The sequence below is a fragment of the Bidens hawaiensis genome, unplaced genomic scaffold (genome assembly GCF_021521415.1).
Source record: "Bidens hawaiensis isolate Kalapana, Puna unplaced genomic scaffold, B.hawaiensis_p1.1 tig00023651_1, whole genome shotgun sequence".
NCBI classification, from domain to species: domain Eukaryota; kingdom Viridiplantae; phylum Streptophyta; class Magnoliopsida; order Asterales; family Asteraceae; genus Bidens; species Bidens hawaiensis.
In genome coordinates this window covers 267,723-339,811 of record NW_027493715.1, presented here as the reverse complement: position 1 = coordinate 339,811, position 72,089 = coordinate 267,723, and the positions used below count along the sequence as shown (strand labels likewise).

The 72,089-nt window shown below is 39.3% G+C and overlaps 1 protein-coding gene and 1 pseudogene across 1 annotated transcript; one reads left to right on the top strand and one right to left on the bottom strand.

Annotated features, from left to right (window-relative positions):
- Window positions 1–19,313: 19,313 nt before the first annotated feature.
- Window positions 19,314–44,283, bottom strand: LOC143567854 (putative late blight resistance protein homolog R1A-3; annotated as a pseudogene).
- Window positions 44,284–70,118: 25,835 nt separating this feature from the next.
- Window positions 70,119–70,565, top strand: LOC143567853 (uncharacterized). Its single transcript, XM_077054153.1, has one exon. The coding sequence runs from the start codon at window positions 70,119–70,121 to the stop codon at window positions 70,563–70,565; it is 447 nt and encodes a 148-aa protein (XP_076910268.1).
- The last annotated feature ends 1,524 nt before the right edge of the window (window positions 70,566–72,089 follow it).

The window sequence follows — 72,089 nt, the reverse complement described above, 5'->3', positions numbered from 1 at the left end:
TTCTGGTAAGTTGTCCGGATTAGCTTTGAAATCCACGGATTTGGGTTGGGTTATCGAGGAGCTAAGTTACTAAAGAAACTTCTCAACAATGTTCCAAGGGTAAAGTATATTCAGATGGTAGCATCCCTCGAGCAGATCTTGGATCTCAAAATCACAACGTATGACAACGTTATCGGCCGGTTAAAAGATTATGAGGAGAGAATCCATGATGAGTAAATCCGTTCCGGTTCAGGTAATCAAACAAAATTATTATATTCTAGTTTTGATTCTAATAGTCATAAGGTATGCGAAGGAAGTTGGTCCCGAGGTCACGGGAACCGAGGGCGTGGTCGAAGCCGAGGTAATGGCCAAGATCAAACGAAATTGACCGGTGAGCAATCGAACCAAACTCAGGGCAATGAGAAGGTCAAGAAGGATCAATCCAAAGTTGTTTGCTACCAGTGTGACCAGTTGGGTCACTTTGCATCGGCGTGTCCCGATAGACGTGGTAAGATACATGAAGCCCACGTAACCAAAATCGAAGTAGCCAATAAGGCTTTTTATATGCATGAAGTAATTTTTTTAATGAAAATAATCTAATGCTAAAAAGGTTCGAAGCCAAACCGGTGGAGACAAAAATGTGGTACTTAGTTAACGGTGCTAGTAATCACATGACGGGTAGTAGGTCGTTTTCTCATAGGTTGTTGACCAAAGTTTATTCACACCCGAGCTCAAGAGTAACATCATTAGCCTTTGGCAAGAAACCGAATCCGGGTGTGATGTTAGGATGAAAGGCGAGTATTTGACTATGTTTTATTGTAATGGGGTTTTATTGATGCGGGTTACTCGATCATCCAACCGACTTCATGAGATCCGATTGAAAGTTAGGCAACCAGCTTGTCTTCAAGCCAAATTGGGTGATGATGCATGGCGTTGGCACGCCTGGTTAGGGCACATCAACTTCGAGTCGACGAAGATGATGGACAAGAAGCAAATGGCGTATAGGTTTTCGGATAACATACACGAAAACGAGTTGTGTGAATCGTATTTCGTCGAAAAGCAAACCCAAAACTCGTTTCCATCGAGTGCATCTTATTGAGCCTCATGAGTTTTGGAATTAATTCACGGAGCTTGTGTGGGCCGATCACACCATCAACTATTGGAGGTAATCGGTATGTATTTGTACTAATCGATGATTTTTCTAAGTACATGTGGTCCTTATTGTTGAAAGAGAAAAGTGGAAGGGTTTAAAGGATTTAAATGGTTCAAGGTGTTTGTCGAGAACGAAACCTGATCGATTATCACAACTCTCCGAGCAGATAGGGGAGGAGAGTTCACTTCACTAGCATTCAATATTTTTGTGAAGAAAGCGGGATTGCTCAACAATTGACAACTCCCTATTTACCTCAACAAAACAGCGTCGTTGAAATCCGAAATCGAACCCTAATGGAGATTAAGATAAGTATACTCAAACCAATGGGTGTGCTATAACAAACCATAAAGAATCAAAAAGAAATAAAATGAAAAGTGAAGAAATAAAATCAAGCAAAAAGGAAGAATGGAGTAAAATAAAAGAACTAAAATTCCATCCCATATTGGTGGAGGAAAGAAAATGGAAGGCTTCCATCATAGTATAAATAAGATTGCGATTTCTTGTCCCACATCGCTAGATTATAAAACTTGTAAGATCTTTATAAGGAAAAGAGCTAACATGATAATATTCTTATGTACCAAATCACACCTAGTGGTCATAGCGGAGGGGCGAAGCACCCGACGCGCATGGGCTCGGGCATGAGGAGGGGCTCGGGCGAAGTGCGATGGGCACAATGTGGCGCTTTGATGTCGCACTTCGCACGCTCACATCGCCGCGAGCCTCTTAAGGGCTGCCTTAGTATTTTTGTTCCTTCGTGCTACTCAAAGGAGTGGACTTAAGTTTGTTCGCGCTATGCGAAGCAGTAGAAATTATCCAGAAAGTCTTTTGTCCCTCGTGAGAAGCAAAGAAGGCCTTCGCGCTACGCAACGTGATAGTCAGCAACAGTAACACATTTCCTGCCACGTGTCACGCCACGTGGCATAGCTAGGGCTGACTCTATAACCCTGTATCTACTTCGCGCGACGCGAAGTATTTTGTTGGTGTTGGTTTGCACTACGCGAACTGACCCGGTTTCAAGTATAAATAGGGTTAAAATCTGGAGTTCATTTCTCGTTCAAAATTTTTTTTTCTCTCAATTTCCTCACATATCAAGAAGTTGGTATAATATCCGAGGTCTTAACGCCCCTCTCCGATTGAAAGAAACTTTAATACGCGAATCCGAATGCTCTACCTGAACAAGGTAAGACATTGTGGCATCGTGTAAAGTTTATAGTCTCGTGATTATCGTTATAATTATGCGGTTTATACTAACTGAGATATACTACATTGTGCTTAACCAAGGTGCTCAATATTAGGAGGCTTGTTAATTGTAAACTTTCAAGGTGAGACATTCGACTTTTTTTATGCAACTCACACTCGCGTGAGACAACTGATTTTCCAATACTGTCATGATGCTTTTCTAAAACCTATTAAACTCATGACAGACAGTCCAAATGATTTTAACTATATTATAGTGATTAAGTCTCTGTAGACTTACGAGATGTTTACTACTGGTATTGTGGGGTTTTGTATACAAGGCTTGCCTACTGGTGTCACACCCCGACTAGCACAATGCGGAAGCGTAAAACGGGAATGTAACAGACACCTCTGGTATCCACACATTGTTTATAAAGAAACATCACAAACTAATTTACAATATATTACATTTCATTGTTCTATCATTGCTTTACAGTCTAGGCGGTACAAACAAAACAAGTTCGTTAACTATACGATCTTACTACTAATTTCCTTGCTTCTATTCACATAGCATCAACCACACACATTGGGCAAGTAACAGATCACCAAATCATTCCGATTTAGATACACCTGAAAAGCAGTACAAAACGGGTCAACTACTAGAGTTGGTGAGTTTCACGAGTTTCAAGAAAACAGTAATGAGTATTCACAAGTTAACACTTGTAATTATGAAATAAGTATGTATATATGTAAATGAGGTAATTATGCTAAGCTACAGTGAAGCCTTGACTGTATGTGATGCATGCATCCATTTCCCACGCTCAATCAACCACTGTGGCCTCTTTCCGCCCACAACATGCCCCGGTAGCTATGTCTAACACTACATAGCATGTTTGTATAAATATGATCATGTGCAAACGACGCCTATGTGACACGGCAACCAGGCCGATTCCGTTTGGGTTTGTCAAACCAATAGTACTATTCACAGGCCACCGTGCTCAAAGTTAATCACTGTGCTTGTGGGGACTTTCGTGTGTTAGCACTTAGATAATTCACATCAATACATGTTTCAAGTATGTATATGTAATCAAACATGCTTTTCACCCCAAAATTTCGTAAAACTATTTAAAGAGTGGGGTCATGAAACTCACGGTTTAGTAGATAATCAGTACTGTATCAGCTCATGGTTTGTTCGGTCTGCTATCAGTATTTCCTATAATCAGTATTATAATAATATTAATATTTTAATATTATTATAATCTCAATACTAAACTGGGCTGTATAACTAATCTGGGTATAGCTGGAATGCCCAGAAAGTGGCAATAGGCTTAGGTTGTGATGTTGTTCAATGTCTAATACTTAGAACTGAACTTGGCTCAGATTCCCGTTTTCCTAGCTGGGCCAATTTGTTCGTTTACGCGTTCAGAAAACAGTTATGGGAAAATAAGCTTGGGTAATGTATTGGTTAACAAAATGATTAAGTTATAAAGAAGGATCACATTCTGGGGTCCCAGATTAGCCACGGGGCCCATTTCCGTTTATTCAGTTTGATTTAAAAAGAAACACGCACAATCCACCCGGATTGTCCAGGTTTCTCATAGAAAAGTTTTTTTTTACATAATTAGTCCAAAAATATGATTTTTGATCACTCTTGGTGTTTTGATATTCCCGCAGATTCGTTAATCGCGAACTTGCCAGTTTTTATGAAAACTAATTTGTTTAATCTTTAAATTAGCATAATTAATTAACCGTTAATCATTAAATTATGAAAATTTAGCCACTTGTCAATTAAAAGATGTAGATTTTTATAAAAATATTTCTGGAATTTTTTTACTGATTTATTAATTTATAAAAATTCATTTTATCAGCTATATTTCGCCTGAAAATCGTCCGTTTATCCCAAAAAATTTCCAAAAATTTCACCAAAATTCCTGAATGCTCAAATCATGTCCCAAAACAATCTGTATCAATTCCAGAATGTAAAAAGCTCGTGCGATATTCTTTTCGACCCAAATTCAGCTATAAAAATTCACACGAATGCATATACACAAAACACCTTTAGACTTCTCCAAATGATCCCAAAATTCATATGTGATCAAAATACATCAAATCTTAGTTCCCAGAAAAATTTCATAATTTTTGAAGTATTTTGCTATTTTTCCCAAATAAACGTCCCAATTCGGTAATAAATTCGCCAAATATTCTCGGATGGTCGAAAAATTACCAAACTTTAACAGGGACTCATTGACATGGTCCCTGATGTCCCTGCAAAATTTCAAGGCCTAATAATATTGACATCACAACCTTAACCTAAACAGCCCGTAAGCGAGTGTTTCGGCATTACCTTAGCGGTTTTGGTTCGTTTCCGCCTTTCTAATAAACTTTTCAAGCTCTTGTGCTCCTATGTAGGCTAGTTACAGGTCCTATATCACAAACCAAGCAGGTTTCATCAATAGAACAGCCCTTTAACTTAGGGTTTCGGCTAGTGCATAAAATCGAACTTTTGAACCGTAAAAACGCCGTTTCATTTTAATCCGTGTTTATGGCCAAAAAAACTATCAAAATAGGTTCCTTACCATGTGTATGATCAAAAAATGTTTATGGACCTTTATTAGGATTTTTACATGGTTAGGAATGATTTTTAGCAATTAAGACATGTTTTTATGGTATTAATCAAGGTTAAACAAGTTTAAAAGCTACTTATTTAAGTTGTTACCTTAGGGTTTTGGAAGATTTCGGGAAAAATGACTTGCAGCTGCTTGGACTCTAGTTTTTTATCAATTGAAATGAATAAAAAGCTTAGGTAACAAGTTTTATAAAAAAAATGGGGGGGTAGGGTGGCTGGCCGATCGGGATTGATTATGGGCTCCCTTTGGGCTGTTTTGGCCCAATATTCTGATTTCTCAAGCCCAAATACGAAAAGCCCAGTCCAAATTTAGTTCGGGTTTGGTTTTTGGTGCGAAAAACTTATCGGGTGCGTTAAACAGTGCGAAAACGTGTGTTTTTCGGCTAGTTTTGTGTAAAATTATAAAAACATACTATATGTTTGTAAAAATCAAAAATATTTTCACGGATCGCTTAAAACATTTCAAATAAGTTTTTGGTAAGTTTTTTTTGGCTTAACGGATGATACAATGATTGGTTTGTAACTATCTTTCGCGTTTAAATCTATAGCGGGTAGTTAAACGAGCATGTTTTCGTTTAACTTGTTTGTTATCGAACTAAGGCCATATTACTAATATTTTAGCTTGTATTAAATGTATATCACTTATAGATGGACCCCGAGATATCTGGGTCATAACCTGACCCGTTCGGTGAATCGTTCGTTTGTTACGCAAAAGGCGTTTATTTGCTTAATCGGTAAATACGTACTGAGGTGTACCTTGTTTTGGCTCAAATGTCACAACTGGGCTATACACATTACTTATTGGACAAGTGTTAGCCGATAAGTAATATGACGACAGTCACAGATACGGTCGAGTGACAAGTACCTTTCGGTAATTTGTAAGCAGAAAGTTGTAAAAACATCTTAATGATGTAACTGTAAAATGTATCATTTATAAATGAATATACTCACTAGTATTTCTTGCTGGTCAAATACTTTTAAACACGTTTCAGGTTACTTGTTAGAGACAAAGGAATGATGCATGCGGGCTTCCAGCTTAAATAAGTGGCTTGTCACCAGAATAAGGAAACGTGTTTTGTAAATTAGGGTTATCCCTATAAAACCTATGTTTGTATAAAAATGGGTTTTAATCCCAGTTTATGAACTAAGAATCATGGTGTTTTTTTAACTCTAATCATTTTTCCTAACTACGGTTATGATGAAACATTATGCTGCAAATTATTTTAATAAACACCGATACCACCTATCGATGTTCACGGCTCCCCTCCCGGGGTATAGGGACCGAGGGCTGTGACATGTACCGAATTACATGTCGGGTGAAGCAGTACGTCATTTAACACATATTATTAACTGGGTACCAATGAAGGCTTAAAGAAGCAAACACCGTACGAGAAGTTTAAGAAAAACAAACCAAGTCTTGAGCATATTCGGGTGTTTGGATATAAAGCATACGCGAAGGTCGAAGGGGTAAACATGAAGAAGTTGGATGATCGTTCGAGATGACTTATTCATCTTGGAACCGAGCCGGGTTCTAAGCCCTACTGGTCATTTGTCCCGACAACCTGTAAGATTGTTGTGAGTCGGGATGTCGTTTTTGATGAATGTGTTGGATGGAATTGGGAGAAGTCAAATGAGACTAAAGAAGGGGAACCGAGGATGTTCAAAATTGTTAGGGGAAACTTTATTGATATCAGAACAGGTCCGATTAACCCAACCGAGCATGATCTACCTGATGATGGGCCTCACTCGACGACCGAGACCAACCCAGAAGCAAGCTCTACTAGCGGTCCGGAAAGCCAGCCATAGCAGCCCATTTGCGGATTCTGATAATGTGCATGCTGGCTTATCAGAAGCACAGTCTTAGCCCAATCTCCATAAACTAGCAATGAATCAGTATCCCAACCGATTTTAAGGAGATCGAATCGTGTATTGGTACCACCAAGTCACCATATTGATTATGCTTTGCTTTATTATGATGATTGTGAGGTTTTGCTAGCAATCAATGACAAGCCAAGGAGTTATCTCGAAGAAAAAGAATCGAAGGAATAGATCAAAGCAACGAGGGAAGAAATTGAATCAATCAACAAAAACAGAACATGGACTTTGGTTGATAAACCAAATGGGGGTAAAACCCACAGGTTTTAAGTGGGTCTTCAAAGCCAAGAAAAACGCAGATGGAACTATTAACAAGCACAAAGCTCGTTTAGTGTTAAAGGTACGTGCAACAACCCAAAGTCGATTTCGAGGAAGTATTCGCGCCCATGGCTAGAATCGAGACCATTCGATTTTTAATGGAATTAGTAGCTTCATATGGTTGGGAAATTCATCATCTTGATGTCAAAACCACGTTCCTACATGGTGAGTTAAAGGAAGTTGTTCATGTAACTTAACTGGAGGGTTTTGAAAGAAAAGGTAAAGAGAATAAGGTTTACCGGGTTTCGAAGGCCTTATACGGGTTAAGGCAAGCACCGAGAGCATGGAACACAAAACTCGATCAGATCCTGAAAGAGATGAAGTTCGTAAATTGTAAGAAGGAACAATTTGTATACCGAAAGACAGTAGGTAAACACCTTCTCATTGTTGCGGTGTATGTTGATGATTTGTTCATGACTGGAACAAGTACGAGTATTATACACAAGTTCAAACGAGGCATGTCGGCTAAGTTTGAAATGTCCGATCTTGGAAAGTTAACATATTATCTTGGAATCGAAGTTACTCAAAGTGATTTCGGGAAAATGATTACTCAAGAAAGATATGCTCGGAAGATTTTATCAGAGTCCGTTTTACCATTATTAACCAGACTCAAGTACCAATGGAGTTTGGTTTGAAGTTTTGAAAAGCCTAGAACAAAGAAGAGATTTATGCCACGACTTATCGCAAGATTCTGGGATGTTTGCGGTATTTACTCCACAGACTACCTGATTAGTCGTATTCAGTTGGAATTGTGAGGCGTTGCATGCAAAATCCAAGAAAACCGCATGGGTTAGCAATGAAACACACTGAGGTATGTTCAACGAACCACGAGTTATGGATTAAGATACGAACATAACGGGTCGAGAAAGTTGGTTGGTTTTTATGATAGTAGTCACAACGTGGACGAAGTACCACATGTTATGTTTTCTATTATGGGTCTTCAGCGGTTGCATGTTGTATGCAAAAATAGCCCACAGTAGCCTTATCTTCATGCAATGGCCGCCTCCGCAGCGGCTGGTCAAGCCGTATGGCTTCGAGAATTGTTAGGAGAGATTACTGGAGAGTCGTTACAGAAGATTGTGTTGAAAATTGCTAACCCATATGCTATAGTGCTCGTGAAGAATCCCGTTTTTCATAGTCAAACGAAACACATTAAATCCTGGTTACACTTAATTCAGGATTATGTTGAAGATTCTAAGATCGAAGTTGAACACGTTAGAGGTAAAGTTCAAAAGGCTGACATACCCACGAAAGCTCTCACACGGATTAAGTTCAAGGAGATGTTCGAACTGCTTGGAGTTAAAGACCTTCGTAATCATGACTTAGAAATTAGGGGGGTGAATGAAAGCCTAAAGTAATTCCTGTGTGAGCCTGGTGAGGGACGGCTCGATTATCTAAGAAGGGGTGGAGGCCCATTATGTGATAATTAGTAGGGTATAATCTATGAGAGTTATTGTATTAGGGTTTTTGAGGTATATTTCCCGTATAATAAAAGCGACTTTACTTTATATTGTGTGTTCGTTATTTTGTTCACATTCTTGATATCGATTCAATCCTTGATTACCTGTAACTTATGAGATAGATGAAGTATATTAACAAAAGGTGGCACGCGTAGACATGGATGCAGGTATTTCGGCCTATCAACGGGTTGAGTTAGATTAATTAGGTTAGGGTGTGATCTAGATCCAATCCGATCTGACCCATTTATATATATGATCCAACGGTTAATGCACTTATCAAGTAGATCATCCCATTTAAAGAGGTATAAGTAGTTGAAATGATCAATGAATCTGTTGTCCACATTGGCCGATCCATAGAATTCAAATTAATTTTCATGTTTTTACGTTCTTCTCTTTATTTTTGTGACTTCCAAACACCTTCCCTTGCATCATTTGCTAATTTTGTCTTTTCAGTACCTGCTTGGTTTTCTTTTGTTTTACTTTTATAAAATATTGTTAATTTAAAATTACCACACTTTTATGATAACCATTATATTTTATAAAAGTTTGACTGTCTTATTGTTGTGATTGAAGATAAGCCCAACTTAGCCAATCAAGTAGCCCGTTTAAATGGCCCAACAAGTAGACGTAACCTAGATATTATCCTGAGAGTGGAGGGAAAATGTTATGACGAATATGATGTTAGTGTGTGGTCTTCTTCTCCCATCCCCTACTCTATAACTCTATAATTTCTCATCTCCTTAATTGAATTTCCTTCTTGTAATCAATTTCTAAATCAATACAACATATAGATTCAATATCAATTCGAATGGCTTGATTTGTTGTGAAATTATCCATTCACTTCATTGGTGCTTTCATTGTGAAATGGTATATAACCAATAATACGAAAGAAAACTGAAAAGACGGAAAGAGAGAATTTTATTGCTCTGAAATCAAGATTACATACAAATGAAAGCAAACAAAGTATATATATATATATATATATATATATATATACAAACATATGTGGCGCATATGTTGGACGCATAGCATATGTTGAATAAAACATATACGCTAACACCCCCCCCCCCAAGTTGGAGGTTGAGAAAAACCCAACTTCCACAAAAGCTCATTAAAATGTGGTCATGCTAAGCTCTTGGTAAATAAATCAACAAGCTGGTCAGCAGTCTTTGTGTGAACTAAATTGATGAGACCTTCTTGTAATTTCTTGCTAACAAAATGACAATCAATCTCTACATGCTTTGTTTGTTCATGAAAGACCGGTATCTTAGCAATGTAAATTGTAGCTTGGCTGTCACATTTGAGTGTAACTAGAGAAATATCAGGAACATTAAACTCAGTAAGAAGTCTAGTCAACCATGCAATCTCAGCTGTAACATGACGAAGCGATCAATACTCAGCTTCAGCAGAACATAAGGAAACAGTGGGTTGTTTCTTAGACTTCCAGGAAATTGGAGAACCGCCAAGAGAAACATAAAACACACTAACCGATCGTCGTGTATTAGGAAATGCCGCCCAATCGTAATCATAGAAAGCCCGTAATTCAAAAGAAGTATTGTTGTTAAAAAATAATCCTTGAGATAACGTTCCCTTTACATAAGAAAGGGTATGAAGAGCTGCATTCCAATGAGGAATCCTCGGATCTTGCATGAATTGACTTAAGAACTAAAAAGCAAAAGCAATATCAGGTCTTGTGTGTGTTAGATAATTGAGTTTCCCAACAAGTTTCCTGTATTGTAAAGGTTCATCAATAGCAAGACCCTCAAGAACCTTAAGCTAGAGATGATGAGGTAAAGGGGAATTGCTAACAGAAAGATTGGAGGTATCAAATTCTAAAAGCATGTCTCTAGCAAATTTGTGTTGGAAAATGATTACACCATTTGTAATATAAAGAACCTCCATGCCCAAAAAGTAATTAAGACGCCCCAAATCTTTAATCTTGAAAGAGGAATCCAGAAAAGCTTTAAGATTATTGATCTCCTCTAAATCGTTCCCAGTAAGCAATATGTCATCAACATATATAGCGACATAAACCACCGAAGATCCCACAGATTTAGAAAACAAAGAATGATCATTTTGAGAACTCATATAACCTCGTGTCTTCAGAGCTGACGACAATTTCCCATACCATTGTCGAGAAGCCTCTTTTAAGCCGCATAATGATTTCTGAAGTTTAAGCACTTGAATGATTAGGGAGCTCCATACCAGGCGGTGGTAACATATAAATTTCTTCATCTAGATCCCCATGAAGGAAAGTGTTATTAACATCAAGTTGAAACATAGGCCAACTTCATTGGTAGCAACAGCAACAAGACTGCGAATGATAGTCATTTTGACAACAGGAGAAAAAGTCTCATTATAATCAATCCCTTCTTTTTGAGTATCTTCTCTTACCACCAATCGTTCTTTACAACGTTCAACCATACCATCTGCTCGATGTTTAACTTTAAACACCCATTTTCTCTTAATAGCCTTCTTCCCATGAGGAAGATCAACAACAGCCCAAATATTAGTATTTTCAAGAGCCCGAAACTCTATTTTCATGGCATATTGCCACTCAGGAATAGTTGCAGCATCTTTATATGAAGTAGGCTCATGTAATTCATATATAGTTGTAGTGAGCTGTTGGCTGGAAGGAAGAAGTTGAGAAGAAAAACAAGATATAGAAGAGGAACATGAATTGGTGATAGTGTGAAATTAATGGTGATAAGAATCAAAATGATTACAACATAATCATTCAAATAAAAAGGAGGAACAGAAGCTCTAGATGACCTTCTAACAGGTGGATCATTAGAAGGAGGAACAGGAGTATCAGAAGCAGCGGAAGAATTAGGAATGGAATCAGGAGTTGTATGAGAAGCGGAAGCAGAGGATCATCAAAGAATTGATTGATAATTTCAATGGATGTAAAAATAAATCTTGCTTTAGAGTATGGGATTGAAAGGAATAAAGCTTCAAAGAAAACAACACCTCTTGATATGATGGCCTTATTTGTGTCAAGATCATATAATCGATAAGCCTTTTTACCAAGAGGATATCCCAGAAAAATAAAAGGAACAGCCCGTGGTTTGAATTTGTCTCTTCCATGACTCAGATTGGAAGCGTAAGCAAGACAACCAAAAGACTTCATGTGAGCATAGGAAGGAAGTTTTCCTATTAAACCTCATGGGGTTTTATTGTTAAGGATTTCAGTGGGAATTGATTTATTAAATGTGTTACTGTTAAAACACAATCACCCCAAAACCGAATGGCAAGTTTAGATTGAAACATTAAAGCTCTCGATGTTTCAAGCAAATGTTTATGCTTTCGTTCAACAATACCATTTTGTTGAGGGACAACAACACAAGTTGTCTGATGAATAATGCCTTTACTTAATAAGTAAGCACGTTGAACTAGCCCAGTTCCTAGTTCAAAAGCATTATCAGAATGAATGCATTTAACAATGGTGCCAAATTGATTGCTAACCATTTCAATGAAAGATTGACGAATAGGAAAAGCATTGCTTTTAGTTGAAAGAAAATGTGTCCAAGTGGTTCTTCTATAATCATCCACAATGGTTAAAAAATATCAGAAGCCATTATAAGTAGCTGTATGATAAGGCCCCTAAACATCAATATGAATTAGCTCAAAAATTCTGCTAGTATATGTGGAGCTAATTGGAAATGGCAATTTATGCTGTCTTGCCTTAAGACAAATATCACAATGTTCGATAGATTTGAAAGACGAATTAGAAATGAAAGATAATTGTTTCAACTTGTAAACTGGCAAATGTCCTAGACGATTATGCCAAGTTTCAACGGTTACAACAGAGTTACAAGTTTTATTAAAAAGAAAAGAACTATTAGCAACATTCTTGGTTGCTTCAAGAAGATAAAGACCATTGAGCATTTCACCAAGAACCAGATGGCTCTTCATAAAAGGGCCCTATAAAACACAATTGTTTTTAAAGAAAAGAACAGTACCATTAATATCATAACATAATGTTGAAACAAAAAGAAGATTATTTCTAAAATGTGGTATCAAAAGAACTTTGGACAAAGAAATTTTATCAGTTAAAGGAACAATCCCATACAGATGAACAGTAACACTGGTGCCATTAGTAAGAGTGGTAAAAATTGGATTTTGTAGAAAGGAAACGCTTGAAAACAAATTTTGATCATGACACATATGATCATTTGCAACAGTGTCAATGATCCATTTCGAAGAAAATTTGGAAGAATTGCAAGACATTATACCTTTGAAAGAGTCATGATCGAAGGTAATAGCGTTGTTAGCAGCAAAAGTATTAGAAGTCCTAGGTTGGAGTTTGTTTTGCTGCAACAAAACTATCAAGTCATGATACTGTTGCTGTGATTCCTTGCTGATCAGAATGTTTTTGATCACTTTGTCCTTGTTCTTCAACAAGATTAGCAAACTTCTCTCCTTTAGCAAATTTATAGTATTTTGGAAAACCAAGCAACTTATAACACTTTCTCACCGAATACCCATTCCGTTTACAATGAGTACACACCAAGGTTCTTATATTTTCTCCTATTCCACACTACCTGATCCTCCGGTATTAGCTTGCATAAAAGCAGAGGATGCGATTAAATCAGTGGTGGTGGTGTGAATTTATCTCTGTTTTTCATCTTGTATCAAGATCCCATAAGCATGATCGATAGAAGGAAGGGGCTGCATCATTAGAATATTACTTCTAATCATGTCATAGCTTGGATTCAGTCCAACAAGAAAATGAATTAGCCTTTGATATTCCTCTCTTTTAGAAAAGGCATGAGCAACCCCACACATGCAAGAAGGAATGGAGTTTACAACATTCAATTCGTCCCAATTGGATTTCATTTTAGCAAAATAAGTAGCAATATCGCTACTTCCTTGGGAGATTTGACAGAGATTCTTTTAAGTTGATAAACTCTAGCACCAGTTGCTTGTCCATATCTAGAGTTAAGCTCATTCCAAAGATTTTGAGAAGTTTCGGCATACAAAATACTATCATGAATATCGTGATTAAGAGTGTTGAGAATCCAAGATATCATCATATCGTTGCACCTTTTCCAGAGGGCAAGATGTGTTTGATTAGCTGGCATGGGGACGGTGTTATTAGTGAACCCAAGTTCGTTCTTAGCAGAAAAAAAGATAGACATTGCTCGTTTCCAGGCTCCATAACTATTCCCGTCAAAGAATTTTGAGACCAGAATCATGCCAGGTTGATCGGATGGATGAAGGTAAAGGGGATTAGAAGAATCAATCATGAAATTTTGAACAAAGGAAGTGGTAGGGACTTCCATTAAGGACAAACCAAAAAAAACAAACCAAGAACTAGAAGAAAAGAACTTATGCGCTAAGAGATATGCGCCAGAAGACACCTATGCGCCGCATAACATATGCGGCGCATATGTTGAATATGAAGACATGTGCGCAAGACTTATGCGGAGCATATGTCTAAAACATATGCACTGTAGTGAGTAGAAAAAAACTTTCTGGATCCTCAAAATAGAATAGAGAAGGGCGGGCAGGGCTTCCGCAAGAGCCTCCCCCCTCTTCCCAGTCAAGATAGATGGGAAGGAGCCCTTCAAGGCCATAACCAGTCTCTTTATTTATGTACGTACACCTTTGTTTCAGGGTGGGGCCACCCTTCCTCTTGCTAATCCGGCCATTTCCGAACCTGTCTTTCTCATCCCATTCAAAGGAGGACTTTTCAATTCTTGCGATTTCCAGCCCCCTTAGCTTATTATTTTATATATAGATAGATATCTTATTTATAAAGGTTCCAAACCTTAGCTCGGCTAAATAATAGGCTCAATGATCTCTTTCTTCGCTTCGATAGGCCGGTACGGCGCTCCGCGTGGTTATATTCATACATGTTCCGGCGAGACATTTTGGATTGGATTTTGTGGATGAAACTTGGTAGGGATTGACATGAATGTATAAGGAACGATTGATGAAAGTTTGAAGGAAATTTAACGGTGAAAACCATGAGAAAAAGACAAAAGAGATGAAAAAGAAGGTATTTATGAAAGAAACAAGATGAAAACCAGTTGAAAAGGAGTAATAAAACGAAGATAACGATCAAAAGATCAAGAATCAAGAGAAAACAGCTGATGAAGAAAGAAAAACCGGAGAAAAAATTGAAAATATGGTTTAAAACAAAGAACAGGACTTAATAACCATGCTCTGATACCATGAAATGGTATAAAACCAATAATACGAAAGAAAACTGAAAAGAAAGAAAGAGAGAATTTTATTGCTCTGAAGTCAAGATTATATACAAATGAAAGCAAACAAAGAATATATATACAATCATATGTGGCGTATATGTTGGACGCATAACATATGCGCTCACACATTGATCCTTATCACACATGGCTTTGGATGATGGTCTACAAACTAAACAATAGATCACTTTGATGGAACGTCAGGCTATGCTCGAGGATATCTACCGTCAACTGTCTCAGTTCTTGATTCCACCCCCAATTGAGTTAAGCAAATTACTTGACGAGGTGCAGCTCTCTTATGGATTAGGTGTGTACGATCCGGCATCTCTTTTGCCTCGCTTTACTGGTGTACAACCGGATAAATGGCAGCATATGCCGAAAGGTATTTCATGTACTATAGGATTCATGAAAAGGATCAGTTTCCTTATGTGCTTAATTCTTTCCATAATGAGGCAGCAACGTGGTTAAGTTTTTATTAATTCATAAAATGGCTAGATTTCATAGAGTCTCTTATGCATCGATTTGGTTACTCGCGGCATGCTCTCCAGGTATTCGATGAAATTCCTGATGGTATTGAAACTATAACTATCGGTGCAGTTAATGAAACCATCGATGATAAGGTAGTAGAAATCCAAACTGACTCCCTAGTTGATGTTCATGAGCCACTAGGAGTAACGGATGTTCAAATGAACTTATCTGATTATATTTTTGGGCCTGCATAAGTTAAACCTTATCTAGATATAGTCATGGCTGATGATTCAAGGGAGAATCATAGGGTCGAAACCAACGTTTATGATATTAATTCTTTTGTTGACACAATAGTTATTCACTCATTTGCTTGGAAACCAGGTTTGATTGCGAATCATGTTCAAGTATCTACTAATCCGACCACACATGATATACCACCTACATTGATTCCTAAATTGACTAAGGAATGAAAACACCATACGATATTCGATTTTGATTCTGGTCTGAAATTTGGTAACACGCCCTATTATGATATCATTATTAGCTCGCGTGACATTATTGGTGTGGCCTTGTTTGAGTTTATTGCTTCACTTTTGGAATAAGCCCCTGTTGTTATTGCTCCTATCATGCAGCATTTTGCGCCACCTCCTCGTGTTAATACTTTTATGCATATGAAGGATGATCTAGGTGGTATAGCTCATGTTACTCTTAATTTTGGCTCTCTTCTTGTCCAAGCATCGGTTATTAGTTACCAGTTTACTCTGACCAATTCCATTATTGTTACATCAATTCGTACACTTGACGAGTCCACTTTTGTCCTTAATCCAACCTTCTATGATAAATTGGGTGTTGTTTATGATTCGATTGCACTTTGGGAAGGTTCGATTTCAACAAAATAGAGCTAGAAAAGAATCATAGTTATTAAAAGCGCCGCCTTTTTGCGCCTAGGTGTTTTTTTAGTAGAAGCGCACCTTCAGCGACTTCCATAAAAGCAGGCGCAATTTTAGGGAATTGGTTGGCACTTGCCTATTTTTTTTGATTTTGTTTAGCTTGATTTTATTTGATAATTTGTTTTTGACTTATAACTCAACCTAATTAAACAACTTGCCTAAAATTAATGGGCTTAACAAAATTAACTAAAAAAGGTTTATTGGATTTTAATAATCCCTATTGACTGGTATTGGCCGATAATAATCCCTATTCATTTTATTACCACTAACAGTCCCAAATTTAAAAAAGTTGGCCCCCCAATGGTCCCCCGTTAAAAATGATTTAACGGTGTTATACTTTTTTCCGAATTTCAACCTAACTTTTTAGGGCTTTTGATCGGAAGGAGGATACGAGTCGATTGATGTAAAACTTAGCTCGAAACGGTGATTCAGACGACTTGATTTTTGTTAATTGTAAGTTCAAACACCCGAATTGAAGCATTGTTTCGTCGTTTTAGAGCACCGTTTCGAACTAAGTTTCACATCAATCGACTCGTATCGTCCTTCCGATCAAAAGCCCTAAGACGTTAGTTTGAAATTCGGAAAAAAGTATAACGCCGTTAAGTCATTTTTAACGGGGGACCATTAGGGGCCAACTTTTTTAAATTTAGGACCGCCAGTGGTGATAAAATGAATAGGGATTATTATCGGCCAATGCCAGTCAATATGGATTATTAAAATCCAATAAACCACTAAAAAATGATCGACAACTGGCTATTCAATATCATCAGAGGCTACATACCAGAAGAGTCAAGAGGTTAGTAACATCTTTACGACTAATATACACATGCAACTTGTAACAGTGATTGATTCTCATGTTTTTCAATTTTAATTACTTGAAGATGACTGCTTTTATTTTAAAGATTATGAAGGTGATTTGTTTTATATAATATACTACAAATTTGTTTATTGTTTGTGTTATTTGTAATCAATTGCATGCGTATGATCAACTGATTCATGAAAAAACTATCTATAATCTTTCATAATAATAAGAGACTGGAAGTTATTGATGTGATCAACTATTTATTGTAAGTATTTATTTAGTAGAAGAATTTTGAAAGTTTTATGTAGCCATATTTGAAATATATATATATATATATATATATATTACATTACAAATTTTGTTTTCGATTTTTTTATTTAAGTGCGCTTTTTTTTTGTTGAGGCCCACGTTTTTTTTTGCGCCTAGAGCCTAGGCCCTCGGAGAGGCCTTTGCGCCTTAAGTGCGCCTAACACATTTGATAAATATGAAAAGAATTGATTCTTGCTGTTGTTAGATTTTCACATGCTATGTTAAGTTTGACAGTCCATTCTAGTACTCTAACTTACTTTGGTATTTCTTTGAAGGCATATCATTTCTATATGCTTATTACGATCACGCCTCCTATTACTATGTTTGTTTTTTGTAACCAGAACTGGTATTAGTATTACCATTCTATGGCCTGACAGTCCGGTTTTTCCTACTGTGACGTCTATTTTGAATGTTGAGCTTACTTTGATCAACGGTGAGAAACAATGGTTATTAGATACGTCATTAATAATTACAAAATTTGTGTGGAAACCGGGTTGGGAATGTTGCTCAGTTAGGCTGTTTGTGGTTGAGTGCATGCTTGCCTCTTAAGTCATTGTTGGAGATTGGCTTCTTGTCCTCGGGAAACTGTTTCCTATAGTTGGACAACTTCTTAGAGTACCGTTCAATGATGAGTCTCTCTATGTTGCCATTGCTATCACGCCCCTTGGTTGGCAGCTGCAGAATTACTCTTGGGCTGATTTGCTAACTTTGCATGGCATTGTCATTCAATTATATTCTTTACATTCCGTGGTTAATTCCTTTTATCCATGGTTATGGCCGGTTCCTGTCGTTTCCTATATTGCTATTGCAAAATGTACAATTGGTGGTGCAGACAGGTTCTATGGCTGTAATGTACCTCAGAGTCAAGGAAATAATGTGCTCAAACTTATCGTAGGACCGATGGATGCCACCCTACCTAACAACATCAAGCAACAAATTTTCAACGGGCCGAATCCCGGTGAAACACCAGTTCCTTTGAATAGGGAGAACTTCTTAGATATTATTGCGGTTTTTGGTTGGATTTTTAACGGGGATTCAATTAGTTCTAAATTGCCAGTTGAGGTTCCATGGAAGCCACCCTGGTGTTTCTTCTATTATGTATTTGGTCATGCTCTGTTAACTGGTGTGGTAAGATCTTTAATGGCTGCCAAACAAGTAGCATGGAGTCGTGTTCGGTTTGGATCTGCGTGCTCACAGGTTCCAGTTTTGTTGGGTTGGGGCATTACCCAATGCTTTGTACCAACGAAGTGTGCGTATTTTTTACTTCTCAAAGTCAAACGTATGGTTCCATTTTGAGTTTTACTAGGTCACGGTGCATATCTTTAGAATACCAAAAACACTCAACAGTCGGAATAACATTTTAACATGAAAAGCTGGTATATGACAACTTTGGATACAATAGGTAATTTGACCTTTTGGGAAATCTGGAAAGATGGAAAAAATATGGATCGTTTGTTTTAACTCGACCCGTTAGGAAGTTTCTTTCACCTTGAGGACAAGGTGAATTTGAAAGGGGGAGTAATGTTGTGATCCAAGATAACCCCAACTTAGCAAATCAAGTAGCCCGTTTAAATGGCCCAACAAGTAGGCGTAACCTAGATATAAGCCAGAGAGTGGAAGGAAAATGTTATGACGAATGTTAGTGTGTGATCTTCTTCTCCTATCCCCTACTCTATAACTCTGTAATTTCTCATCTCCTTAATTGTATTTCCTTCTGGTAATCAATTTCTCAATCAATACAATACATAGATTCAATATCAATTCGAATGGTTTGATTTTTTGTGAGATTCACTTCACTTATAACGAAAAAGATATAAAAGTTATTAAATATTAATGACGGTTGAAGAAATGTGTTGGTATGAAAGCACCAAACATCAAAAGTTTAACAACCCTTAAATAAACTGAACTTAACCAAGAAAAATAGCAACAAAAATTTAATAAACTATAAATAAAAATATGAATCTTGAAACACACATCCACCATTACTATTGGAACAATCGGATTCGTCCACCTCCTTTTAAAGTTTTCCATTTGTTGGGACGATACATGGATCTGCCGTCATTCCATATCCTACTCCTGCGTATATGGTAGTGCGCTGGTGGATCGTTAATTGGTAGTCTCAATATCTGTAGCTCATGAGGTGTCAGACGATTTATTGATATGCCTGTTCTGATTTTTATATCACTTGCACCTATGTTGTCGAATATTTTAAATAGGTTCTCCAAGGAAATTAATCCAGGTCTACGCCAATAATGCATCGGAGATGTAAATGGGGATCCCTCGACTATGATCTTTAGGTAATAGTTTCCAACATCACGTTGCTCTTCTTGTATTTCATAAACGGATTGGATAACAGAGTTACAACCTTTAATTTGGATATCCTCTAGTGTTGGGATGTACCCCATGTCAAGTGGAATCCCTTCAAGGGAATAGCAGCCATCCAAAACTAATTGTTTGAGACATGGGAAGTTGATGCTAGAGGCTTCCCACTGTTGGATATCCAAACATGATAATTTCAAGAATTTTAGTTGTTGAAACGGTTCCTTACCTGCATCCCACTGGGGTCCCACGAAGGCATGTGTTAGTAGCTTTAGAACCTCAAGATTTGGTAAAGTTTGAATATTGGACATGTTACTCCATGGAAGATGACATCCTTTTACTGTAAGCTTTTTCAACAAAGCAGGAAACCTTATCATGTTTTCCTTTTTGAATCTCGATATACTTTTGGACTTCGCACACCTTACCTTTAGTATTTCAAGGAAGTTGAGTGATTTTAAATCATATTTCCTATCTCCGTGAAGGGAACATGAAAGCTTCTTAACATTTGGAAAATAGTTCACCCAATTTGTAGGCTCATGTCCCATGTCCACATTGGAAATGGTTTGCAAATTCATAAAGGGTGTCTGAAGTGGTGGAAAGATAATCACCCGGCGACACTGCAAGTGCCTTAGATTCACCAAGTTTGATATGGTATTTGGGAGCATCAAAGGATCATCTGAAATCCCTTCAATTATGAGGGTTTGAAGGCTTCTAAGATCGCATATCATGGATTGGAAATCTCTACCTTCATTTCGAATCGCAAGGTACCGTAAGTTTACTAACAAAGATATCTCCTTTGGTAAAGGATGATATTGTTTAAGATCCAGCGCAGTTAAGAGCCTCCATGAACGGGAACACTTCAGAACGATGTAACTTTCATATGAGTACATATAATGCTTGAAAAATGTCCACACTGAAAGATACTCTGAAAAAGGGCGTGGTAATTTGGAAGAGCGTATGAATAAGCGGCTTGTCTTATATGGCGCAATGATACAATTTTCCCATCCTATTACTTTGATGCTGAACCTTTCTTTTGTTGCAATTCCGGAGCTAAGCTCCCTCAAAACATCATGAACAGTGATGGTTTTGATGGCACCACCGAACTTTCTATCCTGAACAACTACAAGATTTCTATCGACTAGTTCCATCATGTGATCCTTTGCGGTTTCCTCCAAGCTTTGATTTTCGGATTCTTATATAAATCCCTCAGCAATCCATAACCAGATCAACTGTGTTTGTTGGTACATGATGTCAGTAGTTCAGTATCTAGTGTCTGTACTCGGGATTGATCATCCCATTTAGCTCAACAAGGTTTGACAAAACTCGTTTTCAAAACCTTGTTGAGCTAAATGGGATGATCAATCCCGAGTAACCATGTTTTTCGTTTTTACTTTCAAAAAAAAAAAAAAAAGTCACTATCTCTTAGAATTATGTCGGTTGCTTCAGTTTGAAGGACATATCTTCGGATATGTTTGGTCCTCATTTCTACCTGTAGAGTATGAGGATAGCCATTAACCAGATGACTGAAAGTGACCGGGGCGGTTTATGATGTGTTTTTATTCTTTCGCTGAAAATTAGTCGTTCATACTTAGTTAGAAGGACACATACTCGTATGTGGTCGGTCCAGCTGATCCATTGGATCTTCATGATACGTTTACCTGAAGACTTCGACTTGATCGGGGCGATAGAAGTTAAAATTTTTTAAGGGAGATGAAATAATTTTTCAAGTCTACTGCTTCGTAAGAAGTAGCTATACAATGTTTAAAAGAAAATTGATCCAACCTTGGAAAGTGATGGACAAACTGATTCTGTGTGCTTAACTAGTGAAGTTATTAGGCCTAAAAGACTTTAGAACAGTCATTGTATGTCATGGTAGCTTTTTATGGTGCGTAAAAGTAGAAGTGATACTAACTAAATCTCCTCGATTTTACGTGGAAACTCCTTAAGAGTTGTGCATGTCTCCATATATATCTTTCCGAATGATAGGTAGAAAAGCGATTACCCAGTCATACACGAGCCCGTGAGTGTTCTGATTCCCGAGAAGATGGTGTGTCAAGAAACTGCAGTGATCCAGATTCGGGACTTGCAGTAGTTTACTTGAAGCTGTGTAAATCTTATTATTTAAAAAAAAAAATATTATTATGTGTTACTGAGACATTCTAGAGCTTATAATGTTAATACTTCTCAATCAAGATGCAAGAATGAGAACGGGATGAAGACTCTACAGATCGACGTGTACTTACAATTTAATCAGACACTACGGGTCGAGGTCAACTCGGGGTGACTTAGGGAAAGCCAAATACGCTTTGACAATAGATAGGAGACATCATAATCTCTGAGGTGTTGCCCATTTATATTTTGAGCTTAATTGAACCTAACCCGTATCACAGAAGTGATGAAAACCATTTTAAGTTTTTTACCTGCTTACAACCTGTTTCTTTATGTCATAATACAGCTGAACATGGATCTATGTGACAGTCACTTAATTAGTATGATTCCTGTTCGGATCTTTTCTAAAACATGTTGGTCCCCGACTAGACTGAAATTTGATCCCGTGTACTTTATTTCTAAAAATTTATTCTACTTATGTCGTTTTATGATTTTATACCTGGTTACTTGCTTCTTGATCGGATCAGTTAACTCTTTGAAGGAAGTTTTAAAAGTTAATGGCATAATGTTCAATTTATAAGGGTCTGTTTGGTAAAGTTTCATATTGAGCAAAGTTGAGGAAAGAGGCGAAGTTGTTTAAACAGGCGAAGTTATGGGACAGGCGAAGTTAACCCTAACTTCGCCTGTATAACCTTGACCCTATATAAAGAAATTTTTGGTCAAAGCTCAGTATTATTTTTCAAAACCCGACGAACTTATTCTCAGTTAACCCTAAGCGAAGTTATATCTCGATCACATCTTGTTGTTTTTCTCAGTTTCTAATCCGATTTAAAGGTGTGTAGTGTCATCATATCGTATAATCACTGACAATGGCGTTAATCAAAGGTCGTTTCGACCCGATTCGTGACCCCGTTCTTTCAAACATCCAACACCCGCTTTTCAAACTTGTTTTAACGTAGTCGTATTCAACTTGATCGTGTTGATGTCCGTCAAAACATGTTTGGTTGAGTCCGCAATCTCCAAATTGACCAAATTCACTTCGTTTGAACGTCTAAACTGTTGCCGATTCATATTCAGGCGAAGTTACAGTTTAGGCGAAGTTATCCTTAACTTCGCCTAAGGTTTAACTTCGCCTGATATTTAATTATTTAACAGTATATGAGGCGAAGTTGTGGTTAGGCGAAGTTATCATTAACTTCGCCTGGCCCTTTTAATTTTTTTTTATTAACTGTTATCAGGCGAAGTTAAAGTTAAGGCGAAGTTGTTCCCAACTTCGCCCCACCCCTAACTTCGCCTATACAGAATAAATCATAACTTCGCTCATGGTAATAGGCGAACTTGTGATTTGACTCGACGATTCTCTAACTTAGACTGTTTTTGTTGCAGAAATGGCAGCTGTAGCTGGAGCAGGTGGTGCAGGTGGTGACGAAGGAGGAGATAACAATCGGCAGTTTTTCCCGGGGCATAACATGTACATAACTTTGGACCCGGATGCGAGCGGTGTTGATGATTTCCGCGAGATCATCACGTTTCTTATCCGCTCGCGTATCTTCCACGCTATTACCACAACACTGCCTATATCTTTGCCAAACATAGAAGATTTCTGGCAGACAGTGGAGTATGATTGTCGAGTCGAGCCCCCGGTTATGCATGCAACGGTTAACAATCAGATAGTGCAGTTCTCATCTGAGCAGATCAGGGTGGCTTTGCAGTTTGGGGATGAAACGAGAGACGATCCTACAGACTTCGTGGCTCCATTCAGAGATGGTGCTTTTCTGAGAATGGGATATTCTGGTCCATTGGGGGATACTCAAAGACAAAAGGGATTCTTGTTAGACCAATGGCGATTTCTTATGCACGTGATGATCGTGTGTATGTCAGGGAGAAAGGCTGGTACGGATGGAATGGGTGCGACCATGCAGTCGGCAATGACATCACTGACTTACAATAAGCGTTATAGCTTTAGTCAGATGGTGTTCTACGAGATAGACCGTCAAAGACGAGCGGTGGCGCATGAGAGATTTCTGATGTATCCAAGATTCCTTCAAATGATCTTGAATCATGTTGCTCCCACGTTACCTCAGCGCCGCCCGATTAGATATGTGGAGAGTGTAAGCAAGCGAATCTTCGCTCAGTGTAGATCATCAAGTGCAAGAAGCAAACCTGAGCTCCGTCCTCGACATACTCCATTATTTGGGTACTTGATCAACCCAGAGTATGTCCCAGCTCGTGGGGACGAGTTTCGGGATCCGGCACCACAACAGGCTGGAGCACCTCAACCACCACCTGAGGTACAACAAGCTTTACCTGCTGCTCCTGTTGTGGCACCGGAGGAAAATGTAGACCTTGAAGCTGCTTTTGGAGGTCAAGTTTTCTTCGATATGGAACGTGTTGATCCTGAGGAAGAGGTGCAAGTCTCGGTTGCACGGGTTACTAGTGTGGATGTTGCTATGGCAGCTACGATGGAGGCTGATTCTGATTCCTTAGATGATGATGTGGCTGAAGCTAGACGGATTTTAGTTACACAAGAAAGGATTCATGGGAAGAGGAAGAGAGACAACGATGACAGTGATTCGGACTTTGAGGAAGATTTACATCAGTTGATACGTAGATCGAGAAGAGAAAGGGCAGGTGCAGGTTCGGGAGCTGGTGAGAGCTCAAGGGTGGTTCGTTTCACTCCACCCGCACTGTCTGGTATGACTATAGTCTCTACACCATTGCCAGTTACAGGGCCAATCGCCACGGATGTTCCCGTGGTGACTACCTCATCTTCCTTCGGCATCCCACCCACTACATTCCTGTAACATCCTAAAATTTATAATGTTGAATAAAGAAAGTTACGTTTAGTGATTTCGCGTTATTAATTATTTAATATCGAGTAAGGAGCGGATCATGGACTTGGATAAATTGAGATGGGTTAAATGAGAATGGGCCTTAGGTCCATGGGATTTAAGGGATATAAATATCCCCTAAACCCTAAACTATCACTCATTTCATCTTATTCTCTAACACTCCAAAACACACACACCACACACACCACACCCACCGCCGGCCGACCAAGGGAGAGGAACGAGCTAGATCCGAGTGAGAGTGAGCGATTAGTTGTGATTAAACAAGTTAAACGAGATCCAAACAAGCTCAAAAAGGTATGATTCTTGATCTTTAAAGTTTAAAGATCCAAGCTTTATAGTGTATAAACGACCGAAAACGGTTGGGGAACGTAGTGGGTGATGTTGAACCATAACAAGGGTGTTAAAATCGCCAAAATGCTCGATAAAAACCAAAGTCGTGGCGGATCTGGGCAACTTCGCCTTCAAAGCGATAACTTCGCCTTCAAAGCGATAACTTCGCCTGAGGCCAAGTTCGCCTAAGTGATAACTTCGCCTACGGCCAAGTTCGCCCGATGACAACTTCGCCTGAGGCCAAGTTCGCCTAAGTGATAACTTCGCCTAAAGCCAAGTTCGCCTGATGACAACTTCGCCTTGAGCTAAGTTCGCCTGAGGCTTAATGTCGCCTAAAGCCAAGTTCGCCTGATGACAACTTCGCCTAGAGCTAAGTTCGCCTGAGGTTTAACTTCGCCTAAAGCCAAGTTCGATTAGAAAATAAATTAAAAATGATAAGTAAAAGTAAGCTATTACTAGGCCACCAGATTAGATCAGGCGAGTATTGATACGTATATTTGTTATACAGTCAGCCGTGCACAACTGAAGAAAGGGATTACGATTAACGGTGAACGTAACCGTGTTCAGGTGAGTTTCTAGCCCCATTCCTTGTTATGTTTTCGGGGCTGTGTGCATACTCGATGTGTTGTTAATACATTTATCCTAAGTGATAAGTGTATGCCATATGTGATATATGTGATATGTATGAATGATTGCTTGATGGTACGTGAACGATCTTCGGATATTGCACGTACTGTCAGGTTGTAACGCTATGTATAAGGTAAGTATGATATGTATGCTTATGTGTATGAACGTGATAGAGTTAATAAAAGAAGGAAATGATGGTTGTATGGTTGTATGGTTACGAAAAGGGTACCGAGCCCTAATAATACTTGAGGTATGATGTATGGTTGTATGGTAACGAAGAGGGAATCGAACCCTACTAATATTCGAGAACTAGGGACCAGACCCTTATAATATCTGTGATGTTAGGGACCAGACCCTTATAATATCTGTGATGTTAGGGACCAGACCCTTATAATATCTGTGATGATAGGGACCAGACCCTTATAATATCTGTGATGTTAGGACCAGACCCTTATAATATCTGTGATGTTAGGGACCAGACCCTTATAATATCTGTGATGTTAGGGACCAGACCCTTATAATATCTGTGATGTTAGGGACCAGACCCTTATAATATCTGTGATGTTATAGGGCGAAAGGCTCTTTAAAACGTAGGATTATGTATGTAAAGAAAGTATGAAGGTAAGAATGAAAGTATATGCACATAGGTGCGTATGAAAGAAAGTTAAGAGGTTAAGCATGAAATATAAGAATGTATTGTATGACTATGTGATTAACTAGAACTCACTCAGCGTAGCTGACTTTTAGTATGCACGCAGGTGAGTAGAATGAGGCAGCTCGCTTGAGGAGACACGTGGCACTGAATAAGAGTCTGGCATCTGAAGACTTATGATGTTTTAATTTTAATGCTTTAATGTTGAAAGACAAAGGATGTTTTGAGACAAGTTATGAATTATGTAATGTTTTATGAAAGTTTTATATTCTGCGTAAAGTTTTAATTAACTATGATATTTAGAACTGTGTTTATGAGTAAATCCAACACGAAAGTAGGGCTACCGGAATCGGGGCCTTACAAGTTGGTATCAGAGCAAAGTTCGAGAGATTTAAGCATCCTACATGCTTAGACTCGAACAGAGTATGGGATTTAAATAAGAAAGGAAAGAAGATGCCAGTTCAAGAATGCCATGTGTCGCTCAAGCAAGATCAGTAAAGGTAAAGTGTATGATTAAATGATATATGTTAATGAGGAAGAAAAGATATGTGAACGACAGGGATATGAATAATTGATTGTTTGATTTGACTAACTGCTTAAGTAGAACCAGCACAAATAGACTCATAAAGGGAAGTGTATAGGACACGGAAAGCAACGTGATCAGCTAGTCACAGCTGGCCACTGTTATTACCTGTTACCCTTGCTATCCTTGTACTAGATAGTTCCTTGAGTGATGATGTTTGTGTTTTCCCTTTTAGAATACGATGGCTGGAGCTGGAGACATTGTTGGAGCCGGAGGTCACACTGGACGACGCGGCAGGCCTCGTCGTGTCCAGCAACCTTCGGTTGAGACAGCTTCCAACACCGAAGCTGAAGGAAGCGCAGCTGGAAGAAACCCGGAAAACAATGAAGGAGTTCAACTGGATCCCGCAATTCAAGCAGCTATTGTTCAAGCTGTAGCCACTGCTGTGAAAAATATTACCCCGGGAAGGTCTGCTGGAAGCCGTGAAAGAACTGTTAAAGGGGCAGGTGGTAATGGTGGGAAAGATGATGAGGGGGAAAAGGGTGATTCAAGTGAGGTAAGGTCTGTGAAAGTTGATGATAGGAAGAGGGGCCGAGGCGGTTGCAACTATAAGTCCTTCAAAGGTTGTGACCCGCCTAAGCTGACCGGTTTAGGAGACGCAATCGCTACTCTTCAGTGGATAACCGCCATGGATAAAATTATCCGAATCAGCGAGTGTCGTCCTGACCAAGCTGTCGGTTATGCCACCCAATCATTTGAAGATGAGGCTATGTATTGGTGGGAGAGTGTGGAGCAGAGGAAGACCCGAGAAGAGATCAACGAGATGAAGTGGGACGATCTGAAGGAGTTAGTGATGAAGAAGTTATGTGCTGACGCCGAGGTTGAAAGGGCGGAGATGAAGTTCCTAAACTTGAAAGCTGGGACGATGACACATCGTGAGTACACTACAGAGTTCAATCGAATGTCTAGGTTGGTACCCGATATGGTCAGCACTGAGGCTAAGAGAATCAAGTGTTATGTGAGGGGATTACCACAGAGAGTCCGCATGTTAGTCAGGACAAGTAAACCTGCTACTTTCGATTCTGCTGTCGAACTCGCAGAGATGGTCTATGCAGACCTGGCTGCGGATGATGTGGTGGTGGGAGACGAGAAGAAAGAGAGGAAATGGGCCGCGCCTGCTAAACGACCCGGGTACTCAGTTATGGAACCCCAAAGATAAGAAGCAGAGAGTGTGGGAGAAGAGATCGTGTAAGACCTGCGGAAAGATGCATGGTGGTGAGTGCAAGTGGGGTAAAAGATCTGATGTTTGTCTCAAATGTGGAAAGGCTCACGGTGGAGAATGCCGGATGGGGTCTAATGTGTGTTATAAGTGTGGGAAGGTAGGTCATTATGCCAATGAGTGCAGTGCGAAGCCAGCATGTTACAAATGTGGCAAGACAGGCCACATGGCGAGAGAGTGCACCGATGGTGAGGCTGGAGGTAGTGGGAAGAAAGATGCTGATCAAGCAAGGCCGAGGACTAGGGCCTACATGTTGACCCAAGAACAAGCTAGACAGATTCCTGATGTTGTGACCGGTACGTTCTTAGTAAACGGCATTTCTGCTGCCGTATTATTTGATTCTGGTGCGAATAGAAGTTTTGTAGCTACGACATTTAGTAAACTAGATAAAATGAAAGGCTACCGAGTGTCTGAAACTTTTGTAGTAGAAACCGCCAGTGACACTTCGGTTAAAATAACAAAGATGGTTAAGAACTGTAAGATAGAATTGGAAGGACATGAGTTCCCGGTTACCTTGTACGTTATGACCTTGGGATGGTTCGATGTGGTTTTGGGTATGGATTGGTTGTCTGAGTTTGAGGCTCAGATAGTATGTAAGAGTAGGATGATAAGGTTAAAGTCCTTGGATGGTAGTGCGGTGACGGTTTATGGTGATAAGGAAAGTTCTGGGCTTAATGTCATTTCGATGATAAAGGCCGAGGGTTTGCTAAAGCGAGGGTGTTGTGCCTACCTGGCGTATGTCGTCAATGCTACGGCCGAGACGAAAGAAAGGAAAGATGTTCCTATTGTGCGCGACTACCCAGAAGTATTCCCTGAGGATCTTCCGGGGTTGCCACCGGGGCGAGAGATAGAATTTCAGATAGATTTAATACCAGGAGCCCAACCTGTCGCAAAAGCTCCTTACCGCCTAGCACCGTCCGAGATGAAAGAATTGATGTCCCAACTGCAAGAACTCCTCGACAAAAGATTCATAAGACCGAGTGTTTCCCCGTGGGGCGCACCAGTATTGTTCGTGAAAAAGAAGGATGGAAGTATGAGAATGTGCATAGACTATCGTGAGTTAAATAAGCTTACGGTAAAGAATAGATATCCTTTGCCAAGAATTGATGATCTGTTCGACCAACTGCAAGGTTCAAGTTGGTTCTCACGAATAGATCTCAGATCAGGCTACCATCAGCTGAAGGTGAAAGAGGCAGACATCCCTAAGACAGCGTTCCGAACGCGGTATGGACACTACAAATTCCTCGTAATGTCATTCGGTCTAACAAATGCTCCTGCAGCATTTATGGACATGATGAATAGGGTGTGTCGACCGATGTTGGATAAGTCGGTTATCGTCTTCATCGATGATATATTGATTTATTCAAAGAGCGAGTCTGACCATGCTGAGCATCTGAGAGAGGTATTGGAGACTCTGAAGAAGGAGAAGTTGTATGCCAAGTTTTCTAAGTGATCGTTCTGGTTAAGAGAAGTGCAATTTTTAGGTCACGTGGTTAATCCGGAGGGGATTACCGTGGACCCAGCTAAGATTGAAGCGATAACAAATTGGAAGACTCCGCAGAATCCGACTGATATACGAAGCTTCCTAGGGTTAGCGGGCTACTATAGGAGATTCATCGAAGGTTTCTCCAAGATAGCCGCACCGCTGACCGGTATGACCCGAAAGTCGATAGTATTCAGTTGGGGAAAGTTTTAGGAAGAAGCCTTTGAAGAATTGAAGAAGAGACTCACGCAAGCTCCAATCCTTGCTCTACCCGATGGTGACGAGGATTTCGTTGTTTGTGATGATGCCTCGCATCAAGGGTTAGGTTGCGTGTTGATGCAACGAGGGAATGTGATAGCTTACGCGTCTAGACAGTTGAAGGTCCATGAGAGTACTTATCCGACGCATGATTTGGAGTTAGCAGCTGTAGTGCATGCTCTTAAGATATGGAGGCATTATCTGTACGGTACTAAGTGTACTATTTATACAGATCATAAGAGTTTAAAGTACTTCTTCGAGCAGAAAGAATTGAACATGAGGCAGAGAAGATGGTTAGAATTGATAAAGGATTACGACTGTGAGATTAAGTATTACCCCGGTAAAGCTAACGTGGTCGCTAATGCGCTAAGTCGTAAGAATGAGGAAGTCTTTGCAACAGTGAAGTCATACAAGTTGATCATGAACCCAAGTCTTTTTGAAGAAATCATCAAAGTGCAGTCAGAAGTGTTAGTAGATGAAGGGTTAGTAAAGAAAGAAAGGATTTATGAACAGCAAGATGAGTTGATGGAAAACACTCATGGAGTTAAGACTAGGTTCGACCGTATGTGGATCCCACGCCATGGTGATCTTAGAAGTCGAATCTTAGATGAAGCTCATAAGTCAAGGTACTCAATCCATCCTGGAGCTACAAAGATGTACCAAGACTTGAAAAGAGATTACTGGTGGCCAGGAATGAAGAATGATGTAGTGGATTATGTTAGTAAGTGCTTAACTTGCTTACAAGTCAAAGCCGAACACCAAAAGCCTTATGGGAAGATGCAACCGCCAGAGATACCTGAGTGGAAATGGGAACACATCACCATGGATTTCATAACTAAGTTACCTCGTACAGCTAAGCAACATGATACCATCTGGGTGATTGTGGACCGTTTGACCAAGAGTGCACACTTTCTGCCCAAACGAGAGGCCATCTCGTCAGAAACGTTAGCAAGCTTGTTCATCAAAGAAGTTGTAACCAAGCATGGAGTACCGTTATCGATCGTGTCTGATAGAGATACACGGTTTACTTCGAGGTTCTGAAAGAAATTCCATGAAGCTATGGGGACGAGGTTGACATCGGTACGGCGTATCATCCTTAAACCGATGGACAGTCTGAAAGGACGGTCCAAACCCTTGAGGATATGCTACGTGCTTGTGTTTTAGATTTTGGTGGAAGTTGGGATGATCATCTGCATCTGGCAGAGTTCTCCTATAACAACAGTTACCATTCAAGTATTGGTATGACACCGTTTGAGATGATTTACGGTAGACGATGTAGAACCCCAGTGTGTTGGGGTGAGATTGGTCAGAAAGAAATGGGAAGCCTAGAAGTGGTTCAAGAAACGTCTTCAAAGTTTGATCAGATCAAAGCAAGAATGAAAGCCGCTCAAGACAGACAAAAGTCTTATGCAGATAAGCGGCGACGACCAATTGAGTTTAACGTTGGCGACAATGTGATGCTTAAGGTCTCGCCTTGGAAAGGAATTATCCGTTTTAGAAAGAGGGGGAAGTTGAGTCCGAGGTACATTGGACCGTTCAAGATTGTAGATCGTGTGGGTGAAGTAGCTTATTAACTGGATTTAACCGATGAGTTAGAAGGAATTCATTCAACCTTCCATGTTTCTCATCTGAGGAAGTGTCTAGCTGATGACACGTCTCACGTGCCATTGATGGACATTGAGGTTGATGAACAATTGAACTACATCGAGCAACCGATAGAGATCGTTGATCGCAAGGAGAAGCAGCTTCGTCACAAGATTATACCTTTGGTAAAAGTGATATGGAAACACCGCAAAGGATCGGATGCTACTTGGGAAGTCGAGGATGAGATGCGCAAGTTTTACCCTAGTTTGTTTATGTAATAGTTAGGTTTCGGGGACGAAACCCTTTAAGGGGGGAAGACTTGTAACATCCTAAAATTTATAATGTTGAATAAAGAAAGTTACGTTTAGTGATTTCGCGTTATTAATTATTTAATATCGAGTAAGGAGTGGATCATGGACTTGGATAAATTGAGATGGGTTAAATGAGAATGGGCCTTAGGTCCATGGGATTTAAGGGATATAAATATCCCCTAAACCCTAAACTATCACTCATTTCATCTTATTCTCTAACACTCCAAAACACACACACCACACACACCACACCCACCGCCGGCCGACCGAGGGAGAGGAACGAGCTAGATCCGATTGAGAGTGAGCGATTAGTTGTGATTAAACAAGTTAAACGAGATCCAAACAAGCTCAAAAAGGTATGATTCTTGATCTTTGAAGTTTAAAGATCCAAGCTTTATAGTGTATAAACGACCGATAACGGTTGGGGAACGTAGTGGGTGATGTTGAACCATAACAAGGGTGTTAAAATCGCCAAAATGCTCGATAAAAACCAAAGCCGTGGCTGATCTGGGCAACTTCGCCTTCAAAGCGATAACTTCGCCTTCAAAGCGATAACTTCGCCTTCAAAGCGATAACTTCGCCTGAGGCCAAGTTCGCCTAAGTGATAACTTCACCTACGGCCAAGTTCGCCTGATGACAACTTCGCCTGAGGCCAAGTTCGCCTAAGTGATAACTTCGCCTAAAGCCAAGTTCGCCTGATGACAACTTTGCCTAGAGCTAAGTTCACCTGAGGCTTAACTTCGCCTAAAGCCAAGTTCGCCTGATGACAACTTCGCCTAGAGCTAAGTTCGCCTGAGGTTTAACTTCGCCTAAAGCCAAGTTCGATTAGAAAATAAATTAAAAATGATAAGTAAAAGTAAGCTATTACTAGGCCACCAGATTAGATCAGGCGAGTATTGATACGTATATTTGTTATACAGTCAGCCGTGCACAACTGAAGAAAGGGATTACGATTAACGGTGAACGTAACCGTGTTCAGGTGAGTTTCTAGCCCAATTCCTTGTTATGTTTTCGGGGCTGTGTGCATACTCGATGTGTTGTTAATACATTTATCCTAAGTGATAAGTGTATGCCATATGTGATATATGTGATATGTATGAATGATTGCTTGATGGTACGTGAACGATCTTCGGATATTGCAGGTACTGTCAGGTTGTAACGCTATGTATAAGGTAAGTATGATATGTATGCTTATGTGTATGAACGTGATAGATTTAATAAAAGAAGGTGTAGGTTCCTGGACGGATCGTACACGGGATGTCGCTATCTGCGCAGGTGCGGAATCCCTGCGTAGGTAGATACGAGCGTAGAATACGTATAAAACAAACACACGAGCAATAACCGAAACACGTTATATTGATAACCCAAACACGTGACACGAGGTCACTATTACAGACTCTGACTTGTAAACACGTAACTCTCGAACTAATCAACTGAAACGAACCCTAACCAACCTCAAGAACTCTCCACAACTTTTATGGTGAACAGTATATATAAACACGACAACTTCGCCTCAGGCGAAGTTGTCCATAACTTCGCTTGTTCAACAAGTTCGCCTGAGCGAACTTGTTAACAACTTCGCTTGTTCAACAAGTTCGCCTAAGCGAACTTGTTGACAACTTCGCTCGTTACATAAACATAAACATAATCAAAAACATAATTACATTACAGACTCGATTACAAACGTTAGACTATGAACTACTGACATACATGTACCAACAGACTCCCCCTTGGCAGTAGCTTCATATCTTGATCTTCAAAGCTTGAGTCTTGTAATCTTGTATCTTTACGCGTGCGCTCCTTCTCTAACACATACCGACACCACCCTTTGATATTTCCTTGCTTGATCCTTCCAAGCAGGAATGTAGAAGATCTTCTTTTCGTTGAGCATCTTCAGATCAGCTTGCGATAGATTAACAAGATGCATCGGGTCGTAAACCCTAAGCACTTCTTGTTCATCCTCATCTTCCATTACCGCCTCCGCTGTTTCACAATCCACGAACCACCATTTTAGGTCTTTGAGCACGTCCTTGGGCATAAGCTTCATCGGTACTTCTTTAAGGCACCGCTGCTAGAACCAAGGTGCGTAGCCCCAAACCAAAAGCCTTATTCTTCAACAGGAGCTGGTCTAGTACTTCGGGGCAGTAACTCAAAGTGGTACCGGATCGGTTTATACTTCATAACCATCCAAGGCTTTCCATCAGCTCTCAAACCTCTATCCTTGTCTTCGACAAGTTTCCCCTTTTGTGGTTTCAGCAGCTCAAACTTCTTCTCCTTAATGCTCTCTTTCCATACGATCTTTCCGATGACTCTAGCCATGTTATTGTCACTTCGATTTATCAACCCCAATCTGGCTAAGTCTTTAACCTCACATTCAGGCAGTGTGTTTAATGATCTCAAAGTTCTCCTGAAGTACTGAATCCCGTCATATCTTTTGATCACGAAGAGCCGCAGCTGCTCATCATATATCCAGCAGATAATACCTTTCTTTGCTTCAGCGTATCCCTTAATATTGTAACTCTTTTTGAACATTTTAGGGACCGCCGGTTTCTTCGTCTTTACGAACCATTGAGCACAACCTTCCTTCCAATTCGGCTGCTCTTCCCATTCAGTATCTTCCACAACTGTCTCATCACCCATATCGGGCATCTCAACCTCTGGAATCTCGTGTTCAATATCTTCATCTACTATCTCCCCTTCTTCTATCACATTTTCAACAATAATTTGCTCACCGATCTTCTCAATCTCATCACTCGGCAGCACATCTTCTTCAAGCATAAAATCATCATCATCATCTAGCTCTTTCAACGCGTCGATTACATCATCAACATCATCATCATCATCAATATCTACCACATCATCACCAGCTGCGCTTGTAGACTCCCCCTCAGCTGTGGAAGTACCAAGAGCTATAGAAGTTCTTGGCAGCTCACCACCTGCACCTTCCGGTGCATTGGGATCATCGTCATGATCTTCTCTCCGTTTTGTCCTCAACTCATCTCCCCTACAGCTCATCTCCCCCTGAGATGCCAAGAACGCTTTCATAGCGTCTATGATCTTCCCATGCTCGACCAGGAGGGAGGCCTGTAGTTGGTTTGCTTCCACTAGGCTTTGAATAGTCTTGGACTGCTCAGCTACGATCCGCTCTAGTGAAGCTATCCTTTCGGAGTCTGAAGTAGGCGTTGGAGTTGGCGGGACATCAGCAGCAGAAGTGACCGCAGGTGGTACACTTGGTAACCCTGCAGTAGTAGTGACTGTATTCAAAGTTAAGCACAAGTTCGCCTGATTCAACAACTTCGCCTATATTTTCAGAATCAACCCTTTAAGTTTGAACATTTTGCAATTAACATTTGAAAGTTTCATAAAGAGTTAAACAAAAATGATCAAGTCTAAGTAACCAGATATAAAATAATACAACTACAAAAATAGAAAAACTTATAAAAATTTAACGAAATAAGGGATCAAATTTCAGTCTCGGTAGGGACTGCTATGTTTTAGAAAAGATCCGAACAGGAATCATACTAACTACGTGACTGTTACATAGATCCGTGTTTATTTGTATTATGACATATAGAGACAGGTTGTAAGCAGGTAATATACTTAAGATGGTTTTCATCGTTTCTGTGATACGAGTTAGGTTCAATTAATCCTTAAAATTTAAGTGGGCAACTACTCAGAAATATTGATGCCTCCTATCTATCCTCAAAGCGTATTTGGCTTTCCCCAAGTCACCCCGAATTGACTTCGACCCATAGTGTCTGATTAACTTGTATGTATTCTTCTTCTGTTTCCCGTATTCATTCGTACTCCATGATTGAGAAGTCTCGATATCTTGAACTCTCTAATGTTACAATAACTTCATGAGTACTATACTTTTTTTTTTTTTTTTTTTTTAAACATACTTATAGACTTCAGAGTAATAAATAACTGCAAGTCCCGAATCTGGATCACTGCAGTGTCTTGAAACGCTTTCTTCACGGGAATCAGAACACTTACGGGCTCGTGTATGACTGGGTAATCACTTTTCTGCCTATCATTCGGAAAGATATACATGAAGACACGCAAAACTCTTAAGGAGTTTCCACATAAAATCAAGTAAATTTTAATTTGTATCACATCTACTTTTACGCACCATAAAAAGTTACCATGACATACAATGATTGTCCTAAAGCCTTTTAAGCCTAATAACTTCACCAGTTACGCACACAAAGTTAGTATATATATCATTTTCCAAGGTTGGATCAATTTTCTGTTAAACATAGCAAAGAACTTCTTTACGAAGTATTAGACTTGAAAAGTAATTTCATTTCCCAAAAATTTTGACTTCAATCGCCCCGATCACGTCAAAGTTTTCAGGTAAACGGCAATCCTGAAGATCCAATGGATCAACTGGACCGACCACATACAAGTATGTGTCCTTCTAACTAAGTATGAACGACTAATTTTCAGCGACAGAAAGAAAACACATCATAACCGCCCCGGTTACTTTCAGTCATCTGGTTAATGGCGACCCTCATTCTCTACAAGTAAAAAGAGGACCAAAACATATCCTAGGATATGTCCATCAAACTGAGGTAACCGACTAATTTTAAGCAATAGTGACGTTTTTTTTTTTTTTTTAAAATAAACCGAAACAAACATGGTTACTCGGGATTGATCATCCCGTTCAGCTCAATAAAGTTCACATTTTCTAACGTCATCTTCCCGTTAGTTACCATACCCCTTCCTGTTATTTTGCCTCCACTCTCACTGGCAAAACTGACTCTCGCTTCTTGAACAGGTTTTAAATCTTGTAACAAATTCTTGTTACCAGTCACGTGCCGGGAACAGCCGCTGTCCACAACCCAAAGATTATTGGAAGCCCTGTTCAACTGTTCCTGCACTAAAAAAAATGATTAAAATTTGGGGACCCAAGACCAATTGGTCTTGGATCAATACGTCCCGTACCCTGGCTTTCCAAAGTTAGCATCAGGATAATTCCTGTAAGTCCTGTTAGGAAATCTCCTTGAAGATTGAGTGTGATGCCTTCCAAACCTATGTGAATTGAAAGTGTTATATCTTGTGGTTTGGTTGAAAAACTGAGGTTTGTTTTTATGAAAACTTGAATTAGTTACATTTTGGCATTTTGAAAAGTTTTCATTTTTAGCAGTATCAAACTGATGCTTATTCTCAGTTTTATTTGGCCTCACACCTCTGTATCTCGGCGTCAGAGGGCAATCTGCAACAAGATGTCCTAATTTATTACATCTAAAGCAACACCTACTCTCCATTTTCTTTTCAAATGTTGGTTTGGATGTAGAGGCAGTGTTACCAGCCGTTCGTCTCACATAAGGTGGGACATACGGGTTGAGTGGAGTACTCTTTTTAGAAGATTTATTTTTATCTCCACCAGTGGGTAACACTACCTTCTCTTTCGTCTTACCTGATTCGGACAACTTATCCGAATCCGATGAGACTGGACTCGTAACAGAAATATTTACACTAGAAACAGGCGAACTCGTTTCGCCATTACTAACAGTTGGTTCTTTACATGTAACCTTGATTGGAACTGTCTGAGGAACTTCAAAATCCACAGATTTCTGAATACTAGGGTTGAAAGTGTAGTTGTGGTTATAAGGTGGTGGCACCTCGTGATAACCAATTCCTCCCCTCTTTGCAGAGGTACCTTGATCACTAACGAGGTGATCTAGAATAGCTGAGGAATTTCGGAACTGCTCGAGTTTTCGGTTCAGTTCCACCACTTTCACCTGGTGGTCAGCAATCTGCTTTTCTCGTTCAGCAATAAGTTTAGTCTTTTCTTCTAAAACCTCATAACTTAGGTCAATTACATCAATTTTTTCAGCAAGTTTAGTTTTTAAGCTTTTGACATCTTTTTCACATGCTTTTATTTTAACTTTGTAACTGTTTTCTCTTGCCTTAGTAAAATGATGATCTTCTTTAAGAGTTTTAAATTCAGCATCTAAACGAACATACTGATCAGTTATGGTAGCAAGTTGCTCAGACAAATTCTCACATTTTGTACAAACAGGTTTAGAACTTACCTCGGAGGGTTGACCATCGCTATCTGCCATGAAAGCTTTCTCCTTACCAGTAGCTTTCTCCTCTCCAGTCATCTTCTCACAATCTTCATTTTCTACCTTAGCCATATTCGCCTGCTCACCAGTTTCATTCGCATGCAGGTTCCAGTTGTATTCACCGGCTTCTCTAGACAACATGGCATTGACTTCTTTACTAATCCCAGTAGGCTGTGCAGACCGGCCTTGACCCCGTTCAACTCTCTCGTTTCTGCATTCTTTAGCAAAGTGCCCATACTGTTGACAGTTATAGCACCTCACTTTAGACTTGTCGAATCCGGGCCTACCACCAACAAACTTTCTCCCCGTCTTATTCATGAAACGCTTGACTCGCCTCACTATCATGGCCATTTGCCATTGCAAATCCATCTCCTCCAGATCATCAGCATCGATCTGGTCATAATCCTCATCCAAAACAGCAGGGTCCACAATCTTCCCTTGTATGTAGTTCTCATATGAAGCAATAAAAGATGCATAGACTGCAAACTGCTCTTCAGCAGATTTGACACTCATTGGCATCTTGGAATAGTTATTGATTGAGGCACTGGGAGAGAAACTACTGTTGGATGTTTGAGGTTTCGAAGCACTTGAACCTCCAGCAACAAAGCAAACATCACCGTTCATGTTTACTGAAACGTTTCCTTCATGAGAAGAGTTAGAACCTGACTCTCCTTTGGAGTAGTAACCAGCAGATTCAGGCTTCGAACTTGAGCCTGAGTTAAGTTTGGCACCATACATACCAGGGTCTTGAATCTGATCTGTTGGTGTCTCTTTACGAACCATATTAAGCTCAAAGGTTCTGAGCTTGTTTACTGCTGTCTCCAAATCATAATTAGGAAAGTCTCTGTCTTCCCTCATCAGAACTGTGTACATTTCCCACTTCGGTGGGAGGGCATCGAGAAGCTTTTCAACTATCTCCTCTTCTCTGTAAGCAATTGAATAGTTGTTTAGCTCTGTCATTAGATGATAATATCGAGTGATAATATCATCCAGAGATTCGTTCTTCAAATATTTGAACACAGAGAACTGAGTCTTCAACAGTTTAATCTTCGAGGCACGAATACCCACGTTCCCTTCGAATCTATTTTCAAGAGCATCCCAAAGCTCTCGAGCCGATGTATACTTTCTGAAAGTATGAAGGATCTCCTGTGGAAGAGCCATAGTGATAGCTGCGTGAGCCTTGCTTTCGGCTTCGTACATCTTCTTCTCCTCTTCCTCCATCTTGCTGTACTTCTTTATCACATCCCGACCTTCGTATTCCATGTTCGGTGGAATATATCCATCCTGGATGCACACCCACATCTTTGCATCCTGGTATTTAATATACTGAATAAACCGATCCTTCCATGCAACAAAGTCGGTTCCTTTTAACAGCCTTGGGGCCTTAGTGGCTGACCCCGCTTCGACTTCCATTTTCACCAATTCAGAGATGTTAATTTGCGACATCTTCTCAAAAACCCAAAAAAATCAAAAATTTGTCCAAACAGTACTAAAGGCGAAGTTAAGAATAACTTCGCTTAAGTGTTAACTTCGCTGGAAAAATTCTTAAATTCGTGTGACTCGGCGAAGTTGAGAATAACTTCGCTTAGGTGAACTTAGCAGGTAAGCGAAGTTGAGGATAACTTCGCTTAGGCGAACTTATGAGGCAGGCGAAGTTGTGAATAACTTCGCTTAACCTTATATCTTCGCCGAAACCCTACTTTCAGTGACAGCAACTTCGCCTGAAGAACAGTAACTTCGCCCGATGAACACTGAAAATATTCAGATCTGTTGTCGACGATTCTGCAGTTTCCGGTCGTTGTAAAGGCTTGAAAATGACTGTATATAGTGATTAGAACTCAATACGAACAAAAACTCGTCCCGTGAATAGGTCAAACGAGACGTTTTCTACACCCGCGTGAAATCCCGAACCTCACAATCGAGCCGATGGCTCTGATACCAATTGTAGGTTCCTGGACGGATCGTACACGGGATGTCGCTATCTGCGCAGGTGCGGAATCCCTGCGTAGGTAGATACGAGCGTAGAATACGTATAAAACAAACACACGAGCAATAACCGAAACACGTTATATTGATAACCCGAACACGTGACATTAGGTCACTATTACAGACTCTGACTTGTAAACACGTAACTCTCGAACTAATCAACTGAAACGAACCCTAACCAACCTCACGAACTCTCCACAACTGTTACGGTGAACAGTATATATAAACACGACAACTTCGCCTCAGGCGAAGTTGTCCATAACTTCGCTTGTTCAACAAGTTCGCCTGAGCGAACTTGTTAACAACTTCGCTTGTTCAACAAGTTCTCCTAAGCGAACTTGTTGACAACTTCGCTCGTTACATAAACATAAACATAATCAAAAACATAATTACATTACAGACTCGATTACAAACGTTAGACTATGAACTACTGACATACATGTACCAACAGAAGGAAATGATGGTTGTATGGTTGTATGGTTACGAAAAGGGTACCGAGCCCTAATAATACTCGAGGTATGATGTATGGTTGTATGGTAACGAAGAGGGAATCGAACCCTACTAATATTCGAGAACTAGGGACCAGACCCTTATAATATCTGTGATGTTAGGGACCAGACCCTTATAATATCTGTGATGTTAGGGACCAGACCCTTATAATATCTATGATGATAGGGACCAGACCCTTATAATATCTGTGATGTTAGGGACCAGACCCTTATAATATCTGTGATGTTAGGGACAGACCCTTATAATATCTGTGATGTTAGGGACCAGACCCTTATAATATCTGTGATGTTAGGGACCAGACCCTTATAATATCTGTGAGGTTATAGGGCGAAAGGCTCTTTAAAACGTAGGATTATGTATGTAAAGAAAGTATGAAGGTAAGAATGAAAGTATATGCACTTAGGTGCGTATGAAAGAAAGTTACGAGGTTAAGCATGAAATATAAGAATGTATTGTATGACTATGTGATTAACTAGAACTCACTCAGCGTAGCTGACTATTAGTATGCACGCAGGTGAGTAGAATGAGGCAGCTCGCTTCAGGAGACACGTGGCACTGAATAAGAGTCTGGCATCTGAAGACTTATGATGTTTTAATTTTAATGCTTTAATGTTGAAAGACAAAGGATGTTTTGAGACAAGTTATGAATTATGTAATGTTTTATGAAAGTTTTATATTCCGCGTAAAGTTTTAATTAACTCTGATATTTAGAACTGTGTTTATGAGTAAATCCAACACGAAAGTAGGGCTACCGGAATCGGGGCCTTACAATTCCAGCTCTCGGCTCCGGAGATTGTGTCCTTGCCACCTCCAACTCTTACTCCAACGGAGGTCGTAGCAAGGTTTGTTGAGTCGACAGTTGTTGCTACTGCACGGTTGTCGGTTACGATACCACCTGCGGTTACGTTTCCACCTGTTTCTGAGGTGCCGGTTACATTGGGAATCCCTCCTCCGTACGCTCAAGACATATCACATCTGAGGTTTGATTTCGATGCAACCTTATCCGACTCGGAAAGAATAGCAGCGCTGGAAAGGGTCGTGGCAGAACAATCAAGGGTAAATCTTATCCAGACTCATGCTATTCAGCGCCTAGTTGTGGAGAATCAGATTCAGTCGTCCCTCCTGATCGAGCATGGTAAAATAATTGATGCCTTGAAACAGTTCTTGGCATCTCAGGGGGAGACGAGCTGTAAGGGTGACGAGCTGAGGACAAAAAAGAGCAACGATCGAAACGATGATCCCAATGCATCGAAAGGTGCAGGTGGAGAGTTGCCAAGAACTGAACAAGCTCTTGGGACTTCCACATCTCAGGGGGAGTCAACGAGTGCAGCTGGCGGTTCAGGGGGTGATGATGTGGTGGTTGTGGATGCTGAGGAGGTGTTAGATGATGTTATAGGTGATGAGGATGTGTTACCGATGGAGGAGATAGAGAAGATAGGGGCTGAGATCGTGATTGATAGTGAAGTTGAAGAAGGAGAGATTGTGGAGGACAACGTTGAACATGAAATTCCAACGGTTGAAAAGTCAGATTTGGGTCAAGATACGGGATGTGATGAGACAGAATGGGAGGAGCAGCCAAGATGGAAAGAAGGCTACGCTCAGTGGTTCGTAAAGACTAAGAAACCGGCGGTCCCTACTATGTTCAAGAAAAGTTACAACATCAGGGGTTATGCTGAATCGAAAAAGGGGATTATATGCTGGTTATATGATGAGCAGTTGAGACTTTTTGTGATTAAACGGTATGATGGGGTTCAGTATTTCAAGAGGTTGTTGAGATCGTTGAATACGTTGCCTGAGTGTGAAGTGAAGGACTTAGCCAGGTTGGGGTTGATAAACAAGAGTGATGATAACATGGCTAGGATCATTGGAAAGATAGTTTGGAAGGAAAGCATAAAGGAGAAAAAGTTCGAGCTGTTGAAACCACAGAAAGGAAAGCTCGTTGAAGACAAAAACAGAGGAATGAGAGCAGATGGAAAGCCTTGGATGATAATGAAGTATAAGCCGATCCAGTGTCTAAAAGAAGTGCCGATGAAACAAATGCCCAAGGATGTGCTCAAAGATCTGAAATGGTGGTACGTTGACTGTGAAACAGCTGAAGCAGTAATGGAAGATGAAGATGAACAAGAGCTAATGAGAGTATATGATCCTATGCATTTAGTGAATTTGTCTCAAGCTGATCTGCAGGTGCTGAACGAGAAAAAGATATTTTACATTCCTGCTTGGAAAGAAGAAGCAAAGAAATATCAAAGAGTAGTTTCAGTTTGTGTACGAGAAGGCGTTCATGCTTGAAGATGGAAGATACAAGATTTTTGGGATTACGAGACACGTGTTTGAAGATAGAGATATGAAGCTACTGCCAAGGGGGAGTCTGTTGGTACATGATGTCAGTAGTTCAGTATCTAGTGTCTGTAATCGAGTTAGTATGTTTTGTATTTAGAATTAAGCGAAGTTGTCTCACAAGTTCGCCTGATATGGGCGAACTTGTTGAACAAGCGAAGTTAGTGACAACTTCGCCTAAACATGTTTGGCGAAGTTGTCGAATGTTATATAGGTTGAGGTTACGGCTTGTTTGAGAAAGGTTGTTCAGTTTTGTGTAAACGGTGATTGAGATATCACGTGTTATCAGTTGCAATACAACGTGTTCTTTGTTTATTGTAACGTGTGTTTGATTGTGTTTAACGTGTTTCGTCTTCTACGCTCGTATCGTCTTACGTAGGGATTCCGCACCTACGTAGAACGAGATATTTCATGTAGATCCGGCTGGGAACCTACAGTGTTACTTGAAACTTATAGTCTTCTGGGAAGCCTCCTAGATACAGAAAGCAATTTCTCAAATGAGAAGGTAAATGGTTCACACTCAAAGCCAATGTTTTCATGTGCCCCTTGACAGTTACCGAACTGACACTCCGAGAAACTTTTTCCCATGTGTGTTCGGTAATTGGTTCTTTTGCAAGAAGTCCAGCTATGACAACCACAGCAAGTGGCAATCCACGACAGTTTCTTGCAATTTGCATTCCAGGTCCAATTACCCAGTCTGGGAAATCGTGGCCACAGAACACCTTTTTATGCATCAACTCCCAGCTTTCTTCATCTGTTAAAAATCTTAGCTGATGAATGAAACCATGTGGTTCTGCATGCGAAGCAACATTTTTGTGGCGGCTGGTGAGCAGAAATCGACTTCCTGGGGAAAAGTACTTTCAGGACATCCCAAGCCTCGGTGTTCCAAATATCATCAATGACAAATAAATATCTCTGGCGCTTTTCCAAAATGTGCTTGTGTAACATTTCATGAAGGTGAGAGTAATTATGCCTTTTATCGGGGTCTATTTCAACTTTTGCAGATGCTAGTATTTGATTTAACAAATCGGTTTTTTCATATGTTTGAGAAACAGTGATCCACCCACGTATTTTGAAATTATAACAAACAAAACGATCATGGAATAATTTGGTAGCAAGGGTAGTCTTACCAGATCCTCCCATGCCGAAAATTGAGATAATCTCTAGCTTCTTTGTGTTTTGGCAAAGTTTTTCCCGTATGAGATCAACCTCACGATCAAGACCTACTACGATGTCATCCAATACTTGTGAATCTCTGGAGGAGGAAGTAGCAACAAAAGCCGCAGTTTGGGTTTTCAGACTGTCGGTTATTGGAGATAATTCAAGTTCCATGTTATGGAGGATGTTAAAGTAATCCTCCTTGATAGACCTGATTGATCTCATAACATCCTCTAGAAGTTCTTGCGGAAAGTCAACCGTATAATGCATTTGGTTTTTTGAATTAGTATTGGAATCAGACACAAAGAGATCAAGCATATCATGTGCCTCTTCTACTACATCGTTGAATCTTCTCTTATGGTTTATTACTTGTTCAGGCTTATGTAGATCGTTTTCTTTCTCAACGAATAGGGTTTGAATCATTGATTCAAGCTCTTCATAAAGTAGTTTAATCGATGCCTTTCGCATGAATTAGACAGGTGGATTCTGACTCGTAGATCATTGTTACCATAAATCATCCGCTTTAATTTCTTCATGAACAGCTTCAGCCGACGGTTTGCCATCTTGTTTCTTCATAGAGAAGTTTAAGTTGAGTTGACTCTGACGGTCTGACTTGTATAAATATATGTTTAATGGATCTCGTCTCAATGCTGGGTGTCATATATTTATATACTAGGCAGGTGCCCGCGCGATACGGTGGATATCCGAACGCAAATCCTGCGAATTACATAACAATTAAGAGTGTTCATGATTCGTTTTAAAGCCTTTAAACCTTTTAAACCGGTCATCAGTTTAGTTTCACGGTCGTTTTTTTTTTTACTTTAACTCGGTTGATTGGTTTCAAAATTTTCAAACCGTAGCTAACGGCTTGGTTCGTTGTTTATGCTGAAAACTGTTCATATGAAATCAAACCAAACTTAAATGTTGTATGCATTGTAATCTCTTTTATTATTTAGTATTTGACATGTTTTGTTATATATATATATATATATATATATATATGTATATATCGTTAAGATATAATTGATCAAAGTCTTTTTTAATACAAGTAAACATGAATATTACAACTATAAATTAACCTAATTTCAGTATGATTTTTTATAATCTTCATTCTTGTTATAATTTAACATCTTAGGTGTTTCATTAATCTTTATCATTTAAGTTGCTAAAATTATCATTTTTTCTATTTTGTTATATATAAAAGAGTTGGTAACAATTCGGTTTCAATTTTCAATGATTCAATTTTGGTTTGGACGACAAAAAATCGATACTAATTGTTGGGCTCACAAGTTTAACTTACAAACCATCAAAAACCGGCATCGAGCACCCCTACGTAACTTATTAATTTTTTAGAAACTGAAAAAAAAACATAACAATATTATACTCAAATTAAAGAGAATAAAATGCTCAATTTTATGGTGCACTTTTTTTTTACAAAAATATTAGCGTACAAGAAAATTATGGTCGCTTAAAAATCGTGGTGGAAAGTTAGTTTATGATTAAAATTAAAAACATAATATGGTTAAAGATGAGAGGACAAACTTGTAAGTTAGGTGAATTATATTTAAAAGGCAAGTTTATCCCTTTTTACATATGTACTTTATACATTAGTATTTGTAAAACTCCTAAAATCAAGTGTCTTAATTTACCTTTGTCTCATGTATTATATATAGCATAGATTACAAGATTATAATGTGGGACAATTGCATTGTAAGATTTATTTTCTAATAATAGCCTCTCTTTCTTTTAACGGGCCTTAAAATCTATGTAATTCCTTTTTTTAATTGTGTTTCGATAAAACAACTATCTTTCTATACAAATGCTTACCAAAAAAATGCTATGTGTCACTCATTGGTTACTCCTCTCCTCTTAAGCATACAACCAGATTGCTTGATTTGTGATTTGAGATTTCTCATGTATTTGACCCAAATTTGCGGGTATGTGTCTCACCAAACCCGAATAGTTTTTAAATGGGTTATAATATCTTATTTATTTGAGAAACTATTTCATAATGAAACAATAATTTTGGCGGGTCATAGGTCTCATAAAACCCAGATGACCCTTAAACGTGTATTAACATCTCATTTATTTGTGAAATAACTCTTTAATCATTAAACAATAATTTTCGTAGGTCTCATCAAACCCGAATAACCCTTAAACAGGTTATACCATCTCATTTATTTGTGAAACTCTTTCATCATCAAACCCTAATTTAATTTCTCACTTCTACGTATTCTCCACCACCGATCTATGTTCTCCATCATCTGTTAACTTCCAATTACCACCCGCCATCATCAGTATCCACTTTCATGTATCAACCACTACCATCACGTACATCAACCGCCCATTTTTCATAAGACAAATATTTGTGTTCATTTTTGGTCGTTTAAAAAATCAACATGTTCGTTTATGTTCTTTCGATAAAAAAATATTAAAAAACGTACACACCTCAATTAAAAAGGCCCAAACATTAGAAAAATAATGAGCATAACAAACTAATATATACATACGTATTAAATCAAAACAAAACTACGTTAAAAATTAAACCAAATCAATACAAAGTATTAAATAGGAAAAACGATTAAACAAACATAAATAAACCCCCCTTAACACTGTGGGGGTGGGGGTGGGGGGGGCTCAAACTTGTTAACATATATATGCATACAGCCCTATAAGGTAGGCTTTCAAAAAAATCAAAATTTATGAGAACACTAAGAAAATTAGCATCAATCAATTAATTTTATTTTTTTATAACTTCGGCGCCGTGTAACTTATGCGGCGTATAACTCCATTTTGTGTTCAAAATGTTAACGCACATGACAAAATCACTAGCTATCAAGACCTACAACACAAGACCTAAGCACTAGACATTATGCACTAACAATCTTCCCCTTGGATATTGTTTGGTCTTGATGAATCTAAGCAAATAGACATTCGTGCATCAACAATCTCCCCTTTGGATATTGCTTAGATTAGGTCATCCAATGACTCAATCATTAAGGCTAAAAGACCCTTTATACATTATCTTTCCCCGATCCTCTTCAAATGACTTAGCATTTAAGACTTTCCCTATCGGCTTTAAGATCAGGTCTTCTATCGTTCATGAGTCCATAATAAACATTCTTTTCATTGCTATCTCATGCCAATAAATCTCCCACATACAAACTTCAACAATGAATTAACGAACACACATGAATTAGACATTGATGTTTGTTGTGCTTGATTCATACAATCTTCAACAATCAATCACAAGGGATCCATCAAACATATCCCAAATCTTCTAATCCATACTCTTCTCACAATCCAATCACATGGGAATAACCACATCAATCAAATCCCATGTCCTCTCTCCAAAATCTAAGCTTGAATCATCAACGTATAAGTATTTACAGCGTATAAGTGAAAATAACGCATATGTTTAATATTTAGCATGTAAGTCTGTATGCAATGCATAACCTTACGAGCCGCATAAGTATTTATGAACCAAATGAACATACACAGTGTGTAAGTACTTATGCGTAGATTATCAACGTGTAAGTTATACGGAGAGGGATACACGGCATTTATGTATATAAACATTGAATTTATGCGCCGTGAATGTTATACAGAGGATGTTATACGGCGTGTAAGTCATGCGCTCCAAAACCTATGCGCCGTATAAGCTGGCATGAAAGTTTTTGACAATTGTAATGATCTAACTTTTAAGGATAGTGTTCAAAACCAAGAATATGACAATGTGTGAAGTTTTGATAAGGTTTGAACGGCGACATCTTCTGGAATGATCAAAAATATGTTGAAAATAGATGAAATTTGAGCTTTTCAAGGTAGATCATGAGCCAAAGCTCTGATACCACTCAATAAAACATTTTTAGGATCAATGACGAATATGTAGAAACATCCAACGAGGATATCTACCCTACAATGTTATGTGAGAAAAACATAACAAGGTGAAAAACTCAAAGATATCTCTTTAACTCCTCTTTATTCATTGATAGCAGTGATAGTACAAAAGATATGACAATTACAAGATCAGGTACAAGTGGGACCAAAAGGTCAAACGAACACAAACACCAAACAACCGATATATAGGCTGTTTTGGGAATATATGATGCATAAGATATACGACGCATAAGTTATGCGCCGTGTAACTTATGCGGCGCATAGCTCCATTTTGTGTTCAAAACGTTAACGCCCATTCCAAAATCACTAACTGTCAAGATCTATAATACAAGACCTAAGCACTAGACATTATGCACTAACATAATTTAATTATAAAGTTAGTGTTGTCAAAAAATGCGTAGCTCACAAAATTAATATATGCATCTCATACAAGGTAGATATATGTAACTTGCTAAATACATTTAGTTTCTTTTTAGTAAAGATTACTAAAAAATATCTATGCCCGCTAATAAAAGCATACAATGTTTAACATTTATCACTATCAAATTAATCATCACAATTAACAAACCAACTAAATCTCTAAAATCATTTATTATTAGTTATTTATTAATGGTTAACTATTAGATACTAATTTGAAGGACGAAATAACTAAACAAGTATCTAAATTGTTTTAAAGACTACTATACAAGAACTATCTCTCAACAATATATGATAAGTTTATTGTTTTTTATTATGCGTAATTAATTAGTAAATATTTATTCATCAGTTATCTGTGTAGTGCACATGTCTCAAGGTAGTACACAATAAAAAAAATAAAAAAGAAAATTATAAAAGTTAGTGTTAAAAAAGTAGCTTTCTCATGTGTTTTAAGTTTCTCATGATCACTTCTTTTAACATAAACTAACAAAAAATGTTAGCAATTCAATTTTCTTCTATACAATAAAAATTGTATAAAAAGCAAGAGTCTGGTAACTCGTTATGTTTGAGAATTAATAAAGAGATAACTTTGGTTTTGGTCCTTATGGTTTCTTAAAATTATCAATTTTGGTTCAATAGTTTATTTTAGGCTTTTATTGTACAATACTTTCATTTGACTATCAATTTTAGTCCAACCTGTTAAAACCACCCGCCAACCGTCAATTAATAAAACTTTGAGGGTTTTTTTTTGTATTTTTCACATACTACGGGCAGTCTGACATAAATGACTTTAACAGGCCCTCACGAGCAAAAACAGAAACGGCACTAATGAACATTATTACATATTAATTCCAAAATAAAATAATAATAGTAAAATGTTAATGCATTGTTACACCCCAACTTAGGGCCTAGGCGTGTGATCATTAGTTGATACCCGTTTTGTAAATATATCAACGTTTAAGGTTAAAAGCGGAACTCTTGATTAAAATATTAATATATTCCAAAAGTCGTGAATTAAACACCCGATAGTTAGTACAAAAGTGTTTGAATCTTATATACCATAATTTACATTATTTTAATAATAAAACTTCATCTGAGCCATCAGATCATCTAATGGCTATCTATCGTCTCCAAGCACCAATTCCTAATTACTTGTAAAATAGTTCTTATATGATACGTCAGCAACATATGCTAGTGAATACATTGACACAAAATATTTTTATATACTTAATTATCCCCTCGTGTATCTTATGACCCAGCCCATCTTGGCTTAGGAAATAACCAAGTTCTAAAAGTTTGAATTACTATTACAAACTCTAGCTAAATTCGAAACCGCTCAGCAAACTCCGCAGCATTCGAGTACTTAGCAACCAACAATATACATAAGATTATTTCCACTCGAACATTTCTTAGGTCAGGCCCAACATGACGGAGGAATAGCAAGGCGTGGTGCGGTGTGCCCACCGTCTACCCACTTATGAAAGGATCCAGACAAACGTATACGATAGCCTGACGGCTGGCGATTACTTTTGTATATAAAGGTTTAGAGATACTAAATCTCTTGTAAACATTTGTAAGACTCGATTAAAGAGTTATAAAATTTTGAGCGTATTCACACCTGTAAAGAGTCTATACGCATTCACCTTTGTTATGGTCAGTGTGTCTCACTGATTTATGCTTGCTTGTTACCTCATACCTATAGTACGAGAATAACCTTTTATAAATAACTAGATCAATGATCTAGCGTTAGACCATTAGTCTATTTGAATAACATTGACCTTGATAATCATTTCTTTATAAAATATATGGACCTTTAGTCCCCTTTTGTTTATCATTGATATGCTATGTTTCTTCTTTATGAAGAAACGTATATAGCTGGTTTATTATTCAAGAAGAAATATCATAAAAACTTTATTTTATAATGTAAGACCCGAGAAAGGATCTTTCAATGTGATACCAAATAACTTAATGATTAGGCGGAAACTAATCACCAAGCCGATTCTACAAAGCCAATGTAAACACAAAAGTAAGCTTCAAAACACACGTATATTGATACGTCGGGTGCTTAAGCCTTTTACAAACTTATACGATTGAAAGATAAACTTGATCGAACAACCCTTACAAAAGTAACCTACATCAATATATATACTTCACCAACTAGGCCCAATGCCAACTAAAGCCCACCGATATCACATGATCTCGGTTTACACATGGAAGCCCAACTAAGCCCAGTAATACAAAGCATAAACCACAAAATGCGGATCAACAATCTCCCCCTTGGTTTGTTGCTTTATTTTAGTCACCCTCAAAATATCAACCGTAGACGTTTAACATGCTTCTATTCCTCATTCCTTCCATCCGGCGTATATACTATGGCTTCTAAAAAGACACTTGGAAGTTGAGTGTCTTATTTAGTGCCTTTATTCCTGTAATATTAACCCTGACCAGTAAGCCAGCACAGGTCATGCTACTTGTCAATAAAAGTAGATGTTCATGATGTTGGTTAATAATAACAGTAGAAGATCTTAAGTTCGATCGGCTCAAAAACGTCAAATGCGATGTACTCTTGATTGAGCAAATGATTTCCCGGTCAATGTTTGATCATGAGTCCCTTGAGATGTCAGTTGACCACAGAATTCTCTGGTTGACCAAAAGATTTCGGTCAACCTCCATCAAGAATACATGGACATGACCTGTTGTCTTCTCCATTCTACCAATCACCATAGATGACCAAACCTGCATCTTCGTTCAACAACTAAAAAAAATAATCAGTAACTTCAAGAACAAACTGAAAACACATACCACAATTTTAATCGATCAACTTACGGTTTCCTCAAAACTGATATACCCAGGAATCAAATATGGGTATTCCATAGATTTTCTTACCTTTCTCAAGAGTTTTTGCATAATAGCTTAGATGACAGCATGAAAGGATGAATGCTGGATGCTAAGACGGTTTTGATTTCGGAAGATCTTAGAAGATTGAGGAACATGAAGATCTTTGAGTGTTTGTGAGTTTCAAGAATGACTAATGATTTGCAATGAGTGCCTTTTAAACTCCTAAGATACATCAGCCAGTACCGAGAACACATACGGACTGAGAACCCGTATGGACCGAGAACGGTTATCTTGAGCCGAGAACTCACATCAGTGGAGTCCGCTGGGCCAAGCAGAAACACTTTTGGGCCAATTGTATACGACATTTGAACTCGTTGGGCCAAACGGAATGACCCAATGATCAAGACTAACAATCGTCAAGTTTCATGAACTAAAGAAGGCAATCCTGATTCACGAAAAAATTGATTTCTTAAAGACACTTGTTTCGACACGAGTAGATATGAGGTAAAATAAAAATAAATAAACTTAGAATAAAAACTAAACTAAAACAAAAATGATTTGCCTATCTAGCCTTCAGTAGACTTTATCATAAATTTTGGGATCAAATTTCAGCTGTAAAAACAAGCAACCCTTTTAAGAAAATATCCGAACATGAAATCATATTAATTAAGATACTTTTACAATGATCCATTTTCAGCATTATTGTGACATAGTGAAAAGGTTGATAGCAGGTAATTATTATGATTTTCATTGCGCCAGTGATACGATTAGATTTAGTTAGGCATAAATTTTATATGGACATCACTAATGGACCTATGCTGCCCCTTATCTCTTCTCAAAGCTTATTTGGCTTTCCCCATATCTCCCAATTTGACTCCAACCCCCTAGTGCCTGATCAAAGAATTTCTTTATACAAAATAAAGTTTTAAATCTTCAAGGTTGAACGCTGGACTTACATGCCGTCCGGACTTACAAGTCTTACATTCAGGGTGTTTAGTACTTACTTGTATGCCCCACCCCTGTAGTTCCCTGGTGCCCCTTTAAGATTAATAATAAAAATATGTTTGAATAATAATAATTTACAATATATATATATATATATATATATATATATATATATGTGTGTATATATATATATATATATTGGCGATCAAGACACTAATGGGCTCGTGTATGACTAGGTAATTAATTTTCTGCCTATCATTCGGAGAGATATATCTAGAAACATGCAAGCATCTTCAAAATGACTCTCCACAATAAGTTTAGCAGATTTAGTTTATATCACCTCAAACTTTTACTTATCATATAAAACTACCATACACATCAATGAATGTTCAAAAGCCTTTTTAGCCTAATAACTTCGCACGTTAGGCACGCATAATCAATTTATCTATTATTTCTCAAAGGTTGGATCAATTTTCATTTGAAAATATTTTAAGCTTCTGGTAAGATTTAGCTAAATAATAATAATAATATCATTTCCCTGATGATAACTTAGAAGACAACTTTAGATTTAGTCACCCTAGTCACTTTCAGTTTTCAAGTAAATGGCTATCCTTTATATCTACGAGTAAACAATAGGACCAAACATATATTAACACATGTCCTTCAAACTTAGGTATCCGACATAATTTTCAGTGAAAGAATTTAAAATCGGATGGTTAAAACCAAAATATTTTATACATTTTTATATTCAGTCGCCCCGATCGCTTTCAGTCCTTAGGTTAATGTCTATCCTGTACGTTAAGGATTGACAATGGGACCAAACATAAAGATATGTCCCTTGAACTTGAGTAACCGGCATGATTTTAAGCGAAAGAACAGGACACATTTTTTTTTAATTTAGAACACACATACACTCTTTTTGTATTTTTTCTTTTTCTCCCCCTAAATTTGTACAAAAATTATAGTAAACAAAAACAAAATTTATGTACAAAATTTAAACCTCAAAAAAATACTTAGTCTTCAAAACGTAACATCTTAAGAAACCCTACAAGCACATTGAATCTGGCTATTCCGACCGGTTTCGTAAATAGATCCGCCACATTATTATCAGTGTGGACCTGTTTAAGATGAATTAACTTACGGTCATAACAGTCACGAATAAAATGAATTTTGATATCGATGTGCTTGGTTTTAGAATGCTAAACCGGGTTTTTAACAATGGCAATAACCGCATCATTATCACAGAAAATAGGAGTGTCAAGAAATTCCAATCCGTAGTCCAGCAATTGATGTTGCATCCATATGACCTGTGAATAGCAGGCAGAAGCAGCAACATATTCAGCCTCAGCAGTGCTTGTGGACACCGTTTGTTGTTTCTTGCATTGCCACAAGATGAGTCGATCCCCCAAAAATGGACATCCAGCAGATGTAGATTTCCTGTCATTGTCATCGCTTCCATAATTGTTGTTAGTAAAAGCATATAGATCAAATTCTGAATTCTTGGGATACCAAAGACCGAGCTTCGATTTCCCTTTCAGATATCTAAAAATACGTTTAAAAGCAATTAAATGAGAGAGTTTAGTATTAGCCTGGAAACTAGCACATTGAGAAACTAGGAACATGATGTCAGGGCGACTAGCGGTAAGATACATTAAGGACACGATTATCGATCGATATTACGTTTGATCTACGGTTTTCCCTTCAGGATCTGACGAAAGAAGAGGTCTTTCAGCCATAGAAGTCGTCGCGCTCTTGGAATCTTGAAACTCAAACTTTGTCAACATATCCTCGACGTATTTCCCTTGATGTAGCAGAATGCCTGTCGAGCTTTGACGAACTTGCAAACCCAGAAATGTAGTTGAAACGATTCCGGCAAATCCAGGTATACCCTAGCCGGTATATACTATTCACGTGTCATTTAATATTGATTATATGAGTTATAGTACGTATATACGAGTATATATGATTCACAGTACGAATCATACTCGATTATATAGTGAATCGTATTGGAATTACAATTAACCAATGAACGATTATTGAAACCCGAACGAATCGGGAATTACATCATAGACGAAGTATATAATGTTTAGTGATGTTTACGAAGTATTAATGCTTCGGGATAAGTGAATTATAGCACAGAAAAAGGATTTCGATTTATTAGTACGTCGATACGATAAACGAAACCTTTAGCATCAAACCAAGCAAGAGACGATCAATCAAGCCGAAAAAGATGCACAAATACCGACAATACAATGTTTTAAGTCATTTAATGTCATGGGTTAAGTTTTTTAAAGTTTTTAAATCAGTTTTATGTAAATTTTATTTTAACCCGAAAAACGACCATTTTAGGCTCGTTTTAAGCCGAATTACGAGTTTAAACGAGAAACGAACTGAACCAGACTATCCACAACATTATCCGGATTGTGTAATCCAAATGTGTGGCCATGGTTTGAGATGTGGGCCCCCCCCCCCACATCACCAATAGAGCCGGCCATATACACACACATTATCAATTCATTTCCTTTTTTCTAACACCAAACTCTCTCAAATCTTTCAAACCTTCAAACATTCAACCCAAAAACCCTTGATCCAAACCAAGAACACAAGGTATAACACATGTTTTATTGCTTAAATCTTGTTTCCAACTTCATGATCTTGAGAAAAGGAGGTTTCAAATGTAAAAATGGGTGAAAACCCGAGTTGAAACCGATTCTCGCATGATCAAGTGATGTATACAAGTTATACAAAGGATCTTGATCCAAGTGATGAGTTAAAAGAGTTTATAACGAATTTTTACGGTTGAAATCTTGTAAAATGAGTTTCTATGTGAAAGACGGGTGAAAACCCGAGATGAAACCGACTCTTGCATGATCAAGAGATGTATACAAGTTATACAAGGGATCTTGGTCCAAGAAATGAGTAAAAAGAGTCGAGAACGGATTTTTACGGTTAAAACCTTTGTTTTTATATCAAAACCGACACTAGGAAAGAAATGGTTTGATTGTTGGTGTAACTTGCTTGGTATAGTGTTATTGTGCTTGTAAGTGTTGTATCTAGTGACTAGCAAAGGCTAGAAACCAAGATCTTTGCGATCTAACGCTAGAAAACACAAGATAGTTCGGTTTTCGTGAGATTTAGTGAATTTGGACAGATTGTAGAGTGCTTTGAGTCGGGTCATGAAATTTCACAGAGATGATCTATACATGAAAATATGAGATCTGTGAATGTTTGGTAATTTTTGGATAAAAGATGAATATTTGGTGAATTTAATGCTCGGTTTTGGCCAAAAATGGTGAAAAATAGCTAAACTTGATGAAAAATTCTGGAAAATTTAGGATAAGGTTTTTATAACATATCAAAGTCACACACAAAATTTGAGCTCAGTTGGAGAAGCCTAAGGGGGCTTTTCGGTAAAACGAGTTCTAGGGCTTTCTAGCTCGGTTTTTGTGAAAATGGCTTGAAAACTGAGTTTTGGGTTCTGGAAAAATTCCAGGGAGTTTTGAGGATGGCAGGGATCATCCTGGAAAAATTTGGGATTTTTCTAAAGTCTTTTGGTATTTTTGACATATTTAGTGCTTTAATAATGTTTAAAAATAGATAAATAAATGTAAATATAAAAAAATAAATCTGGAAAATTTTTATAAAATTTATTACTGTCAAAATAAGTTTTGTGCAAAATTTCAAGACCCGAGACTAAACGGGTAATCATTTGTGCTAAAAAGGACATAAAAACAAATTTTTAAAGCTTAAAACGTGTAAACCGGCAAAACTCGCATAAGCGAGCTGACTGGTATATAAAAACCTAAAAATAGACCATTTTCATAATACTAAGTAAATTAAATAAAAGAAAATCATCCGAAAATAATTCGGATGATTTGGGTAATTTCACCCGATTTTACTGTTTCCGGCACCTAAATGACGGAAACGGGCCCCGCGGCCAAACGGGGTGACCAAACCGAGCTCTAATTTCATCACTTTAACTAAATTAACAGTCAAACACCATTTTTGGGTCGGGTGTGACCAAACCCATTTTTTTTAAACTAAAAACGGATAACCGTGCTAGGCACGCAAATCAAGGAAATCATAAAAATGATAATTTTGACCGTCAGACTCTAAGCAATGTCACAATCTGAGTCCTTAGAAGTGTCACGGGGTTAACATTGTCCCCGAATCGAGTACAGTACTAGGCTAACAATGTCCCCAGATGTACCGATTGATACGTATTTAATTTATGGGAATTATATAGTAACGACTAGATATTATATTACAGATCCAGGCTTATAGCAGTTCATTGTATCACATCCCGACTCACAGAAAGGTGAGTTTTCACGAGCCCCTTTTACTGAACTGTTTTAAATATTTTCCCGGGGCGGAAAACATGTCTTTGTTAAAATATTTAAGTACATACCGATCGTATGGAAACACTTGTATATTTATATATATATGGTTTGATGCATAGAATATATAAATTGTTTATCGTGTGGAATTGTTCTGGGGTAACATAGTTCCCAGGGGTTATTATTGTTCTGGGGTAACGTAGTTCCCAGAGGTTATTAATGTTCTGGGGTAACGTAGTTCCCAGAGGTTATTATTGTTCTGGGGTAACATAGTTCCCAGGGGTTATTATTGTTCTGGGTAACGTAGTTCCCAGAGGTTATTAATGTTCTGTGGTAACGTAGTTCCCAGAGGTTATTATTGTTCTGGGGTAACATAGTTCCCAGGGGTTATTATTGTTCTGGGGTAACATAGTTCCCAGATGTTATTATTGTTCTGGGGTAACATAGTTCCCAGAAGATTAGTAGAAATGCTCTGGGGTAACATAGTTCCCAGCATAATTACATTGCTAATAAATGGTTAATAAAATGAACTGTCAGTATTTATTTAATTTAGTGAAACTCACCAACTATTCGTAGTTGACCCGTTTTCTTTACATGTTTTCTAGGTATGCCCAAGTTGGAATGATTGATATGTGCTTAATGATCTGTGCTACTTGTTGGAAGCTTGCTGATCTATATTTTGTAATGAATATATTAATGTCTTATCGGTAAAACATGTGTGTAACACCTAGACAGTAACGAAACTCGCAACAATGTAATATGATATAAATTAATGTAGTGGTATTTTCTTTATAAGCAATGCTGTTGATATCAGATGTGTCTGTTGCATCCCGTGTACGTTTTCGCTGCGGTTACGGGGTGTTACAGAACTTGGTATCAGAGCCATTGGTTATAAAGAATTAGGATGTCTGAAATAGATACCTAAAATATAACCAGTAGCTCAAGTATTATAGGATCTGAATATCAACTAATAATTTATTGTGACGGGATCTGGATGAACTTGGATGGACAAGTGAGTTATTATGGTCCGAAACATAATAACAGACTTGTCTGCACGGGAGAATTCAGGGGAAGTCACGAGGAACTTTAAATAGGTAAAATTGGCAACATATGTGTAAATATATGATAATATTATTATGTGGTAAAGTTGTATAAATAAGTATGTATTAATTTGATTATGAATTACACTATGGAAAGAACTATATGCTTGTTAACTTGTGTGCAGGTAAAAATGTCAAGCCCGCATAGCTTATCAGTAGAGGAGGATCCGGAGGAGGTTAGCCCCGGAAACTCCGGGAGCCTACACGTGTCATCCGACTCCGAGCCTAGCGAGGCGAGTCACAGGAGCTCGAGCCAGTCCTCCCCGGCCCGGATCGTAAGATCCCCTACTCCACTCGCACCGCAGGCCACCTCTGTCCCTCCGGGATTTAGTCCCCGCCTTACGGCGCGGATCAGCATTCCGCGTGTCCCACCGACCTCTCCCCCACCCCGACCTGCTACTCGTCAGGGAGAGTCCTCATCTCAGCCCGAGCCGATGGCTCTACCTGTCTGGGGCCTTCCTAGACAGGAGCGGGATGCGGAAGCATGGCTACGAGTGCTCACAGAGCAAGTAAATGAGCACTCAGCCGCCCTGACCGTGGGGGTACAGAGACGGGTGTACCTTGGTGACCGCATACTGGATTGCCAGTATTCAATCGACCGGTTGACAAGGGAGTGCTCGTACTCCCTATTGATGGTTCAGCGGTTAGAGGCGTGGCTCCGGGGGGTGATGGCAGTAGTGGTGGCGTTGGTGGCAGTGATGATGTGGTGGGCATACCACCGTGTTTAGTAGTTATGTTTGGATGGGGATAGTCAGGGACCATTTTTTTGATACTCTGTGTAAGTAGTTAGTGGTGATACTAACACGGAGTGAATCTTGTTTAGTTATGATACAACCACTGGCCCCTAGGGTGGGTCTCTTTTGGGGCATATCTTTATAGATACTTTTGGGTATCATTCAAGCACTGACCCTTTTACGGGTTATGTCGAGATGATACCGACATAGGGCCCTTGTATTAAAACTTAGTTGTGTAATGTTGACTGGAAAGTATGTAAACTGATGTTTGTGTAATATGTATCAATGTTTACTAATGAATGAAATATGTATTGTGTTTTATAATTTGAGATGGTATTGATTATATGTATTTCTTGATGTTGTGTAGAATGGCACCGAAACGATCAACGAAAATATCGGAAGTAGATGTGAGCCGTTTGATTGCTCAACAGTTGGAGGCGGCGATACCGGATATAGTATCGCGCATCGCCGCCAGTATTAATAACTCGACCAATCCAACCCCTCCGAGCAATCAAACGCCCATAAATAATGACGGGGAACAAAATGCTAATCCTCCAAGGAATGATAACACTATTCCGAGTAATGACGCACCGCCTAGGGTGGTCGTTACTGACAGCAATGGCCCTATACCTACGGTAGAGACAAACCGTACTGAACCAATTCGTGCATCCAGGGGATGTTCGATCAAGGATTTTATGTTGTGCAAGCCATTAGAGTTTAGCGGGTCTGAAGGACCGAATGGGTTAGTTAAATGGATAGAGAAAATAGAATCAGTGGTGAATATCAGCAACTGTCCCGAGGATTGTGTCGTTAAGTACGCCACCTGTACATTCACCGACCATGCCTTGACATGGTGGAACACCATAGTACAGACTCGAGGTCAGGCGGCGAAAAACCACATGACCTGGACGGAGCTTAAGGCTCTTGTGTTGGAACATTTCTGCCCAAAGAATGAATTGCAGAAACTGGAAAATGAGTTGTGGAATCTGGAGATGAAGGGGGCGGACCACTTGGGTTATACCAATCGGTTTAATGAACTGTCACGATTAGTACCGTGGTTGGTCACCCCGGAGACGAAGAGGGTGGAACGTTATATTTGGGGACTTACTCCAGTAGTGAGGAGTATAGTCAACGCGGGGGGACACCGGACGTATGAAAGTGCAGTGACACAAGCTGGCATTGTCACGTATGATTTCTTGCGGAGCGGATCACTAAAGGTGACAGGAGAATCCGCTGGGGGAAAACGGGGTACACATGATCATAGAATCCAGGAAAAGCAGCAAAGCAAACGAGCTAGGCCCGCTGCCCAGAGCTATGCCATGACTAGTTCGGGCGGAAGGCAAGAACCGCAGAAGGGAACGTTTCCTAAGTGCGGGAAATGTGGTTACCACCATAGTGGCGTGTGCAAAGAGGTGGTGTGCCACCGGTGTGGCAGGATTGGACACTACGCACCAAATTGTAAGACAAATCTGAACAACCTGAACCGACAACCGCAACCTATTCGTGCGCAACCATTTAGAACTCAACCAGCCCGACAGCAGAACCCGCAAGGAAACCAGATGGTGACCACTAGCCGTGCTTGCTACGAATGCGGCAGCACGGATCACTTCAAAAGGAACTGCCCGAAACTGAACCAGGGAGGAAACGGGAGACAACTCACGGGTCAGGCATCGTCGTCCAATCCGGCGCGAGGCCGAGCATTCGTGATGGGAGCGAACGAGGCGCGCCAGGACCCCAGCGTAGTGACAGGTACCTTCCTCGTCTCTGATCATTACGCTTCTGTATTATTTGATACAGGCGCCGATAGAAGTTTTGTCTCCGTTAGATTCCTTTCGATAGCAAACCTTCCTATTGGTGAAACCATAGAACCTTACACCGTAGAAGTCGCTAACGGTAAAACCATGATAAGTAATCGGATAGTTCGGAATTGCCCTTTTATTCTGAACGAACAATCCTTCCTGATCGACTTGTTACCGGTAGAATTGGGTAGTTTTGACGTGATAGTGGGAATGGATTGGTTGGCACGTAACAGTGTAGAAATAAACTGTGAAAAGAAAACCGTCAAGATCCGGGTGTCGGATGACGAGGAGGTATTAGTGCAGGGAGAAAAATCCGGCACCATGATACCATTTATATCCCACCTCAAGGTGTTGAAATATATACGTTAGGGATGTGTGGCGTATCTAGCGAGCCTGACGGCCGCTGATTCTGAGGAAAAACGGGTGGACGATATTCCCGTGGTACGCGAATTTCCACAAGTTTTTCCAGAGGAACTTCCTGGATTACCGCCAACCCAACAGGTCGAATTCAGAATCGATCTGTTACCACAAGCTGGCCCTGTTGCTAAGGCGCCCTACCGACTTGCACCATCTGAGATGCAAGAATTATCCAATCAGTTGCAGGAATTGTTGGATAAAGGATTTATACGTCCCAGTTATTCCCCGTGGGGTGCACCTGTTCTATTCGTGAAAAAGAAGGACGGGAGCCTTAGAATGTGCATTGATTACAGGGAATTGAACAAGTTGACAATCAAAAATAGGTATCCTCTCCCCCGAATCGATGATCTGTTCGACCAACTACAAGGTGCGAGCTACTTTTCAAAAATAGATCTTAGATCGGGATACCATCAGGTTAGAATTCAGGAGGAGGATATCCCAAAAACTGCATTCCGGACTCGCTACGGCCATTACGAGTTCTTAGTTATGCCTTTTGGGCTAACAAATGCGCCAGCAGTATTCATGGACCTCATGAATCGAGTCTGTAAACCCTATCTCGACAAATTCGTCATTGTATTTATTGACGATATTTTGATATACTCGAAGAGTAAAGAAGAGCACGAGCAACACTTAAAGTTAGTTCTAGAGCTCCTGGATCAGGAGAAGTTATATGCAAAATTCTCCAAGTGTAACTTCTGGTTACAAGAGGTGCAATTCCTCGGTCACGTTATAAACCACCAAGGAATACACGTTGACCCGAGTAAGGTTGAAGCAATTAAGAATTGGCAAGCGCCTAAGTCTCCAAAGGAAATCCGCCAATTCTTAGGCTTAGCTGGATACTATCGTCGATTTATAGAGAACTTTTCCAGCATCGCCCAACCTTTAACCCTCCTGACTCAAAAGGATCGGAAGTATGAATGGGGTGAAGAGCAGGAAACGGCGTTTCAAACGCTAAAACAAAGATTGTGCCAAGCGCCAATCTTAAGTCTCCCCGACGGAGATGATGGTTTTTTCGTGTATTGTGACGCATCCCGGAGAGGGTTAGGATGCGTATTGATGCAAAATAGTAAGGTTATAGCCTATGCTTCGCGACAATTAAAAGTTCACGAGAAAAATTACACTACTCATGACCTAGAACTGGGAGCAGTCATCTTTGCACTTAAAATTTGGAGGCACTATCTCTACGGTACAAAGTGCACCATCTTCACTGATCATAAAAGTTTGCAACACATATTCGATCAGAAAGAACTGAATATGAGACAACGAAGGTGGGTCGAGTTACTAAGTGACTATGACTGTGACATCCGATATCACCCCGGCAAGGCTAACGTTGTAGCCGATGCCTTGAGTAGGAAAGATCGAGTTAAGCCACTACGCGTGCGAGCGTTGGGAATGATAGTCCAGTCGAACCTTTCGGATTTGATTCGAGTCGCTCAACGCGAGGCGTCGAAAGGGGACCAATTGGAAAAAGAGGGACTTTTCTGTAACGAGAAGAATTTCGAACAGCGTGTGGACGAAATTCTCTATTTCAAAAATCGGATTTGGATTTCGACCCTCCATGACCTTCGTGAATTGATCATGGACGAAGCACATAAATCAAAATATTCCATACATCCGAGATCAGATAAAATGTACAAAGATGTGAAAGAATTTTACTGGTGGCCAGGTATGAAAAAGGATATAGCCACATACGTCGGCAAGTGTACGACGTGTGCGAGAGTTAAGGCGGAGCACCAGAAACCCTCGGGAATGTTACAACAACCGAAAATTCCCGAATGGAAATGGGAACAAATCACGATGGATTTCGTGACACACCTCCCTAAGACACCCCGGGGACATGATGCAATTTGGGTAATCGTGGATCGATTAACCAAATCGGCACATTTTATTCCAATTAGAAATAATTATAACACTGAGAGACTTGCGCAAATTTATATAAATGAAATAGTGTCTCGTCATGGCATCCCCATCTCGATCATCTCCGATAGGGATAGCCATTTCACCTCCAAACTTTGGCAAGCTGTCCAAGAAGCATTGGGAACACGTATTGACCTAAGCACAGCTTACCACCCTTAGACCGATGGTCAGTCTGAGAGGACCATTCAAACTTTGGAGGATTTGCTTCGTGCCTGCGTACTGGACTTTAAGGGAAACTGGGATCAACATCTCCCACTCGTTGAATTTTCCTATAATAACAGTTACCATAGCAGTATAAAGGCAGCACCTTATGAAGCATTATATGGACGGAAGTGCCAATCACCACTTTGCTGGTCTGAAGTGGGTGACTCGCAGGTCATTAGATCGGATCTGGTCCAGGAGACGACCAGCAAGATTCTTGAAATCAAGAACAACCTGAAAGCCGCGCGGGATCGGCAGAAGAGTTATGCCGATACCCGTCGAAAACCGTTGTCATTTGAGAAGGGGGAAAAGGTATATTTGAAAGTATCACCCTGGAAAGGAGTGGTCAGATTTGGAAAGGCGGGGAAGTTGGCCCCTAGATATATTGGACCATTCATTATTACTGCGAAAATCGGTCCTGTTGCATACCGATTAGAACTGCCTGATGAACTGAGTGCAGTTCACAACGTGTTTCACGTGTCGAACCTGAAACGGTGTCTGTCGGATGAGACATCGGTATTACCCTTAGAGGGTGTTCAAATAAATGATAAGCTCAACATTGTGGAGGAGCCCATAGAAATAGTAGACGGGAAAATCAAGCAACTTAGACACAATAAGATCTCGTTGGTCAAAGTTAGATGGAATTCGCAACGAGGCCAAGAATTTACTTGGGAACGAAAGGATGAATTTCAGAAGAAATACCCCCACCTATTTCCTCAAAAGGAAGTAGTTGACGTGTAAAATTTCGAGGACGAAATTTTTATAACGGGGGGAGAATGTAACGATTCCGGCAAATCCAGGTATACCCTAGCCGGTATATACTATTCACGTGTCATTTAATATTGATTATATGAGTTATAGTACGTATATACGAGTATATATGATTCACAGTACGAATCATACTCGATTATATAGTGAATCGTATTGGAATTACAATTAACCAATGAACGATTATTGAAACCCGAACGAATCGGGAATTACATCATAGACGAAGTATATAATGTTTAGTGATGTTTACGAAGTATTAATGCTTCGGGATAAGTGAATTATAGCACAGAAAAAGGATTTCGATTTATTAGTACGTCGATACGATAAACGAAACCTTTAGCATCAAACCAAGCAAGAGACGATCAATCAAGCCGAAAAAGATGCACAAATACCGACAATACAATGTTTTAAGTCATTTAATGTCATGGGTTAAGTTTTTTAAAGTTTTTAAATCAGTTTTATGTAAATTTTATTTTAACCCGAAAAACGACCATTTTAGGCTCGTTTTAAGCCGAATTACGAGTTTAAACGAGAAACGAACTGAACCAGACTATCCACAACATTATCCGGATTGTGTAATCCAAATGTGTGGCCATGGTTTGAGATGTGGGCCCCCCCCACATCACCAATAGAGCCGGCCATATACACACACATTATCAATTCATTTCCTTTTTTCTAACACCAAACTCTCTCAAATCTTTCAAACCTTCAAACATTCAACCCAAAAACCCTTGATCCAAACCAAGAACACAAGGTATAACACATGTTTTATTGCTTAAATTTTGTTTCCAACTTCATGATCTTGAGAAAAGGAGGTTTCAAATGTAAAAATGGGTGAAAACCCGAGTTGAAACCGATTCTCGCATGATCAAGTGATGTATACAAGTTATACAAAGGATCTTGATCCAAGTGATGAGTTAAAAGAGTTTATAATGAATTTTTACGGTTGAAATCTTGTAAAATGAGTTTCTATGTGAAAGACGGGTGAAAACCCGAGATGAAACCGACTCTTGCATGATCAAGAGATGTATACAAGTTATACAAGGGATCTTGGTCCAAGAAATGAGTAAAAAGAGTCGAGAACGGATTTTTACGGTTAAAACCTTTGTTTTTATATCAAAACCGACACTAGGAAAGAAATGGTTTGATTGTTGGTGTAACTTGCTTGGTATAGTGTTATTGTGCTTGTAAGTGTTGTATCTAGTGACTAGCAAAGGCTAGAAACCAAGATCTTTGCGATCTAACGCTAGAAAACACAAGATAGTTCGGTTTTCGTGTGATTTAGTGAATTTGGACAGATTGTAGAGTGCTTAGATTCGGGTCATGAAATTTCACAGAGATGATCTATACATGAAAATATGAGATCTGTGAATTTTTGGTAATTTTTGGATAAAAGATGAATATTTGGTGAATTTAATGCTCGGTTTTTGGCCAAAAATGGTGAAAAATAGCTAAACTTGATGAAATATTCTGGAAAATTTAGGATAAGGTTTTTATAACATATAAAAGTCACACACAAAATTTGAGCTCAGTTGGAGAAGCCTAAGGGGGCTTTTCGGTAAAACGAGTTCTAGGGCTTTCTAGCTCGGTTTTTGTGAAAATGGCTTGAAAACTGAGTTTTGGGTTCTGGAAAAATTCCAGGGAGTTTTGAGGATGGCAGGGATCATCCCGGAAAAATTTGGGATTTTTCTAAAGTCTTTTGGTATTTTTGACATATTTAGTGTTTTAATAATGTTTAAAAAAAGATAAATAAATGTAAATATAAAAAAATAAATCTGGAAAATTTTTATAAAATTTATTACTGTCAAAATAAGTTTTGTGCAAAATTTCAAGACCCGAGACTAAACGGGTAATTATTTGTGCTAAAAAGGACATAAAAACAAATTTTTAAAGCTTAAAACGTGTAAACCGGCAAAACTCGCATAAGCGAGCTGACTGGTATATAAAAACCTAAAAATAGACCATTTTCATAATACTAAGTAAATTAAATAAAAGAAAATCATCCGAAAATAATTCGGATGATTTGGGTAATTTCACCCGATTTTACTGTTTCCGGCACCTAAATGACGGAAACGGGCCCCGCGGCCAAACGGGGTGACCAAACCGAGCTCTAATTTCATCACTTTAACTAAATTAACAGTCAAACACCATTTTTGGGTCGGGTGTGACCAAACCCATTTTTTTTTAAACTAAAAACGGATAACCGTGCTAGGCACGCAAATCAAGGAAATCATAAAAATGATAATTTTGACCGTCAGACTCTAAGCAATGTCACAATCTGAGTCCTTAGAAGTGTCACGGGGTTAACATTGTCCCCGAATCGAGTACAGTACTGGGCTAACAATGTCCCCAGATGTACCGATTGATACGTATTTAATTTATGGGAATTATATAGTAACGACTAGATATTATATTACAGATCCAGGCTTATAGCAGTTCATTGTATCACATCCCGACTCACAGAAAGGTGAGTTTTCACGAGCCCCTTTTACTGAACTGTTTTAAATATTTTCCCGGGGCGGAAAACATGTCTTTGTTAAAATATTTAAGTACATACCGATCGTATGGAAACACTTGTATATTTATATATATATGGTTTGATGCATAGAATATATAAATTGTTTATCGTGTGGAATTGTTCTGGGGGTAACATAGTTCCCAGGGGTTATTATTGTTCTGGGGTAACGTAGTTCCCAGAGGTTATTAATGTTCTGGGGTAACGTAGTTCCCAGAGGTTATTATTGTTCTGGGGTAACATAGTTCCCAGGGGTTATTATTGTTCTGGGGTAACGTAGTTCCCAGAGGTTATTAATGTTCTGGGGTAACGTAGTTCCCAGAGGTTATTATTGTTCTGGGGTAACATAGTTCCCAGAAGATTAGTAGAAATGCTCTGGGGTAACATAGTTCCCAGCATAATTACATTGCTAATAAATGGTTAATAAAATGAACTGTCAGTGTTTATTTAATTTAGTGAAACTCACCAACTATTCGTAGTTGACCCGTTTTCTTTACATGTTTTCTAGGTATGCCCAAGTTGGAATGATTGATATGTGCTTAATGATCTGTGCTACTTGTTGGAAGCTTGCTGATCTATATTTTGTAATGAATATATTAATGTCTTATCGGTAAAACATGTGTGTAACACCTAGACAGTAACGAAACTCGCAACAATGTAATATGATATAAATTAATGTAGTGGTATTTTCTTTATAAGCAATGCTGTTGATATCAGATGTGTCTGTTGCATCCCGTGTACGTTTCCGCTGCGGTTACGGGATGTTACAGTAGTCATCTCCCCCAACGAGCTCATCTCAAACCTTTTCTTCATTACTTCCTCAAACTTAGAACATAGAGTGGTGCAGGTAGAGCTAAAAATGATGTCATCCACATAAATCTGAACCAAGATCAGATCCTTTCCAACAGTCTTTATAAACAATGTCTGACCAATGATTCCACGCTTATACCCATGCTCCAAAAGATGAGTCATCAACGTCGCATCCCATGCTCAAGGAGCTTGATGAAGGCCATAGAGAGCCTTGTCCAACCTGTAGACATGCGAAGGATGCTTAGGATCCACAAAACCCGGAGGCTGATCCACATAAATCTCCTCCTTCACTTCACCATATAGGAATGTTGTCTTGACATCCATTTGATAGACTGTGAATCCCATGTACGATGCATATGCCAAGAATATCCGAATGGCCTCAAGACGAGCCACTGGAGCATACACCTTAGTATAGTCCAAACCCTCAACCTGACGAAAAACACTAACCACAAGCCTTGCTTTGTTTCTAACAATGACACCAGTATAGTCCAAACCCTCAACCTGACGAAAAAAACCTACGAAGTAAAAAATATCCCAGCCGCCATCCAAAAGAAAAGCAAGGAGCCGCTTGACATTATTATTATTATTATTATTATTATTATTATTATTATTATTATTATTATTATATTATTATTATTATTATTGTTATTATTATTATTATTATTATTATTATTATTATTATTATTATTCTCTAGGAGCAGAAGAGCCGCCATTGGTTGAAGTTGAAGACTGCACGTGGGATTCATAAGTCATACAGCCGCACATATTTTTGGGTGGGTTCCAAGGCAGTAGAGAATTGGGAGTTCGGGTTCACACCGACTCGTTCGAACACGGTTCACTTGTTTTTAATTATATTAATTTTTATTATGATCTTGGTTGTTGAACTTATTTATTTTGTTTTGTCTTTGAGCATGATTATTGGCCAGAAAATTTTTAGTTGCCTAGGCTTTGAATGAATATTTGTTGAACTTTGGTTTACTTGTCGGTATTGGGTTATTGGTGTTGGACTAATATTATTGTAATAGACTTTTTGATGCTTTTAAGATGAATATGCATGCTTAATATTAATTTACTTTTATTCAATTGTTCCATATGTGTCTTTGTGAAAGTCTTTCATGTGTAGACGCATATTAGGTTACCTACTGTGTCTTCGTAACTAGTTTATGGTTTATAGTCGACATAATCCATAGGAACTATTGTTTGAGGGTTTAGAGATTTTAAGTGTTCTACCTATCTTGAGACTGAGAGGTAATAGATAGTTGGGGTTGTCTTATTGATTAGGCAGTTTGGGCATAGATTACACGAGAGTGGATTTCCCCCTTATTGTCTGTGATTTTTGTAATTCTTTTAGGTGACACCTAAAGAATGATCAGGGATCCACTAGCATATCTAGGGCGTCGTATCTTTAGATCCCGGTTCCATCACAATTTCCATAGCCGATAAGCATCCAAGATTCACAAATAAGATTTCAAGCCTAGGTAACGCCTTTCTCATTAGTGGTTTTCATCTAAGTCTTAGAATTTTAAGTTTAATTTAGTTAAATTTTATTTAGCTTTTAGAATCTAAGTTCGTTAATTCAATAAGTGTCTCTAGGGTTCGATATTCCCGGACTTCCCATAGCTATTCTACACCCAATAGGTTCACTTGCCTGTTGCTAGTGGTTTGGTTTAGGGTATTCTAGGTTTTTATTACTCGTTGTGCTAGGTTATTAATTGCAATATTTTTATATACCACTTTTAGGCACATCAAGTTTTTGGCGCCGTTGTCGGGGACACTTGGTAATTGGCGAATTAGATTCTATTTGCTTTTTCTTTGTTTTTAGTTTTAGTTTAAATAATTATATTTTATTTTATTTTATTGCTTAATTGCTCTTAATTGCTATTTGTGCTTCATGTGCTTTAGGGATAAGTTTGGGTCCTCACTATTTTATCTGTTTTTCTGCGTATGCGACGTTCTCATTCACTAGGACCACCAGAGTTCACTGTTTCTGACAAACCCGAGAGAGATTTTCGTGAGCGCCGTAGGGAGCTTCGGGAGATTACACGTGCTCTACGCGAAAGCAAGGTACACGTTTCAGATTACACTTTAGATATGGGTGACGTTATTCCCCCTAGGCGTACGGTTCACTCGAGAGCGAATGAGGGAGTTATGGGGAGACGGTCTGCTATCACACGTCCAGCGATGCATGATGCTAATAACTGGCATATTCCGCCCAACGTCATGAATTCTATTACTAATTCGTCCCCATTTCACGGATTTGAAGACGAGGACGCACCGGGCCATCTAAACAAATTCACTCGCATCTGCGACACTTTTCATATCGCCAACGCCACTCGTGCTTCTATTTACCTTCATCTTTTTCCATTTTCTCTTGAGGGTCGAGCTTCATCATGGTTGGAAAACCTTCCCCCTGGGTCCATCACTACCTGGGACAAACTTCAAGATAGATTTCTAAAGAAGTATTTTCCGCCATCTAAAGCCTCGCAACTTCGTGATCAGATCTACTCCTTCCGCATGGACCCTGACGAGTCATACCCTTTGGCTTGGGAAAGGTTCCATAATCTGCTTAGTAGATGCCCCCAGCATGGTCTGTCCAAATGGGCCGTAGTCGAGAAATTCTGTAACGGGCTGACTTTTGAGATGCAGCAAAGATTCAACTCGTCAGCTGGAAGGGACATGTTAGAGAAGCTGGATATAGATGAGTGTGAGTTGATGTTTGAGAGCTTCGCCTTAGCCGAGCAGCAGGGATTGTCCGCCCGAGGTACTTCCAAAACCACCACTTCTTCCGCTCGAGGCGTCCATCAAGTCTCGAATGATACTAGCATCACGGCTGCCTTAGAGGCAATTCAGAGGGAAATTAAGGACTTGAAGAAGGTTGTTAATTGGTGCGAGATCTGTCGAGGAGGGCACGACACAGTTGATTGTCCGGTCGATCAGCAGGAGCAGGTGGACTACTAGGGAAATCAGAATAGAGGACAGAATGCCTACGGGAACCCCGGATGGAGGAATAGCTCAAACTATGGTTGGAGGTCGGAAGGTAATGCTCAGGGCTTTCAGCCGAGGCAGGAGCAGAGTCAGGTTAGAGATACAGAGGTGGCAGGGAGTTTGAGTGTGGGGAAGAGCAATGGTATGGATCCGGATCTTAAGGAGTTTCTAACTAAGCAATCTACCATGCTTGCCCAACTTATTGACAGAGATAATAACACACAGAATAGACTGGCTGAGCACGACACCTTACTGAAGAACCAACATTCGTCAATCTTGGAGATGTCTCGAAAGATAGATGAGATGATGAAACATATGCTACCTAATAAGCAGGTCGGAGTGTTTCAGGGAAGCACCGAGCTTAACCCGAAGGCACAGTTGAAGGCGGTGACCACCCGCAGTAGTAGAGGAGGCGATAGAGAGCAACCGCCGGCAGATGATGAGGAGCCGGTGGACTAGGAGATAGAGATGGAGGCTCCTGTGAGGACGCACGAGAGGCAAGCCCCAGCAAGTACCCGCGTCAAACGGTGAGTCTCCTATGGAGAAGGTCGTTAAGAAGAAGATTGAAGAAAAGAAGAGTCCCGAAGTCGATCTTAATCAAGTTCCGTATCCTGCTCGTCTTCTGCGGCAGAAGTATGTGGAGGAATATGGACATTTTTTAGACATGTTTAAACAGCTTAAAATCAATCTTCCATTTGTATAAGCACTCCAGTATATGCCCAAATATGCCAAATTCTTAAAAGTTCTTCTTTCGAACAAGAAGAAGCTGGAGGGGCTTTCGACGGTATGTCTAAATGAAGGATGCTCTGCGGTAGTCCAGAACAAGCTTCCGGAAAAATTAGTAGACCCGGGACACTTCACGATCCCGTGTTTGTTTGGCAGCTCAACTGAGAGCTACGCGTTGGCCGATTTAGGTGCTAGCATAAATCTGATGCCATATTGTCTTTATAAAAAGCTAGACCTTGGCGAGCCGGTCCCGACGCGCATGAGTTTATCCTTGGCCGACCGTTCGGTCAAATATCCTCGGGGAATCGTGGAAAACGTACTCGCTAAAGTCGATAAATTCGTTTTTCCTGTGGATTTTGTTATTCTTGACATTGAGGCTGACGATCAGGTCCCGCTCATTTTGGGACGACCCTTCCTGCGTACTGGCGCTTATTGACGTCTTCGATAGCAAAATTTCACTTCGTGTAGGGGAGGAGAACGTCACCTTTGATGTCGTCAAATCGATGAGGAACTCCAGTAGTCAAGATGATTCCGTTTACTTTCTTGACACGTTCATATCTCAGTTTGAGCGCTGTCTTGACTACATCTCTGGAGCAGATTTGCTCAATCAGGAGGACGAGGTTGATGTTCCCCTAGAGCATGACCTGAGCATTCTTGCTAGCTCACCTCCTGAATACCCCGAGGTGTTCACGGTTGTCGATAGCACCGAGGGACCGAAGGAGAGACCATCGATTGAGGCATCATCGTCCCTTAAGCTTAAAGAGCTACCTCCTCATTTGGAGTATGCTTTCTTGGACGGTGAGGCCGATTTGCCCATCATCATTTCTTCTGGGTTGACGGATGATGAGAATTCGAGGTTGGTTGATGTGCTCAAGGCACACAAACAGGCTATTGCGTGGAAACTCATGGACATTCAGGGCATCAGCCCGAACTTTTGCAGGCACAGGATACTCATGGAAGATAAGTACAAGCCTGTAATCCAATCTCAGAGGAGGCTCAACCCTAACATGTCGGAGGTGGTTAAGAAGGAGGTTATCAAACTCCTCGACTGTTGGTCTGATTTATCCCATCTCCGATTCTCCATGGGTTAGTCCCGTTCAGGTCATCCCTAAGAAGGGAGGGATGACAGTTGTCACTAACGAACGTAATGAGCTTATTCCGACTAGGACAGTCACAGGTTGGCGAGTGTGCATCGACTACAGGAGGCTTAACGACGCTACTAGGAAAGACCACTTTCCTCTTTCGTTCATTGATCAGATGTTGGAGCGTCTGTCGGGATGACAATTTTACTGTTTTCTTGATGGATTTTCAGGTTATTTCGAGATCCCGGTCGCACATGAGGATCAGGAAAAAACCACATTTACATGCCCATACGGAACCTTCGCGTACAAACGTATGCCTTTCGGGTTATGTAATGCTCCGGCTACATTCCAGCGTTTCATGGTAGCTATATTCCAGGAATTGATCGAGAGTTCCATGGAGGTCTTCATGGATGATTTTTCAGTATATGGGGAATCCTTTGATCTATGTCTTTCTAATCTTGAGAGGATGATGAAGCGGTGCATAGAGACGAAGTTGATGCTAAACTGGGAGAAGTGCCACTTCATGGTGACTGAAGGCATTGTGCGATAGAGCTAAGATCGACACCATCAATAGACTTCCTCCACCGACTAGTGTGAAATCCGTTCGTAGTTTTCTCGGGCATGTGGGTTTTTATCGTAGGTTCATCAAAGATTTTTCTAAGATCATCCGGCCCATGACTCGCCTTCTAGAGAAGGACATCACATTCGACTTTGATGCTGATTGTCTGAAGGCGTTTGAGTTTCTCAAGGGGCAGCTGGTTAACACCCCTATCTTAGTAGCACCCGACTGGAGCTTACCCTTCGAGCTCATGCGCGACGCTAGTGATTTTGCAGTCGGTGCTGTTCTAGGTCAACGGAAAGACAAGCACTTCCATCCT

What these genes read in the sequence shown, in the direction of transcription:
- LOC143567853 (XM_077054153.1), top strand. Translation starts at nt 70,119, where the DNA reads ATGCCCAAATATGCCAAATTCTTAAAAGTTCTTCTTTCGAACAAGAAG.